The sequence below is a fragment of the Oncorhynchus mykiss genome, chromosome 12, assembly GCF_057628025.1.
Source record: "Oncorhynchus mykiss isolate SJ-2025 chromosome 12, ASM5762802v1, whole genome shotgun sequence".
In the NCBI taxonomy this organism is placed as follows: domain Eukaryota; kingdom Metazoa; phylum Chordata; class Actinopteri; order Salmoniformes; family Salmonidae; genus Oncorhynchus; species Oncorhynchus mykiss.
This window is the reverse complement of record NC_143033.1, coordinates 60,543,036-60,613,250: the sequence shown is the minus strand read 5'-3', so window position 1 is coordinate 60,613,250 and position 70,215 is coordinate 60,543,036.

The following is a 70,215-nucleotide window of genomic DNA, read 5'->3' as shown; positions in this document are numbered from 1 at the left end:
CTAGATTTTTTTTCTAGATTTTTTTCTAGATTTTTTTTCTATAATTTTTTTCTAGATTTTTTTTCTAGATTTTTTTTCTAGATTTTTTTTCTAGATTTTTTTCTAGATTTTTTTTCTAGATTTTTTTTCTAGATTTTTTTTCTAGATTTTTTTTCTAGATTTTTTTTCTAGATTTTTTTCTAGATTTTTTTTCTAGATTTTTTTTCTAGATTTTTTTTCTAGATTTTTTTCTAGATTTTTTTTCTAGAATTTTTTTCTAGATTTTTTTTCTAGATTTTTTTTCTCGATTTTTTTTCTAGATTTTTTTCTAGATTTTTTTTCTAGATTTTTTTTCTAGATTTTTTTCTAGATTTTTTTTCTATAATTTTTTTCTAGATTTTTTTTCTAGATTTTTTTCTAGATTTTTTTTCTAGATTTTTTTCTAGATTTTTTTTCTAGATTTTTTCTAGATTTTTTTTCTAGATTTTTTTTCTAGATTTTTTTCTAGATTTTTTTTCTAGATTTTTTTCTAGATTTTTTTTCTAGATTTTTTCTATAATTTTTTTCTAGATTTTTTTCTAGATTTTTTTTCTAGATTTTTTTTCTAAATTTTTTTCTAGATTTTTTTTCTATAATTTTTTCCTAGATTTTTTTTCTAGATTTTTTTTCTAGATTTTTTTTCTAGATTTTTTTCTAGATTTTTTTTCTAGATTTTTTTCTAGATTTTTTTTCTAGATTTTTTCTAGATTTTTTTTCTAGATTTTTTTCTAGATTTTTTTTCTATAATTTTTTTCTAGATTTTTTTTCTAGATTTTTTCTCTAGATTTTTTTCTAGATTTTTTTTCTAAATTTTTTTTCTATAATTTTTTTCTAGATTTTTTTTCTAGATTTTTTCTCTAGATTTTTTTCTAGATTTTTTTTCTAGATTTTTTTTCTAGATTTTTTTCTAGATTTTTTTTCTATATTTTTTTTCTAGATTTTTTTCCTAGATTTTTTTTCTAGATTTTTTCTCTAGATTTTTTTCTAGATTTTTTTTCTAGATTTTTTTCTAGATTTTTTTTCTAGATTTTTTCTCTAGATTTTTTTCTAGATTTTTTTTCTAGATTTTTTTCTAGATTTTTTTTCTAGATTTTTTTCTAGATTTTTTTTCTAGATTTTTTTTCTAGATTTTTTTTCTAGAATTTTTTCTAGATTTTTTTTCTAGATTTTTTTTCTAGATTTTTTTTCTAGATTTTTTTTCTAGATTTTTTTTCTAGATTTTTTTTCTAGATTTTTTTTCTAGATTTTTTTCTAGATTTTTTTTCTAGATTTTTTTTCTAGATTTTTTTTCTAGATTTTTTTTCTAGAATTTTTTCTAGATTTTTTTTCTAGATTTTTTTTCTAGATTTTTTTTCTAGATTTTTTTTCTAGATTTTTTTCTAGATTTTTTTTCTAGATTTTTTTCTAGATTTTTTTTCTAGATTTTTTTTCTAGATTTTTTTTCTAGATTTTTTTCTAGATTTTTTTTCTAGATTTTTTTTCTAGATTTTTTTTCTAGATTTTTTTCTAGATTTTTTTTCTAGATTTTTTTTCTAGATTTTTTTCTAGATTTTTTTTCTAGATTTTTTTTCTAGATTTTTTTTCTAGATTTGTTTCTAGATTTTTTTTCTAGAATTTTTTTCTAGAAATTTTTTCTAGATTTTTTTCTAGATATTTTTCTAGATTTTTTTTCTAGATTTTTTTTTCTAGATTTTTTTTCTATAATTTTTTTCTAGATTTTTTTCTAGATTTTTTTTCTAGATTTTTTGTCCAGATTTTTTTTCTAGATATTTTTCAAGATTTTTTTTCTAGATTTTTTTTCTAGATTTTTTTCTAGATTTTTTTTCTAGATTTTTTTTCTAGATTTTTTTTCTAGATTTTTTTCTAGATTTTTTTTCTAGATTTTTTTCTAGATTTTTTTTCTAGATTTTTTTTCTAGATTTTTTTTCTAGATTTTTTTTCTATAATTTTTTTCTAGATTTTTTTCTAGATTTTTTTTCTAGATTTTTTGTCTAGATTTTTTTTCTAGATATTTTTCTAGATTTTTTTTCTAGATTTTTTTTCTAGATTTTTTTCTAGATTTTTTTTCTAGATTTTTTTTCTAGATTTTCTTTCTAGATTTTTTTTCTAGATTTCTTTCTAGATTTTTTTCAATAATTTTTTTCTATAATTTTTTTCTAGAATTTTTTTCTAGATTTTTTTTCTAGATTTTTTTTCTAGATTTTTTTCTAGATTTTTTTTCTAGATTTTTTTTCTAGATTTTTTTCTAGATTTTTTTTCTAGATTTTTTTTCTAGATTTTTTTCTAGATTTTTTTTCTAGATTTTTTTTCTAGATTTTTTTTCTAGATTTTTTTTCTAGATTTTTTTCTAGATTTTTTTCTAGATTTTTTTTCTAGATTTTTTTTCTAGATTTTTTTCTAGATTTATTTTCTAGATTTTTCTTCTAGATTTTTTTCTAGATTTTTTTTCTAGATTTTTTTTCAAGAATTTTTTTCTAGATTTTTTTCTTGATTTTTTTTCTTGATTTTTTTCTAGATTTTTTTTCTAGATTTTTTTTCTAGATTTTTTTTCTAGATTTTTTTCTAGATTTTTTTTCTAGATTTTTTTTCTAGATTTTTTTCTAGATTTTTTTTCTAGATTTTTTTTCTAGATTTTTTTTCTAGATTTTTTTCTAGATTTTTTTTCTAGATTTTTTTTCTAGATTTTTTTTCTAGATTTTTTTCTAGATTTTTTTTCTAGATTTTTTTTCTAGATTTTTTTCTAGATTTTTTTTCTAGATTTTTTTTCTAGATTTTTTTTCTAGAATTTTTTCTAGATTTTTTTTCTAGATTTTTTTTCTAGATTTTTTTTCTAGATTTTTTTTCTAGATTTTTTTTCTAGATTTTTTTTCTAGATTTTTTTTCTAGATTTTTTTCTAGATTTTTTTCTAGATTTTTTTTCTAGATTTTTTTCTAGATTTTTTTTCTAGATTTTTTTTCTAGATTTTTTTTCTAGAATTTTTTCTAGATTTTTTTTCTAGATTTTTTTTCTAGATTTTTTTTCTAGATTTTTTTTCTAGATTTTTTTTCTAGATTTTTTTTCTAGATTTTTTTTCTAGATTTTTTTCTAGATTTTTTTTCTAGATTTTTTTTCTAGATTTTTTTTCTAGATTTTTTTTCTAGAATTTTTTCTAGATTTTTTTTCTAGATTTTTTTTCTAGATTTTTTTTCTAGATTTTTTTTCTAGATTTTTTTCTAGATTTTTTTTCTAGATTTTTTTCTAGATTTTTTTTCTAGATTTTTTTTCTAGATTTTTTTTCTAGATTTTTTTCTAGATTTTTTTTCTAGATTTTTTTTCTAGATTTTTTTTCTAGATTTTTTTCTAGATTTTTTTTCTAGATTTTTTTTCTAGATTTTTTTCTAGATTTTTTTTCTAGATTTTTTTTCTAGATTTTTTTTCTAGATTTTTTTCTAGATTTTTTTTCTAGATTTTTTTCTAGATTTTTTTTCTAGATTTTTTTTCTAGATTTTTTTTCTAGATTTTTTTCTAGATTTCTTTTCTAGATTTTTTTTCTAGATTTTTTTTCTAGATTTTTTTCTAGATTTTTTTTCTAGATTTTTTTTCTAGATTTTTTTCTAGATTTTTTTTCTAGATTTTTTTTCTAGATTTTTTTTCTAGATTTGTTTCTAGATTTTTTTTCTAGAATTTTTTTCTAGAAATTTTTTCTAGATTTTTTTCTAGATATTTTTCTAGATTTTTTTTCTAGATTTTTTTTTCTAGATTTTTTTTCTATAATTTTTTTCTAGATTTTTTTCTAGATTTTTTTTCTAGATTTTTTGTCCAGATTTTTTTTCTAGATATTTTTCAAGATTTTTTTTCTAGATTTTTTTTCTAGATTTTTTTCTAGATTTTTTTTCTAGATTTTTTTTCTAGATTTTTTTTCTAGATTTTTTTCTAGATTTTTTTTCTAGATTTTTTTCTAGATTTTTTTTCTAGATTTTTTTTCTAGATTTTTTTTCTAGATTTTTTTCTAGATTTCTTTTCTAGATTTTTTTTCTAGATTTTTTTTCTAGATTTTTTTCTAGATTTTTTTTCTAGATTTTTTTTCTAGATTTTTTTCTAGATTTTTTTTCTAGATTTTTTTTCTAGATTTTTTTTCTAGATTTGTTTCTAGATTTTTTTTCTAGAATTTTTTTCTAGAAATTTTTTCTAGATTTTTTTCTAGATATTTTTCTAGATTTTTTTTCTAGATTTTTTTTTCTAGATTTTTTTTCTATAATTTTTTTCTAGATTTTTTTCTAGATTTTTTTTCTAGATTTTTTGTCCAGATTTTTTTTCTAGATATTTTTCAAGATTTTTTTTCTAGATTTTTTTTCTAGATTTTTTTCTAGATTTTTTTTCTAGATTTTTTTTCTAGATTTTTTTTCTAGATTTTTTTCTAGATTTTTTTTCTAGATTTTTTTCTAGATTTTTTTTCTAGATTTTTTTTCTAGATTTTTTTTCTAGATTTTTTTTCTATAATTTTTTTCTAGATTTTTTTCTAGATTTTTTTTCTAGATTTTTTGTCTAGATTTTTTTTCTAGATATTTTTCTAGATTTTTTTTCTAGATTTTTTTTCTAGATTTTTTTCTAGATTTTTTTTCTAGATTTTTTTTCTAGATTTTCTTTCTAGATTTTTTTTCTAGATTTCTTTCTAGATTTTTTTCAATAATTTTTTTCTATAATTTTTTTCTAGATTTTTTTTCTAGATTTTTTTTCTAGATTTTTTTCTAGATTTTTTTTCTAGATTTTTTTTCTAGATTATTTTTCTAGATTTTTTTCTAGATTTTTTTCTAGATTTTTTTTCTAGATTTTTTTCTAGATTTTTTTTCTAGATTTTTTTTCTAGATTTTTTTCTAGATTTTTTTTCTAGATTTTTTTCTAGATTTTTTTTCTAGATTTTTTTTCTAGATTTTTTTTCTAGATTTCTTTCTAGATTTTTTTCAAGATTTTTTTTCTAGATTTTTTTCTAGATTTTTTTTCTAGATTTTTTTTCTAGATTTTTTTTCTAGATTTTTTTTCTAGATTTTTTTCTAGATTTTTTTCTAGATTTTTCTTCTAGATTTTTTTCTAGATTTTTTTTCTAGATTTTTTTTCTAGATTTTTTTTCTAGATTTGTTTCTAGATTTTTTTTCTAGATTTTTTTTCTAGATTTTTTTCTAGATTTTTTTCTAGATTTTTTTTCTAGATTTTTTTTCTAGATTTTTTTTCTAGATTTTTTTTCTAGATTTCTTTCTAGATTTTTTTCAATAATTTTTTTCAATAATTTTTTTCTAGAATTTTTTTCTAGAATTTTTTTCTAGATTTTTTTTCTAGAATTTCTTCTAGATTTTTTTTCTAGATTTTTTTTCTAGATTTTTTTTCTAGATTTTTTTTCTAGATTTTTTTTCTAGATTTTTTTTCTAGATTTTTTTCTAGATTTTTTTTCTAGATTTTTTTCTAGATTTTTTTTCTAGATTTTTTTTCTAGATTTTTTTTCTAGATTTTTTTCTAGATTTTTTTTCTAGATTATTTTTCTAGATTTTTTTCTAGAATTTTTTTCTAGAATTTTTTTCTAGATTTTTTTCTAGATTTTTTTCTAGATTTTTTTTCTAGATTTTTTTTCTAGATTTTTTTTCTAGATTTTTTTTCTAGATTTTTTTCTAGATTTTTTTTCTAGATTTTTTTTCTAGATTTTTTTTCTAGATTTTTTTCTAGATTTTTTTTCTAGATTTTTTTTCTAGATTTTTTTTCTAGATTTTTTTCTAGATTTTTTTTCTAGATTTTTTTTCTAGATTTTTTTCTAGATTTTTTTTCTAGATTTTTTTTCTAGATTTTTTTTCTAGATTTGTTTCTAGATTTTTTTTCTAGATTTTTTTTCTAGATTTTTTTTCTAGATTTTTTTCTAGATTTTTTTTCTAGATTATTTTTCTAGATTTTTTTCTAGAATTTTTTTCTAGAAATTTTTTCTAGATTTTTTTCTAGATTTTGTTCTAGATTTTTTTTCTAGATTTTTTTCTAGATTTTTTTTCTAGATTTTTTTTCTAGATTTTTTTTCTAGATTTCTTTCTAGATTTTTTTCAAGATTTTTTTTCTAGATTTTTTTCTAGATTTTTTTTCTAGATTTTTTTTCTAGATTTTTTTCTAGATTTTTTTTCTAGATTTTTTTTCTAGATTTTTTTTCTAGATTTTTTTCTAGATTTTTTTTCTAGATTTTTTTTCTAGATTTTTTTTCTAGATTTTTTTCTAGATTTTTTTTCTAGATTTTTTTTCTAGATTTTTTTCTAGATTTTTTTTCTAGATTTTTTTTCTAGATTTTTTTTCTAGATTTGTTTCTAGATTTTTTTTCTAGATTTTTTTTCTAGATTTTTTTTCTAGATTTTTTTCTAGATTTTTTTTCTAGATTATTTTTCTAGATTTTTTTCTAGAATTTTTTTCTAGAAATTTTTTCTAGATTTTTTTCTAGATTTTGTTCTAGATTTTTTTTCTAGATTTTTTTCTAGATTTTTTTTCTAGATTTTTTTTCTAGATTTTTTTTCTAGATTTCTTTCTAGATTTTTTTCAAGATTTTTTTTCTAGATTTTTTTCTAGATTTTTTTTCTAGATTTTTTTTCTAGATTTTTTTTCTAGATTTTTTTCTAGATTTTTTTTCTAGATTTTTTTTCTAGATTTTTTTTCTAGATTTTTTTCTAGATTTCTTTTCTAGATTTTTTTTCTAGATTTTTTTTCTAGATTTTTTTCTAGATTTTTTTTCTAGATTTTTTTTCTAGATTTTTTTCTAGATTTTTTTTCTAGATTTTTTTTCTAGATTTTTTTTCTAGATTTGTTTCTAGATTTTTTTTCTAGAATTTTTTTCTAGAAATTTTTTCTAGATTTTTTTCTAGATATTTTTCTAGATTTTTTTTCTAGATTTTTTTTTCTAGATTTTTTTTCTATAATTTTTTTCTAGATTTTTTTCTAGATTTTTTTTCTAGATTTTTTGTCCAGATTTTTTTTCTAGATATTTTTCAAGATTTTTTTTCTAGATTTTTTTTCTAGATTTTTTTCTAGATTTTTTTTCTAGATTTTTTTTCTAGATTTTTTTTCTAGATTTTTTTCTAGATTTTTTTTCTAGATTTTTTTCTAGATTTTTTTTCTAGATTTTTTTTCTAGATTTTTTTTCTAGATTTTTTTCTAGATTTCTTTTCTAGATTTTTTTTCTAGATTTTTTTTCTAGATTTTTTTCTAGATTTTTTTTCTAGATTTTTTTTCTAGATTTTTTTCTAGATTTTTTTTCTAGATTTTTTTTCTAGATTTTTTTTCTAGATTTGTTTCTAGATTTTTTTTCTAGAATTTTTTTCTAGAAATTTTTTCTAGATTTTTTTCTAGATATTTTTCTAGATTTTTTTTCTAGATTTTTTTTTCTAGATTTTTTTTCTATAATTTTTTTCTAGATTTTTTTCTAGATTTTTTTTCTAGATTTTTTGTCCAGATTTTTTTTCTAGATATTTTTCAAGATTTTTTTTCTAGATTTTTTTTCTAGATTTTTTTCTAGATTTTTTTTCTAGATTTTTTTTCTAGATTTTTTTTCTAGATTTTTTTCTAGATTTTTTTTCTAGATTTTTTTCTAGATTTTTTTTCTAGATTTTTTTTCTAGATTTTTTTTCTAGATTTTTTTTCTATAATTTTTTTCTAGATTTTTTTCTAGATTTTTTTTCTAGATTTTTTGTCTAGATTTTTTTTCTAGATATTTTTCTAGATTTTTTTTCTAGATTTTTTTTCTAGATTTTTTTCTAGATTTTTTTTCTAGATTTTTTTTCTAGATTTTCTTTCTAGATTTTTTTTCTAGATTTCTTTCTAGATTTTTTTCAATAATTTTTTTCTATAATTTTTTTCTAGATTTTTTTTCTAGATTTTTTTTCTAGATTTTTTTCTAGATTTTTTTTCTAGATTTTTTTTCTAGATTATTTTTCTAGATTTTTTTCTAGATTTTTTTCTAGATTTTTTTTCTAGATTTTTTTCTAGATTTTTTTTCTAGATTTTTTTTCTAGATTTTTTTCTAGATTTTTTTTCTAGATTTTTTTCTAGATTTTTTTTCTAGATTTTTTTTCTAGATTTTTTTTCTAGATTTCTTTCTAGATTTTTTTCAAGATTTTTTTTCTAGATTTTTTTCTAGATTTTTTTTCTAGATTTTTTTTCTAGATTTTTTTTCTAGATTTTTTTTCTAGATTTTTTTCTAGATTTTTTTCTAGATTTTTCTTCTAGATTTTTTTCTAGATTTTTTTTCTAGATTTTTTTTCTAGATTTTTTTTCTAGATTTGTTTCTAGATTTTTTTTCTAGATTTTTTTTCTAGATTTTTTTCTAGATTTTTTTCTAGATTTTTTTTCTAGATTTTTTTTCTAGATTTTTTTTCTAGATTTTTTTTCTAGATTTCTTTCTAGATTTTTTTCAATAATTTTTTTCAATAATTTTTTTCTAGAATTTTTTTCTAGAATTTTTTTCTAGATTTTTTTTCTAGAATTTCTTCTAGATTTTTTTTCTAGATTTTTTTTCTAGATTTTTTTTCTAGATTTTTTTTCTAGATTTTTTTTCTAGATTTTTTTTCTAGATTTTTTTCTAGATTTTTTTTCTAGATTTTTTTCTAGATTTTTTTTCTAGATTTTTTTTCTAGATTTTTTTTCTAGATTTTTTTCTAGATTTTTTTTCTAGATTATTTTTCTAGATTTTTTTCTAGAATTTTTTTCTAGAATTTTTTTCTAGATTTTTTTCTAGATTTTTTTCTAGATTTTTTTTCTAGATTTTTTTTCTAGATTTTTTTTCTAGATTTTTTTTCTAGATTTTTTTCTAGATTTTTTTTCTAGATTTTTTTTCTAGATTTTTTTTCTAGATTTTTTTCTAGATTTTTTTTCTAGATTTTTTTTCTAGATTTTTTTTCTAGATTTTTTTCTAGATTTTTTTTCTAGATTTTTTTTCTAGATTTTTTTCTAGATTTTTTTTCTAGATTTTTTTTCTAGATTTTTTTTCTAGATTTGTTTCTAGATTTTTTTTCTAGATTTTTTTTCTAGATTTTTTTTCTAGATTTTTTTCTAGATTTTTTTTCTAGATTATTTTTCTAGATTTTTTTCTAGAATTTTTTTCTAGAAATTTTTTCTAGATTTTTTTCTAGATTTTGTTCTAGATTTTTTTTCTAGATTTTTTTCTAGATTTTTTTTCTAGATTTTTTTTCTAGATTTTTTTTCTAGATTTCTTTCTAGATTTTTTTCAAGATTTTTTTTCTAGATTTTTTTCTAGATTTTTTTTCTAGATTTTTTTTCTAGATTTTTTTCTAGATTTTTTTTCTAGATTTTTTTTCTAGATTTTTTTTCTAGATTTTTTTCTAGATTTTTTTTCTAGATTTTTTTTCTAGATTTTTTTTCTAGATTTTTTTCTAGATTTTTTTTCTAGATTTTTTTTCTAGATTTTTTTCTAGATTTTTTTTCTAGATTTTTTTTCTAGATTTTTTTTCTAGATTTGTTTCTAGATTTTTTTTCTAGATTTTTTTTCTAGATTTTTTTTCTAGATTTTTTTCTAGATTTTTTTTCTAGATTATTTTTCTAGATTTTTTTCTAGAATTTTTTTCTAGAAATTTTTTCTAGATTTTTTTCTAGATTTTGTTCTAGATTTTTTTTCTAGATTTTTTTCTAGATTTTTTTTCTAGATTTTTTTTCTAGATTTTTTTTCTAGATTTCTTTCTAGATTTTTTTCAAGATTTTTTTTCTAGATTTTTTTCTAGATTTTTTTTCTAGATTTTTTTTCTAGATTTTTTTTCTAGATTTTTTTTCTAGATTTTTTTCTAGATTTTTTTCTAGATTTTTCTTCTAGATTTTTTTCTAGAATTTTTTCTAGATTTTTTTTCTAGATTTTTTTTCTAGATTTTTTTTCTAGATTTTTTTTCTAGATTTCTTTCTAGATTTTTTTCAATAATTTTTTTCAATAATTTTTTTCTAGAATTTTTTTCTAGAATTTTTTTCTAGATTTTTTTTCTAGAATTTCTTCTAGATTTTTTTTCTAGATTTTTTTTCTAGATTTTTTTTCTAGATTTTTTTTCTAGATTTTTTTTCTAGATTTTTTTTCTAGATTTTTTTCTAGATTTTTTTTCTAGATTTTTTTCTAGATTTTTTTTCTAGATTTTTTTTCTAGATTTTTTTTCTAGATTTTTTTCTAGATTTTTTTTCTAGATTATTTTTCTAGATTTTTTTCTAGAATTTTTTTCTAGAATTTTTTTCTAGATTTTTTTCTAGATTTTTTTCTAGATTTTTTTTCTAGATTTTTTTTCTAGATTTTTTTTCTAGATTTTTTTTCTAGATTTTTTTCTAGATTTTTTTTCTAGATTTTTTTTCTAGATTTTTTTCTAGATTTTTTTTCTAGATTTTTTTTCTAGATTTTTTTTCTAGATTTTTTTCTAGATTTTTTTTCTAGATTTTTTTTCTAGATTTTTTTCTAGATTTTTTTTCTAGATTTTTTTTCTAGATTTTTTTTCTAGATTTGTTTCTAGATTTTTTTTCTAGATTTTTTTTCTAGATTTTTTTTCTAGATTTTTTTCTAGATTTTTTTTCTAGATTATTTTTCTAGATTTTTTTCTAGAATTTTTTTCTAGAAATTTTTTCTAGATTTTTTTCTAGATTTTGTTCTAGATTTTTTTTCTAGATTTTTTTTCTAGATTTTTTTTCTATAATTTTTTTCTAGATTTTTTTCTAGATTTTTTTTCTAGATTTTTTGTCTAGATTTTTTTTCTAGATATTTTTCTAGATTTTTTTTCTAGATTTTTTTTCTAGATTTTTTTTCTAGATTATTTTTCTAGATTTTTTTCTAGATTTTTTTCTAGATTTTTTTTCTAGATTTTTTTCTAGATTTTTTTTCTAGATTTTTTTTCTAGATTTTTTTCTAGATTTTTTTTCTAGATTTTTTTCTAGATTTTTTTTCTAGATTTTTTTTCTAGATTTTTTTTCTAGATTTCTTTCTAGATTTTTTTCAAGATTTTTTTTCTAGATTTTTTTCTAGATTTTTTTTCTAGATTTTTTTTCTAGATTTTTTTTCTAGATTTTTTTTCTAGATTTTTTTCTAGATTTTTTTCTAGATTTTTCTTCTAGATTTTTTTCTAGAATTTTTTCTAGATTTTTTTTCTAGATTTTTTTTCTAGATTTTTTTTCTAGATTTTTTTTCTAGATTTCTTTCTAGATTTTTTTCAATAATTTTTTTCAATAATTTTTTTCTAGATTTTTTTCTAGATTTTTTTTCTAGATTTTTTTCTAGATTTTTTTTCTAGATTTTTTTCTAGATTTTTTTCTAGATTTTTTTTCTAGATTTTTTTTCTAGATTTTTTTTCTAGATTTTTTTTCTAGATTTTTTTTCTAGATTTTTTTCTAGTTTTTTTTTCTAGATTTTTTTCTAGATTTTTTTTCTAGATTTTTTTTCTAGATTTTTTTTCTCTAGATTTTTTTCTAGATTTTTTTTCTAGATTTTTTTCTAGATTTTTTTTCTAGATTTTTTTCTAGATTTTTTTCTAGATTTTTTTCTAGATTTTTTTTCTAGATTTTTTTCTAGATTTTTTTTCTAGATTATTTTTCTAGATTTTTTTCTAGAATTTTTTTCTAGAAATTTTTTCTAGATTTTTTTCTAGATTTTGTTCTAGATTTTTTTTCTAGATTTTTTTTCTAGATTTTTTTTCTATAATTTTTTTCTAGATTTTTTTCTAGATTTTTTTTCTAGATTTTTTGTCTAGATTTTTTTTCTAGATATTTTTCTAGATTTTTTTTCTAGATTTTTTTTCTAGATTTTTTTTCTAGATTATTTTTCTAGATTTTTTTCTAGATTTTTTTCTAGATTTTTTTTCTAGATTTTTTTCTAGATTTTTTTTCTAGATTTTTTTTCTAGATTTTTTTCTAGATTTTTTTTCTAGATTTTTTTCTAGATTTTTTTTCTAGATTTTTTTTCTAGATTTTTTTTCTAGATTTCTTTCTAGATTTTTTTCAAGATTTTTTTTCTAGATTTTTTTCTAGATTTTTTTTCTAGATTTTTTTTCTAGATTTTTTTTCTAGATTTTTTTTCTAGATTTTTTTCTAGATTTTTTTCTAGATTTTTCTTCTAGATTTTTTTCTAGAATTTTTTCTAGATTTTTTTTCTAGATTTTTTTTCTAGATTTTTTTTCTAGATTTTTTTTCTAGATTTCTTTCTAGATTTTTTTCAATAATTTTTTTCAATAATTTTTTTCTAGATTTTTTTCTAGATTTTTTTTCTAGATTTTTTTCTAGATTTTTTTTCTAGATTTTTTTCTAGATTTTTTTCTAGATTTTTTTTCTAGATTTTTTTTCTAGATTTTTTTTCTAGATTTTTTTTCTAGATTTTTTTTCTAGATTTTTTTCTAGTTTTTTTTTCTAGATTTTTTTCTAGATTTTTTTTCTAGATTTTTTTTCTAGATTTTTTTTCTCTAGATTTTTTTCTAGATTTTTTTTCTAGATTTTTTTCTAGATTTTTTTTCTAGATTTTTTTTCTAGATTTTTTTCTAGATTTTTTTCTAGATTTTTTTCTAGATTTTTTTTCTAGATTTTTTTCTAGATTTTTTTTCTAGATTTTTTTCTAGATTTTTTTTCTAGATTTTTTTCTAGATTTTTTTTCTAGATTTTTTTTCTAGATTTTTTTCTAGATTTTTTTCTAGATTTTTTTCTAGATTTTTTTTCTAGATTTTTTTCTAGATTTTTTTTCTAGATTTTTTTCTAGATTTTTTTTCTAGATTTTTTTTCTAGATTTTTTCTCTAGATTTTTTTCTAGATTTTTTTTCTAGATTTTTTTCTAGATTTTTTTTCTAGATTTTTTCTCTAGATTTTTTTCTAGATTTTTTTTCTAGATTTTTTTCTAGATTTTTTTTCTAGATTTTTTTCCTAGATTTTTTCTCTAGATTTTTTTCTAGATTTTTTTTCTAGATTTTTTTCTAGATTTTTTTTCTAGATTTTTTTTCTAGATTTTTTTTCTAGATTTTTTTCTAGATTTTTTTTCTAGATTTTTTTCTAGATTTTTTTCTAGATTTTTTTTCTAGATTTTTTTTCTAGATTTTTTTTCTAGATTTTTTTTCTAGAATTTTTTTCTAGATTTTTTTCTAGATTTTTTTTCTAGATTTTTTTCTAGATTTTTTTTCTAGATTTTTTTTCTAGATTTTTTTTCTCTAGATTTTTTTCTAGATTTTTTTTCTAGATTTTTTTCTAGATTTTTTTTCTAGATTTTTTTTCTAGATTTTTTTCTAGATTTTTTTCTAGATTTTTTTCTAGATTTTTTTTCTAGATTTTTTTCTAGATTTTTTTTCTAGATTTTTTTCTAGATTTTTTTTCTAGATTTTTTTTCTAGATTTTTTCTCTAGATTTTTTTCTAGATTTTTTTTCTAGATTTTTTTCTAGATTTTTTTTCTAGATTTTTTCTCTAGATTTTTTTCTAGATTTTTTTTCTAGATTTTTTTCTAGATTTTTTTTCTAGATTTTTTTCCTAGATTTTTTCTCTAGATTTTTTTCTAGATTTTTTTTCTAGATTTTTTTCTAGATTTTTTTTCTAGATTTTTTTTCTAGAATTTTTTTCTAGATTTTTTTTCTAGATTTTTTTCTAGATTTTTTTTCTAGATTTTTTTTCTAGATTTTTTTCTAGATTTTTTTTCTAGATTTTTTTTCTAGATTTTTTTTCTAGAATTTTTTTCTAGATTTTTTTCTAGATTTTTTTTCTATAATTTTTTTCTAGATTTTTTTTCTAGATTTTTTTTCTAGATTTTTTTTCTAGATTTTTTTCTAGATTTTTTTTCTAGATTTTTTTTCTAGATTTTTTTTCTAGATTTTTTTTCTAGATTTTTTTTCTAGATTTTTTTCTAGATTTTTTTTCTAGATTTTTTTTCTAGATTTTTTTTCTAGATTTTTTTCTAGATTTTTTTTCTAGAATTTTTTTCTAGATTTTTTTTCTAGATTTTTTTTCTCGATTTTTTTTCTAGATTTTTTTCTAGATTTTTTTTCTAGATTTTTTTTCTAGATTTTTTTCTAGATTTTTTTTCTATAATTTTTTTCTAGATTTTTTTTCTAGATTTTTTTCTAGATTTTTTTTCTAGATTTTTTTCTAGATTTTTTTTCTAGATTTTTTTTCTAAATTTTTTTCTAGATTTTTTTTCTATAATTTTTTCCTAGATTTTTTTTCTAGATTTTTTTTCTAGATTTTTTTTCTAGATTTTTTTCTAGATTTTTTTTCTAGATTTTTTTCTAGATTTTTTTTCTAGATTTTTTCTAGATTTTTTTTCTAGATTTTTTTCTAGATTTTTTTTCTATAATTTTTTTCTAGATTTTTTTTCTAGATTTTTTCTCTAGATTTTTTTCTAGATTTTTTTTCTAAATTTTTTTTCTATAATTTTTTTCTAGATTTTTTTTCTAGATTTTTTTTCTAGATTTTTTTCTAGATTTTTTTTCTAGATTTTTTTTCTAGATTTTTTTTCTAGATTTTTTTCTAGATTTTTTTTCTAGATTTTTTTTCTAGATTTTTTTCTAGATTTTTTTTCTAGATTTTTTTTCTAGATTTTTTTCTAGATTTGTTTCTAGATTTTTTTTCTAGATTTTTTTTCTAGATTTTTTTTCTAGATTTTTTTCTAGATTTTTTTTCTAGATTATTTTTCTAGATTTTTTTCTAGAATTTTTTTCTAGAAATTTTTTCTAGATTTTTTTCTAGATTTTGTTCTAGATTTTTTTTCTAGATTTTTTTTCTAGATTTTTTTTCTATAATTTTTTTCTAGATTTTTTTCTAGATTTTTTTTCTAGATTTTTTGTCTAGATTTTTTTTCTAGATATTTTTCTAGATTTTTTTTCTAGATTTTTTTTCTAGATTTTTTTTCTAGATTATTTTTCTAGATTTTTTTCTAGATTTTTTTCTAGATTTTTTTTCTAGATTTTTTTCTAGATTTTTTTTCTAGATTTTTTTTCTAGATTTTTTTCTAGATTTTTTTTCTAGATTTTTTTCTAGATTTTTTTTCTAGATTTTTTTTCTAGATTTTTTTTCTAGATTTCTTTCTAGATTTTTTTCAAGATTTTTTTTCTAGATTTTTTTCTAGATTTTTTTTCTAGATTTTTTTTCTAGATTTTTTTTCTAGATTTTTTTTCTAGATTTTTTTCTAGATTTTTTTCTAGATTTTTCTTCTAGATTTTTTTCTAGAATTTTTTCTAGATTTTTTTTCTAGATTTTTTTTCTAGATTTTTTTCTAGATTTTTTTTCTAGATTTTTTTTCTAGATTTTTTTTCTCTAGATTTTTTTCTAGATTTTTTTTCTAGATTTTTTTCTAGATTTTTTTTCTAGATTTTTTTTCTAGATTTTTTTCTAGATTTTTTTCTAGATTTTTTTCTAGATTTTTTTTCTAGATTTTTTTCTAGATTTTTTTTCTAGATTTTTTTCTAGATTTTTTTTCTAGATTTTTTTTCTAGATTTTTTCTCTAGATTTTTTTCTAGATTTTTTTTCTAGATTTTTTTCTAGATTTTTTTTCTAGATTTTTTCTCTAGATTTTTTTCTAGATTTTTTTTCTAGATTTTTTTCTAGATTTTTTTTCTAGATTTTTTTCCTAGATTTTTTCTCTAGATTTTTTTCTAGATTTTTTTTCTAGATTTTTTTCTAGATTTTTTTTCTAGATTTTTTTTCTAGAATTTTTTTCTAGATTTTTTTTCTAGATTTTTTTCTAGATTTTTTTTCTAGATTTTTTTTCTAGATTTTTTTCTAGATTTTTTTTCTAGATTTTTTTTCTAGATTTTTTTTCTAGAATTTTTTTCTAGATTTTTTTCTAGATTTTTTTTCTATAATTTTTTTCTAGATTTTTTTTCTAGATTTTTTTTCTAGATTTTTTTTCTAGATTTTTTTCTAGATTTTTTTTCTAGATTTTTTTTCTAGATTTTTTTTCTAGATTTTTTTTCTAGATTTTTTTTCTAGATTTTTTTCTAGATTTTTTTTCTAGATTTTTTTTCTAGATTTTTTTTCTAGATTTTTTTCTAGATTTTTTTTCTAGAATTTTTTTCTAGATTTTTTTTCTAGATTTTTTTTCTCGATTTTTTTTCTAGATTTTTTTCTAGATTTTTTTTCTAGATTTTTTTTCTAGATTTTTTTCTAGATTTTTTTTCTATAATTTTTTTCTAGATTTTTTTTCTAGATTTTTTTCTAGATTTTTTTTCTAGATTTTTTTCTAGATTTTTTTTCTAGATTTTTTTTCTAAATTTTTTTCTAGATTTTTTTTCTATAATTTTTTCCTAGATTTTTTTTCTAGATTTTTTTTCTAGATTTTTTTTCTAGATTTTTTTCTAGATTTTTTTTCTAGATTTTTTTCTAGATTTTTTTTCTAGATTTTTTCTAGATTTTTTTTCTAGATTTTTTTCTAGATTTTTTTTCTATAATTTTTTTCTAGATTTTTTTTCTAGATTTTTTCTCTAGATTTTTTTCTAGATTTTTTTTCTAAATTTTTTTTCTATAATTTTTTTCTAGATTTTTTTTCTAGATTTTTTTTCTAGATTTTTTTCTAGATTTTTTTTCTAGATTTTTTTTCTAGATTTTTTTTCTAGATTTTTTTCTAGATTTTTTTTCTAGATTTTTTTTCTAGATTTTTTTCTAGATTTTTTTTCTAGATTTTTTTTCTAGATTTTTTTCTAGATTTGTTTCTAGATTTTTTTTCTAGATTTTTTTTCTAGATTTTTTTTCTAGATTTTTTTCTAGATTTTTTTTCTAGATTATTTTTCTAGATTTTTTTCTAGAATTTTTTTCTAGAAATTTTTTCTAGATTTTTTTCTAGATTTTGTTCTAGATTTTTTTTCTAGATTTTTTTTCTAGATTTTTTTTCTATAATTTTTTTCTAGATTTTTTTCTAGATTTTTTTTCTAGATTTTTTGTCTAGATTTTTTTTCTAGATATTTTTCTAGATTTTTTTTCTAGATTTTTTTTCTAGATTTTTTTTCTAGATTATTTTTCTAGATTTTTTTCTAGATTTTTTTCTAGATTTTTTTTCTAGATTTTTTTCTAGATTTTTTTTCTAGATTTTTTTTCTAGATTTTTTTCTAGATTTTTTTTCTAGATTTTTTTCTAGATTTTTTTTCTAGATTTTTTTTCTAGATTTTTTTTCTAGATTTCTTTCTAGATTTTTTTCAAGATTTTTTTTCTAGATTTTTTTCTAGATTTTTTTTCTAGATTTTTTTTCTAGATTTTTTTTCTAGATTTTTTTTCTAGATTTTTTTCTAGATTTTTTTCTAGATTTTTCTTCTAGATTTTTTTCTAGAATTTTTTCTAGATTTTTTTTCTAGATTTTTTTTCTAGATTTTTTTTCTAGATTTTTTTTCTAGATTTCTTTCTAGATTTTTTTCAATAATTTTTTTCAATAATTTTTTTCTAGATTTTTTTCTAGATTTTTTTTCTAGATTTTTTTCTAGATTTTTTTTCTAGATTTTTTTCTAGATTTTTTTCTAGATTTTTTTTCTAGATTTTTTTTCTAGATTTTTTTTCTAGATTTTTTTTCTAGATTTTTTTTCTAGATTTTTTTCTAGATTTTTTTTCTAGATTTTTTTCTAGATTTTTTTTCTAGATTTTTTTTCTAGATTTTTTTTCTCTAGATTTTTTTCTAGATTTTTTTTCTAGATTTTTTTCTAGATTTTTTTTCTAGATTTTTTTTCTAGATTTTTTTCTAGATTTTTTTCTAGATTTTTTTCTAGATTTTTTTTCTAGATTTTTTTCTAGATTTTTTTTCTAGATTTTTTTCTAGATTTTTTTTCTAGATTTTTTTTCTAGATTTTTTCTCTAGATTTTTTTCTAGATTTTTTTTCTAGATTTTTTTCTAGATTTTTTTTCTAGATTTTTTCTCTAGATTTTTTTCTAGATTTTTCTTCTAGATTTTTTTCTAGAATTTTTTCTAGATTTTTTTTCTAGATTTTTTTTCTAGATTTTTTTTCTAGATTTTTTTTCTAGATTTCTTTCTAGATTTTTTTCAATAATTTTTTTCAATAATTTTTTTCTAGATTTTTTTCTAGATTTTTTTTCTAGATTTTTTTCTAGATTTTTTTTCTAGATTTTTTTCTAGATTTTTTTCTAGATTTTTTTTCTAGATTTTTTTTCTAGATTTTTTTTCTAGATTTTTTTTCTAGATTTTTTTTCTAGATTTTTTTCTAGTTTTTTTTTCTAGATTTTTTTCTAGATTTTTTTTCTAGATTTTTTTTCTAGATTTTTTTTCTCTAGATTTTTTTCTAGATTTTTTTTCTAGATTTTTTTCTAGATTTTTTTTCTAGATTTTTTTTCTAGATTTTTTTCTAGATTTTTTTCTAGATTTTTTTCTAGATTTTTTTTCTAGATTTTTTTCTAGATTTTTTTTCTAGATTTTTTTCTAGATTTTTTTTCTAGATTTTTTTCTAGATTTTTTTTCTAGATTTTTTTTCTAGATTTTTTTCTAGATTTTTTTCTAGATTTTTTTCTAGATTTTTTTTCTAGATTTTTTTCTAGATTTTTTTTCTAGATTTTTTTCTAGATTTTTTTTCTAGATTTTTTTTCTAGATTTTTTCTCTAGATTTTTTTCTAGATTTTTTTTCTAGATTTTTTTCTAGATTTTTTTTCTAGATTTTTTCTCTAGATTTTTTTCTAGATTTTTTTTCTAGATTTTTTTCTAGATTTTTTTTCTAGATTTTTTTCCTAGATTTTTTCTCTAGATTTTTTTCTAGATTTTTTTTCTAGATTTTTTTCTAGATTTTTTTTCTAGATTTTTTTCCTAGATTTTTTCTCTAGATTTTTTTCTAGATTTTTTTTCTAGATTTTTTTCTAGATTTTTTTTCTAGATTTTTTTTCTAGAATTTTTTTCTAGATTTTTTTTCTAGATTTTTTTCTAGATTTTTTTTCTAGATTTTTTTTCTAGATTTTTTTCTAGATTTTTTTTCTAGATTTTTTTTCTAGATTTTTTTTCTAGAATTTTTTTCTAGATTTTTTTCTAGATTTTTTTTCTATAATTTTTTTCTAGATTTTTTTTCTAGATTTTTTTTCTAGATTTTTTTTCTAGATTTTTTTCTAGATTTTTTTTCTAGATTTTTTTTCTAGATTTTTTTTCTAGATTTTTTTTCTAGATTTTTTTTCTAGATTTTTTTCTAGATTTTTTTTCTAGATTTTTTTTCTAGATTTTTTTTCTAGATTTTTTTCTAGATTTTTTTTCTAGAATTTTTTTCTAGATTTTTTTTCTAGATTTTTTTTCTCGATTTTTTTTCTAGATTTTTTTCTAGATTTTTTTTCTAGATTTTTTTTCTAGATTTTTTTCTAGATTTTTTTTCTATAATTTTTTTCTAGATTTTTTTTCTAGATTTTTTTCTAGATTTTTTTTCTAGATTTTTTTCTAGATTTTTTTTCTAGATTTTTTTTCTAAATTTTTTTCTAGATTTTTTTTCTATAATTTTTTCCTAGATTTTTTTTCTATATTTTTTTTCTAGATTTTTTTTCTAGATTTTTTTCTAGATTTTTTTTCTAGATTTTTTTCTAGATTTTTTTTCTAGATTTTTTCTAGATTTTTTTTCTAGATTTTTTTCTAGATTTTTTTTCTATAATTTTTTTCTAGATTTTTTTTCTAGATTTTTTCTCTAGATTTTTTTCTAGATTTTTTTTCTAAATTTTTTTTCTATAATTTTTTTCTAGATTTTTTTTCTAGATTTTTTTTCTAGATTTTTTTCTAGATTTTTTTTCTAGATTTTTTTTCTAGATTTTTTTTCTAGATTTTTTTCTAGATTTTTTTTCTAGATTTTTTTTCTAGATTTTTTTTCTAGATTTTTTTCTAGATTTGTTTCTAGATTTTTTTTCTAGATTTTTTTTCTAGATTTTTTTTCTAGATTTTTTTCTAGATTTTTTTTCTAGATTATTTTTCTAGATTTTTTTCTAGAATTTTTTTCTAGAAATTTTTTCTAGATTTTTTTCTAGATTTTGTTCTAGATTTTTTTTCTAGATTTTTTTTCTAGATTTTTTTTCTATAATTTTTTTCTAGATTTTTTTCTAGATTTTTTTTCTAGATTTTTTGTCTAGATTTTTTTTCTAGATATTTTTCTAGATTTTTTTTCTAGATTTTTTTTCTAGATTTTTTTTCTAGATTATTTTTCTAGATTTTTTTCTAGATTTTTTTCTAGATTTTTTTTCTAGATTTTTTTCTAGATTTTTTTTCTAGATTTTTTTTCTAGATTTTTTTCTAGATTTTTTTTCTAGATTTTTTTCTAGATTTTTTTTCTAGATTTTTTTTCTAGATTTTTTTTCTAGATTTCTTTCTAGATTTTTTTCAAGATTTTTTTTCTAGATTTTTTTCTAGATTTTTTTTCTAGATTTTTTTTCTAGATTTTTTTTCTAGATTTTTTTTCTAGATTTTTTTCTAGATTTTTTTCTAGATTTTTCTTCTAGATTTTTTTCTAGAATTTTTTCTAGATTTTTTTTCTAGATTTTTTTTCTAGATTTTTTTTCTAGATTTTTTTTCTAGATTTCTTTCTAGATTTTTTTCAATAATTTTTTTCAATAATTTTTTTCTAGATTTTTTTCTAGATTTTTTTTCTAGATTTTTTTCTAGATTTTTTTTCTAGATTTTTTTCTAGATTTTTTTCTAGATTTTTTTTCTAGATTTTTTTTCTAGATTTTTTTTCTAGATTTTTTTTCTAGATTTTTTTTCTAGATTTTTTTCTAGATTTTTTTTCTAGATTTTTTTCTAGATTTTTTTTCTAGATTTTTTTTCTAGATTTTTTTTCTCTAGATTTTTTTCTAGATTTTTTTTCTAGATTTTTTTCTAGATTTTTTTTCTAGATTTTTTTTCTAGATTTTTTTCTAGATTTTTTTCTAGATTTTTTTCTAGATTTTTTTTCTAGATTTTTTTCTAGATTTTTTTTCTAGATTTTTTTCTAGATTTTTTTTCTAGATTTTTTTTCTAGATTTTTTCTCTAGATTTTTTTCTAGATTTTTTTTCTAGATTTTTTTCTAGATTTTTTTTCTAGATTTTTTCTCTAGATTTTTTTCTAGATTTTTTTTCTAGATTTTTTTCTAGATTTTTTTTCTAGATTTTTTTCCTAGATTTTTTCTCTAGATTTTTTTCTAGATTTTTTTTCTAGATTTTTTTCTAGATTTTTTTTCTAGATTTTTTTTCTAGATTTTTTTTCTAGATTTTTTTCTAGATTTTTTTTCTAGATTTTTTTCTAGATTTTTTTCTAGATTTTTTTTCTAGATTTTTTTTCTAGATTTTTTTTCTAGATTTTTTTTCTAGAATTTTTTTCTAGATTTTTTTCTAGATTTTTTTTCTAGATTTTTTTCTAGATTTTTTTTCTAGATTTTTTTTCTAGATTTTTTTTCTCTAGATTTTTTTCTAGATTTTTTTTCTAGATTTTTTTCTAGATTTTTTTTCTAGATTTTTTTTCTAGATTTTTTTCTAGATTTTTTTCTAGATTTTTTTCTAGATTTTTTTTCTAGATTTTTTTCTAGATTTTTTTTCTAGATTTTTTTCTAGATTTTTTTTCTAGATTTTTTTTCTAGATTTTTTCTCTAGATTTTTTTCTAGATTTTTTTTCTAGATTTTTTTCTAGATTTTTTTTCTAGATTTTTTTTCTAGAATTTTTTTCTAGATTTTTTTTCTAGATTTTTTTTCTAGATTTTTTTCTAGATTTTTTTCTAGATTTTTTTCTAGATTTTTTTTCTAGATTTTTTTCTAGATTTTTTTTCTAGATTTTTTTTCTAGATTTTTTTCTAGATTTTTTTTCTAGATTTTTTTCTAGATTTTTTTCTAGATTTTTTTCTAGATTTTTTTTCTAGATTTTTTTTCTAGATTTTTTTCTAGATTTTTTTTCTAGATTTTTTTTCTAGATTTTTTTTCTAGATTTTTTTTCTAGATTTTTTTCTAGATTTTTTTTCTAGATTTTTTTCTAGATTTTTTTTCTAGAATTTTTTTCTAGATTTTTTTTCTAGATTTTTTTTCTCGATTTTTTTTCTAGATTTTTTTCTAGATTTTTTTTCTAGATTTTTTTTCTAGATTTTTTTCTAGATTTTTTTTCTATAATTTTTTTCTAGATTTTTTTCTAGATTTTTTTTCTAGATTTTTTTTCTAGATTTTTTTCTAGATTTGTTTCTAGATTTTTTTTCTAGATTTTTTTTCTAGATTTTTTTTCTAGATTTTTTTCTAGATTTTTTTTCTAGATTATTTTTCTAGATTTTTTTCTAGAATTTTTTTCTAGAAATTTTTTCTAGATTTTTTTCTAGATTTTGTTCTAGATTTTTTTTCTAGATTTTTTTTCTAGATTTTTTTTCTATAATTTTTTTCTAGATTTTTTTCTAGATTTTTTTTCTAGATTTTTTGTCTAGATTTTTTTTCTAGATATTTTTCTAGATTTTTTTTCTAGATTTTTTTTCTAGATTTTTTTTCTAGATTATTTTTCTAGATTTTTTTCTAGATTTTTTTCTAGATTTTTTTTCTAGATTTTTTTCTAGATTTTTTTTCTAGATTTTTTTTCTAGATTTTTTTCTAGATTTTTTTTCTAGATTTTTTTCTAGATTTTTTTTCTAGATTTTTTTTCTAGATTTTTTTTCTAGATTTCTTTCTAGATTTTTTTCAAGATTTTTTTTCTAGATTTTTTTCTAGATTTTTTTTCTAGATTTTTTTTCTAGATTTTTTTTCTAGATTTTTTTTCTAGATTTTTTTCTAGATTTTTTTCTAGATTTTTCTTCTAGATTTTTTTCTAGAATTTTTTCTAGATTTTTTTTCTAGATTTTTTTTCTAGATTTTTTTTCTAGATTTTTTTTCTAGATTTCTTTCTAGATTTTTTTCAATAATTTTTTTCAATAATTTTTTTCTAGATTTTTTTCTAGATTTTTTTTCTAGATTTTTTTCTAGATTTTTTTTCTAGATTTTTTTCTAGATTTTTTTCTAGATTTTTTTTCTAGATTTTTTTTCTAGATTTTTTTTCTAGATTTTTTTTCTAGATTTTTTTTCTAGATTTTTTTCTAGATTTTTTTTCTAGATTTTTTTCTAGATTTTTTTTCTAGATTTTTTTTCTAGATTTTTTTTCTCTAGATTTTTTTCTAGATTTTTTTTCTAGATTTTTTTCTAGATTTTTTTTCTAGATTTTTTTTCTAGATTTTTTTCTAGATTTTTTTCTAGATTTTTTTCTAGATTTTTTTTCTAGATTTTTTTCTAGATTTTTTTTCTAGATTTTTTTCTAGATTTTTTTTCTAGATTTTTTTTCTAGATTTTTTCTCTAGATTTTTTTCTAGATTTTTTTTCTAGATTTTTTTCTAGATTTTTTTTCTAGATTTTTTCTCTAGATTTTTTTCTAGATTTTTTTTCTAGATTTTTTTCTAGATTTTTTTTCTAGATTTTTTTCCTAGATTTTTTCTCTAGATTTTTTTCTAGATTTTTTTTCTAGATTTTTTTTCTAGATTTTTTTTCTAGATTTTTTTCTAGATTTTTTTTCTAGATTTTTTTTCTAGATTTTTTTCTAGATTTGTTTCTAGATTTTTTTTCTAGATTTTTTTTCTAGATTTTTTTTCTAGATTTTTTTCTAGATTTTTTTTCTAGATTATTTTTCTAGATTTTTTTCTAGAATTTTTTTCTAGAAATTTTTTCTAGATTTTTTTCTAGATTTTGTTCTAGATTTTTTTTCTAGATTTTTTTTCTAGATTTTTTTTCTATAATTTTTTTCTAGATTTTTTTCTAGATTTTTTTTCTAGATTTTTTGTCTAGATTTTTTTTCTAGATATTTTTCTAGATTTTTTTTCTAGATTTTTTTTCTAGATTTTTTTTCTAGATTATTTTTCTAGATTTTTTTCTAGATTTTTTTCTAGATTTTTTTTCTAGATTTTTTTCTAGATTTTTTTTCTAGATTTTTTTTCTAGATTTTTTTCTAGATTTTTTTTCTAGATTTTTTTCTAGATTTTTTTTCTAGATTTTTTTTCTAGATTTTTTTTCTAGATTTCTTTCTAGATTTTTTTCAAGATTTTTTTTCTAGATTTTTTTCTAGATTTTTTTTCTAGATTTTTTTTCTAGATTTTTTTTCTAGATTTTTTTTCTAGATTTTTTTCTAGATTTTTTTCTAGATTTTTCTTCTAGATTTTTTTCTAGAATTTTTTCTAGATTTTTTTTCTAGATTTTTTTTCTAGATTTTTTTTCTAGATTTTTTTTCTAGATTTCTTTCTAGATTTTTTTCAATAATTTTTTTCAATAATTTTTTTCTAGATTTTTTTCTAGATTTTTTTTCTAGATTTTTTTCTAGATTTTTTTTCTAGATTTTTTTCTAGATTTTTTTCTAGATTTTTTTTCTAGATTTTTTTTCTAGATTTTTTTTCTAGATTTTTTTTCTAGATTTTTTTTCTAGATTTTTTTCTAGATTTTTTTTCTAGATTTTTTTCTAGATTTTTTTTCTAGATTTTTTTTCTAGATTTTTTTTCTCTAGATTTTTTTCTAGATTTTTTTTCTAGATTTTTTTCTAGATTTTTTTTCTAGATTTTTTTTCTAGATTTTTTTCTAGATTTTTTTCTAGATTTTTTTCTAGATTTTTTTTCTAGATTTTTTTCTAGATTTTTTTTCTAGATTTTTTTCTAGATTTTTTTTCTAGATTTTTTTTCTAGATTTTTTCTCTAGATTTTTTTCTAGATTTTTTTTCTAGATTTTTTTCTAGATTTTTTTTCTAGATTTTTTCTCTAGATTTTTTTCTAGATTTTTTTTCTAGATTTTTTTCTAGATTTTTTTTCTAGATTTTTTTCCTAGATTTTTTCTCTAGATTTTTTTCTAGATTTTTTTTCTAGATTTTTTTCTAGATTTTTTTTCTAGATTTTTTTTCTAGATTTTTTTTCTAGATTTTTTTCTAGATTTTTTTTCTAGATTTTTTTCTAGATTTTTTTCTAGATTTTTTTTCTAGATTTTTTTTCTAGATTTTTTTTCTAGATTTTTTTTCTAGAATTTTTTTCTAGATTTTTTTCTAGATTTTTTTTCTAGATTTTTTTCTAGATTTTTTTTCTAGATTTTTTTTCTAGATTTTTTTTCTCTAGATTTTTTTCTAGATTTTTTTTCTAGATTTTTTTCTAGATTTTTTTTCTAGATTTTTTTTCTAGATTTTTTTCTAGATTTTTTTCTAGATTTTTTTCTAGATTTTTTTTCTAGATTTTTTTCTAGATTTTTTTTCTAGATTTTTTTCTAGATTTTTTTTCTAGATTTTTTTTCTAGATTTTTTCTCTAGATTTTTTTCTAGATTTTTTTTCTAGATTTTTTTCTAGATTTTTTTTCTAGATTTTTTTTCTAGAATTTTTTTCTAGATTTTTTTTCTAGATTTTTTTTCTAGATTTTTTTCTAGATTTTTTTCTAGATTTTTTTCTAGATTTTTTTTCTAGATTTTTTTCTAGATTTTTTTTCTAGATTTTTTTTCTAGATTTTTTTCTAGATTTTTTTTCTAGATTTTTTTCTAGATTTTTTTCTAGATTTTTTTCTAGATTTTTTTTCTAGATTTTTTTTCTAGATTTTTTTCTAGATTTTTTTTCTAGATTTTTTTTCTAGATTTTTTTTCTAGATTTTTTTTCTAGATTTTTTTCTAGATTTTTTTTCTAGATTTTTTTCTAGATTTTTTTTCTAGAATTTTTTTCTAGATTTTTTTTCTAGATTTTTTTTCTCGATTTTTTTTCTAGATTTTTTTCTAGATTTTTTTTCTAGATTTTTTTTCTAGATTTTTTTCTAGATTTTTTTTCTATAATTTTTTTCTAGATTTTTTTCTAGATTTTTTTTCTAGATTTTTTTTCTAGATTTTTTTCTAGATTTTTTTCTAGATTTTTTTTCTAGATTTTTTTCTAGATTTTTTTTCTAGATTTTTTTCTAGATTTTTTTTCTAGATTTTTTTTCTAGATTTTTTCTCTAGATTTTTTTCTAGATTTTTTTTCTAGATTTTTTTCTAGATTTTTTTTCTAGATTTTTTTTCTAGAATTTTTTTCTAGATTTTTTTTCTAGATTTTTTTTCTAGATTTTTTTCTAGATTTTTTTCTAGATTTTTTTCTAGATTTTTTTTCTAGATTTTTTTCTAGATTTTTTTTCTAGATTTTTTTTCTAGATTTTTTTCTAGATTTTTTTTCTAGATTTTTTTCTAGATTTTTTTCTAGATTTTTTTCTAGATTTTTTTTCTAGATTTTTTTTCTAGATTTTTTTCTAGATTTTTTTTCTAGATTTTTTTTCTAGATTTTTTTTCTAGATTTTTTTTCTAGATTTTTTTCTAGATTTTTTTTCTAGATTTTTTTCTAGATTTTTTTTCTAGAATTTTTTTCTAGATTTTTTTTCTAGATTTTTTTTCTCGATTTTTTTTCTAGATTTTTTTCTAGATTTTTTTTCTAGATTTTTTTTCTAGATTTTTTTCTAGATTTTTTTTCTATAATTTTTTTCTAGATTTTTTTCTAGATTTTTTTTCTAGATTTTTTTTCTAGATTTTTTTCTAGATTTGTTTCTAGATTTTTTTTCTAGATTTTTTTTCTAGATTTTTTTTCTAGATTTTTTTCTAGATTTTTTTTCTAGATTATTTTTCTAGATTTTTTTCTAGAATTTTTTTCTAGAAATTTTTTCTAGATTTTTTTCTAGATTTTGTTCTAGATTTTTTTTCTAGATTTTTTTTCTAGATTTTTTTTCTATAATTTTTTTCTAGATTTTTTTCTAGATTTTTTTTCTAGATTTTTTGTCTAGATTTTTTTTCTAGATATTTTTCTAGATTTTTTTTCTAGATTTTTTTTCTAGATTTTTTTTCTAGATTATTTTTCTAGATTTTTTTCTAGATTTTTTTCTAGATTTTTTTTCTAGATTTTTTTCTAGATTTTTTTTCTAGATTTTTTTTCTAGATTTTTTTCTAGATTTTTTTTCTAGATTTTTTTCTAGATTTTTTTTCTAGATTTTTTTTCTAGATTTTTTTTCTAGATTTCTTTCTAGATTTTTTTCAAGATTTTTTTTCTAGATTTTTTTCTAGATTTTTTTTCTAGATTTTTTTTCTAGATTTTTTTTCTAGATTTTTTTTCTAGATTTTTTTCTAGATTTTTTTCTAGATTTTTCTTCTAGATTTTTTTCTAGAATTTTTTCTAGATTTTTTTTCTAGATTTTTTTTCTAGATTTTTTTTCTAGATTTTTTTTCTAGATTTCTTTCTAGATTTTTTTCAATAATTTTTTTCAATAATTTTTTTCTAGATTTTTTTCTAGATTTTTTTTCTAGATTTTTTTCTAGATTTTTTTTCTAGATTTTTTTCTAGATTTTTTTCTAGATTTTTTTTCTAGATTTTTTTTCTAGATTTTTTTTCTAGATTTTTTTTCTAGATTTTTTTTCTAGATTTTTTTCTAGATTTTTTTTCTAGATTTTTTTCTAGATTTTTTTTCTAGATTTTTTTTCTAGATTTTTTTTCTCTAGATTTTTTTCTAGATTTTTTTTCTAGATTTTTTTCTAGATTTTTTTTCTAGATTTTTTTTCTAGATTTTTTTCTAGATTTTTTTCTAGATTTTTTTCTAGATTTTTTTTCTAGATTTTTTTCTAGATTTTTTTTCTAGATTTTTTTCTAGATTTTTTTTCTAGATTTTTTTTCTAGATTTTTTCTCTAGATTTTTTTCTAGATTTTTTTTCTAGATTTTTTTCTAGATTTTTTTTCTAGATTTTTTCTCTAGATTTTTTTCTAGATTTTTTTTCTAGATTTTTTTCTAGATTTTTTTTCTAGATTTTTTTCCTAGATTTTTTCTCTAGATTTTTTTCTAGATTTTTTTTCTAGATTTTTTTCTAGATTTTTTTTCTAGATTTTTTTTCTAGATTTTTTTTCTAGATTTTTTTCTAGATTTTTTTTCTAGATTTTTTTCTAGATTTTTTTCTAGATTTTTTTTCTAGATTTTTTTTCTAGATTTTTTTTCTAGATTTTTTTTCTAGAATTTTTTTCTAGATTTTTTTCTAGATTTTTTTTCTAGATTTTTTTCTAGATTTTTTTTCTAGATTTTTTTTCTAGATTTTTTTTCTCTAGATTTTTTTCTAGATTTTTTTTCTAGATTTTTTTCTAGATTTTTTTTCTAGATTTTTTTTCTAGATTTTTTTCTAGATTTTTTTCTAGATTTTTTTCTAGATTTTTTTTCTAGATTTTTTTCTAGATTTTTTTTCTAGATTTTTTTCTAGATTTTTTTTCTAGATTTTTTTTCTAGATTTTTTCTCTAGATTTTTTTCTAGATTTTTTTTCTAGATTTTTTTCTAGATTTTTTTTCTAGATTTTTTTTCTAGAATTTTTTTCTAGATTTTTTTTCTAGATTTTTTTTCTAGATTTTTTTCTAGATTTTTTTCTAGATTTTTTTCTAGATTTTTTTTCTAGATTTTTTTCTAGATTTTTTTTCTAGATTTTTTTTCTAGATTTTTTTCTAGATTTTTTTTCTAGATTTTTTTCTAGATTTTTTTCTAGATTTTTTTCTAGATTTTTTTTCTAGATTTTTTTTCTAGATTTTTTTCTAGATTTTTTTTCTAGATTTTTTTTCTAGATTTTTTTTCTAGATTTTTTTTCTAGATTTTTTTCTAGATTTTTTTTCTAGATTTTTTTCTAGATTTTTTTTCTAGAATTTTTTTCTAGATTTTTTTTCTAGATTTTTTTTCTCGATTTTTTTTCTAGATTTTTTTCTAGATTTTTTTTCTAGATTTTTTTTCTAGATTTTTTTCTAGATTTTTTTTCTATAATTTTTTTCTAGATTTTTTTTCTAGATTTTTTTCTAGATTTTTTTTCTAGATTTTTTTCTAGATTTTTTTTCTAGATTTTTTCTAGATTTTTTTTCTAGATTTTTTTTCTAGATTTTTTTTCTAGATTTTTTTCTAGATTTTTTTTCTAGATTTTTTTCTAGATTTTTTTTCTAGATTTTTTTTCTAGATTTTTTCTCTAGATTTTTTTCTAGATTTTTTTTCTAGATTTTTTTCTAGATTTTTTTTCTAGATTTTTTTCCTAGATTTTTTCTCTAGATTTTTTTCTAGATTTTTTTTCTAGATTTTTTTCTAGATTTTTTTCTAGATTTTTTTTCTAGATTTTTTTTCTAGATTTTTTTTCTAGATTTTTTTTCTAGAATTTTTTTCTAGATTTTTTTCTAGATTTTTTTCTAGATTTTTTTTCTAGAATTTTTTTCTAGATTTTTTTTCTAGATTTTTTTTCTAGATTTTTTTCTAGATTTTTTTCTAGATTTTTTTCTAGATTTTTTTTCTAGATTTTTTTCTAGATTTTTTTTCTAGATTTTTTTTCTAGATTTTTTTCTAGATTTTTTTTCTAGATTTTTTTCTAGATTTTTTTCTAGATTTTTTTCTAGATTTTTTTTCTAGATTTTTTTTCTAGATTTTTTTCTAGATTTTTTTTCTAGATTTTTTTTCTAGATTTTTTTTCTAGATTTTTTTTCTAGATTTTTTTCTAGATTTTTTTTCTAGATTTTTTTCTAGATTTTTTTTCTAGAATTTTTTTCTAGATTTTTTTTCTAGATTTTTTTTCTCGATTTTTTTTCTAGATTTTTTTCTAGATTTTTTTTCTAGATTTTTTTTCTAGATTTTTTTCTAGATTTTTTTTCTATAATTTTTTTCTAGATTTTTTTTCTAGATTTTTTTCTAGATTTTTTTTCTAGATTTTTTTCTAGATTTTTTTTCTAGATTTTTTCTAGATTTTTTTTCTAGATTTTTTTTCTAGATTTTTTTTCTAGATTTTTTTCTAGATTTTTTTTCTAGATTTTTTTCTAGATTTTTTTTCTAGATTTTTTTTCTAGATTTTTTCTCTAGATTTTTTTCTAGATTTTTTTTCTAGATTTTTTTCTAGATTTTTTTTCTAGATTTTTTTCCTAGATTTTTTCTCTAGATTTTTTTCTAGATTTTTTTTCTAGATTTTTTTCTAGATTCTTTTTCTAGATTTTTTTTCTAGATTTTTTTTCTAGATTTTTTTCTAGATTTTTTTTCTAGATTTTTTTCTAGATTTTTTTCTAGATTTTTTTTCTAGATTTTTTTTCTAGATTTTTTTTCTAGATTTTTTTTCTAGAATTTTTTTCTAGATTTTTTTCTAGATTTTTTTTCTAGATTTTTTTCTAGATTTTTTTTCTAGATTTTTTTTCTAGATTTTTTTTCTAGATTTTTTTTCTAGAATTTTTTTCTAGATTTTTTTCTAGATTTTTTTTCTAGATTTTTTTCTAGATTTTTTTTCTAGATTTTTTTTCTAGATTTTTTTTCTCTAGATTTTTTTCTAGATTTTTTTTCTAGATTTTTTTCTAGATTTTTTTTCTAGATTTTTTTTCTAGATTTTTTTCTAGATTTTTTTCTAGATTTTTTTCTAGATTTTTTTTCTAGATTTTTTTCTAGATTTTTTTTCTAGATTTTTTTCTAGATTTTTTTTCTAGATTTTTTTTCTAGATTTTTTTTCTAGATTTTTTTCTAGAATTTTTTTCTAGATTTTTTTCTAGATTTTTTTTCTAGATTTTTTTTCTCGATTTTTTTTCTAGATTTTTTTCTAGATTTTTTTTCTAGATTTTTTTTCTAGATTTTTTTTCTAGATTTTTTTTCTAGATTTTTTTTCTAGATTTTTTTCTAGAATTTTTTTCTAGATTTTTTTCTAGATTTTTTTTCTAGAATTTTTTTCTAGATTTTTTTTCTAGATTTTTTTTCTAGATTTTTTTTCTAGATTTTTTTCTAGATTTTTTTTCTAGATTTTTTTCTAGATTTTTTTTCTAGATTTTTTCTAGATTTTTTTTCTAGAATTTTTTTCTAGATTTTTTTCTAGATTTTTTTTCTAGATTTTTTTCTAGATTTTTTTTCTAGATTTTTTTTCTAGAATTTTTTTCTAGATTTTTTTTCTAGATTTTTTTTCTAGATTTTTTTCTAGATTCTTTTTCTAGATTTTCTTCTAGATTTTTTTTCTAGATTTTTTTCTAGATTTTTTTTCTAGATTTTTTTTCTAGATTTTTTTCTAGATTTTTTTTCTAGATTTTTTTCTAGATTTTTTTCTAGATTTTTTTCTAGATTTTTTTTCTAGATTTTTTTTCTAGATTTTTTTCTAGATTTTTTTTCTAGATTTTTTTTCTAGATTTTTTTTCTAGATTTTTTTTCTAGATTTTTTTCTAGATTTTTTTTCTAGATTTTTTTCTAGATTTTTTTTCTAGAATTTTTTTCTAGATTTTTTTTCTAGATTTTTTTTCTAGATTTTTTTTCTAGATTTTTTTCTAGATTTTTTTTCTAGATTTTTTTTCTAGATTTTTTTCTAGATTTTTTTTCTATAATTTTTTTCTAGATTTTTTTTCTAGATTTTTTTCTAGATTTTTTTTCTAGATTTTTTTCTAGATTTTTTTTCTAGATTTTTTCTAGATTTTTTTTCTAGATTTTTTTTCTAGATTTTTTTTCTAGATTTTTTTTCTAGATTTTTTTCTAGATTTTTTTTCTATAATTTTTTTCTAGATTTTTTTCTAGATTTTTTTTCTAGATTTTTTTTCTAAATTTTTTTCTAGATTTTTTTTCTATAATTTTTTCCTAGATTTTTTTTCTAGATTTTTTTTCTAGATTTTTTTTCTAGATTTTTTTCTAGATTTTTTTTCTAGATTTTTTTCTAGATTTTTTTTCTAGATTTTTTCTAGATTTTTTTTCTAGATTTTTTTTTAGATTTTTTTTCTAGATTTTTTTTCTAGATTTTTTTCTAGATTTTTTTTCTATAATTTTTTTCTAGATTTTTTTTCTAGATTTTTTCTCTAGATTTTTTTCTAGATTTTTTTTCTAAATTTTTTTTCTATAATTTTTTTCTAGATTTTTTTTCTAGATTTTTTCTCTAGATTTTTTTCTAGATTTTTTTTCTAGATTTTTTTTCTAGATTTTTTTCTAGATTTTTTTTCTATATTTTTTTTCTAGATTTTTTTCCTAGATTTTTTTTCTAGATTTTTTCTCTAGATTTTTTTCTAGATTTTTTTTCTAGATTTTTTTCTAGATTTTTTTTCTAGATTTTTTCTCTAGATTTTTTTCTAGATTTTTTTTCTAGATTTTTTTCTAGATTTTTTTTCTATAATTTTTTTCTAGATTTTTTTTCTAGATTTTTTCTCTAGATTTTTTTCTAGATTTTTTTTCTAAATTTTTTTTCTATAATTTTTTTCTAGATTTTTTTTCTAGATTTTTTTTCTAGATTTTTTTCTAGATTTTTTTTCTATATTTTTTTTCTAGATTTTTTTCCTAGATTTTTTTTCTAGATTTTTTCTCTAGATTTTTTTCTAGATTTTTTTTCTAGATTTTTTTCTAGATTTTTTTTCTAGATTTTTTCTCTAGATTTTTTTCTAGATTTTTTTTCTAGATTTTTTTCTAGATTTTTTTTCTAGATTTTTTTCCTAGATTTTTTCTCTAGATTTTTTTCTAGATTTTTTTTCTAGATTTTTTTCTAGATTTTTTTTCTAGATTTTTTTTCTAGAATTTTTTTCTAGATTTTTTTTCTAGATTTTTTTCTAGATTTTTTTTCTAGATTTTTTTCTAGATTTTTTTCTAGATTTTTTTTCTAGATTTTTTTTCTAGATTTTTTTTCTAGATTTTTTTCTAGATTTTTTTCTAGATTTTTTTCTAGATTTTTTTTCTAGATTTTTTTCTAGATTTTTTTTCTAGATTTTTTTCTAGATTTTTTTTCTAGATTTTTTTTCTAGATTTTTTCTCTAGATTTTTTTCTAGATTTTTTTTCTAGATTTTTTTCTAGATTTTTTTTCTAGATTTTTTCTCTAGATTTTTTTCTAGATTTTTTTTCTAGATTTTTTTCTAGATTTTTTTTCTAGATTTTTTTCCTAGATTTTTTCTCTAGATTTTTTTCTAGATTTTTTTTCTAGATTTTTTTCTAGATTTTTTTTCTAGATTTTTTTTCTAGAATTTTTTTCTAGATTTTTTTTCTAGATTTTTTTCTAGATTTTTTTTCTAGATTTTTTTCTAGATTTTTTTTCTAGATTTTTTCTCTAGATTTTTTTCTAGATTTTTTTTCTAGATTTTTTTCTAGATTTTTTTTCTAGATTTTTTCTCTAGATTTTTTTCTAGATTTTTTTTCTAGATTTTTTTCTAGATTTTTTTTCTAGATTTTTTTCCTAGATTTTTTCTCTAGATTTTTTTCTAGATTTTTTTTCTAGATTTTTTTCTAGATTTTTTTTCTAGATTTTTTTTCTAGAATTTTTTTCTAGATTTTTTTTCTAGATTTTTTTCTAGATTTTTTTTCTAGATTTTTTTCTAGATTTTTTTCTAGATTTTTTTTCTAGATTTTTTTTCTAGATTTTTTTTCTAGATTTTTTTCTAGATTTTTTTCTAGATTTTTTTCTAGATTTTTTTTCTAGATTTTTTTCTAGATTTTTTTTCTAGATTTTTTTCTAGATTTTTTTTCTAGATTTTTTTTCTAGATTTTTTCTCTAGATTTTTTTCTAGATTTTTTTTCTAGATTTTTTTCTAGATTTTTTTTCTAGATTTTTTCTCTAGATTTTTTTCTAGATTTTTTTTCTAGATTTTTTTCTAGATTTTTTTTCTAGATTTTTTTCCTAGATTTTTTCTCTAGATTTTTTTCTAGATTTTTTTTCTAGATTTTTTTCTAGATTTTTTTTCTAGATTTTTTTTCTAGAATTTTTTTCTAGATTTTTTTTCTAGATTTTTTTCTAGATTTTTTTTCTAGATTTTTTTCTAGATTTTTTTTCTAGATTTTTTTCTAGATTTTTTTTCTAGATTTTTTTTCTAGATTTTTTTTCTAGATTTTTTTTCTAGATTTTTTTTCTAGATTTTTTTCTAGATTCTTTTTCTAGATTTTTTTCTAGATTTTTTTTCTAGATTTTTTTTCTAGATTTTTTCTCTAGATTTTTTTCTAGATTTTTTTTCTAGATTTTTTTCTAGATTTTTTTTCTAGATTTTTTTTCTAGATTTTTTTCCTAGATTTTTTCTCTAGATTTTTTTCTAGATTTTTTTTCTAGATTTTTTTTCTAGATTTTTTTTCTAGATTTTTTTCTAGATTTTTTTTCTAGATTTTTTTCTAGATTTTTTTTCTAGATTTTTTCTAGATTTTTTTTCTAGAATTTTTTTCTAGATTTTTTTCTAGATTTTTTTTCTAGATTTTTTTCTAGATTTTTTTTCTAGATTTTTTTCTAGATTTTTTTTCTAGATTTTTTTTCTAGATTTTTTTTCTAGATTTTTTTTCTAGATTCTTTTTCTAGATTTTTTTCTAGATTTTTTTTCTAGATTTTTTTCTAGATTCTTTTTCTAGATTTTTTTTCTAGATTTTTTTCTAGATTTTTTTTCTAGATTTTTTTCTAGATTTTTTTCTAGATTTTTTTCTAGATTTTTTTTCTAGATTTTTTTTCTAGATTTTTTTCTAGATTTTTTTCTAGATTTTTTTTCTAGATTTTTTTTCTAGATTTTTTTTCTAGATTTTTTTCTAGATTTTTTTTCTAGATTTTTTTCTAGATTTTTTTTCTAGAATTTTTTTCTAGATTTTTTTTCTAGATTTTTTTTCTAGATTTTTTTTCTAGATTTTTTTCTAGATTTTTTTTCTAGATTTTTTTTCTAGATTTTTTTCTAGATTTTTTTTCTATAATTTTTTTCTAGATTTTTTTTCTAGATTTTTTTCTAGATTTTTTTTCTAGATTTTTTTCTAGATTTTTTTTCTAGATTTTTTCTAGATTTTTTTTCTAGATTTTTTTTCTAGATTTTTTTTCTAGATTTTTTTTCTAGATTTTTTTCTAGATTTTTTTTCTATAATTTTTTTCTAGATTTTTTTCTAGATTTTTTTTCTAGATTTTTTTTCTAAATTTTTTTCTAGATTTTTTTTCTATAATTTTTTCCTAGATTTTTTTTCTAGATTTTTTTTCTAGATTTTTTTTCTAGATTTTTTTCTAGATTTTTTTTCTAGATTTTTTTCTAGATTTTTTTTCTAGATTTTTTCTAGATTTTTTTTCTAGATTTTTTTTTAGATTTTTTTTCTAGATTTTTTTTCTAGATTTTTTTCTAGATTTTTTTTCTATAATTTTTTTCTAGATTTTTTTTCTAGATTTTTTCTCTAGATTTTTTTCTAGATTTTTTTTCTAAATTTTTTTTCTATAATTTTTTTCTAGATTTTTTTTCTAGATTTTTTCTCTAGATTTTTTTCTAGATTTTTTTTCTAGATTTTTTTTCTAGATTTTTTTCTAGATTTTTTTTCTATATTTTTTTTCTAGATTTTTTTCCTAGATTTTTTTTCTAGATTTTTTCTCAAGATTTTTTTCTAGATTTTTTTTCTAGATTTTTTTCTAGATTTTTTTTCTAGATTTTTTCTCTAGATTTTTTTCTAGATTTTTTTTCTAGATTTTTTTCTAGATTTTTTTTCTATAATTTTTTTCTAGATTTTTTTTCTAGATTTTTTCTCTAGATTTTTTTCTAGATTTTTTTTCTAAATTTTTTTTCTATAATTTTTTTCTAGATTTTTTTTCTAGATTTTTTTTCTAGATTTTTTTCTAGATTTTTTTTCTATATTTTTTTTCTAGATTTTTTTCCTAGATTTTTTTTCTAGATTTTTTCTCTAGATTTTTTTCTAGATTTTTTTTCTAGATTTTTTTCTAGATTTTTTTTCTAGATTTTTTCTCTAGATTTTTTTCTAGATTTTTTTTCTAGATTTTTTTCTAGATTTTTTTTCTAGATTTTTTTCCTAGATTTTTTCTCTAGATTTTTTTCTAGATTTTTTTTCTAGATTTTTTTCTAGATTTTTTTTCTAGATTTTTTTTCTAGAATTTTTTTCTAGATTTTTTTTCTAGATTTTTTTCTAGATTTTTTTTCTAGATTTTTTTCTAGATTTTTTTCTAGATTTTTTTTCTAGATTTTTTTTCTAGATTTTTTTCTAGATTTTTTTCTAGATTTTTTTCTAGATTTTTTTTCTAGATTTTTTTCTAGATTTTTTTTCTAGATTTTTTTCTAGATTTTTTTTCTAGATTTTTTTTCTAGATTTTTTCTCTAGATTTTTTTCTAGATTTTTTTTCTAGATTTTTTTCTAGATTTTTTTTCTAGATTTTTTCTCTAGATTTTTTTCTAGATTTTTTTTCTAGATTTTTTTCTAGATTTTTTTTCTAGATTTTTTTCCTAGATTTTTTCTCTAGATTTTTTTCTAGATTTTTTTTCTAGATTTTTTTCTAGATTTTTTTTCTAGATTTTTTTTCTAGAATTTTTTTCTAGATTTTTTTTCTAGATTTTTTTCTAGATTTTTTTTCTAGATTTTTTTCTAGATTTTTTTTCTAGATTTTTTTCTAGATTTTTTTTCTAGATTTTTTTTCTAGAATTTTTTTCTAGATTTTTTTTCTAGATTTTTTTTCTAGATTTTTTTCTAGATTCTTTTTCTAGATTTTTTTCTAGATTTTTTTTCTAGATTTTTTTTCTAGATTTTTTCTCTAGATTTTTTTCTAGATTTTTTTTCTAGATTTTTTTCTAGATTTTTTTTCTAGATTTTTTTTCTAGATTTTTTTCCTAGATTTTTTCTCTAGATTTTTTTCTAGATTTTTTTTCTAGATTTTTTTCTAGATTTTTTTTCTAGATTTTTTTTCTAGAATTTTTTTCTAGATTTTTTTTCTAGATTTTTTTCTAGATTTTTTTTCTAGATTTTTTTCTAGATTTTTTTCTAGATTTTTTTTCTAGATTTTTTTTCTAGATTTTTTTTCTAGATTTTTTTTCTAGAATTTTTTTCTAGATTTTTTTCTAGATTTTTTTTCTAGATTTTTTTTCTCGATTTTTTTCTAGATTTTTTTCTAGATTTTTTTTCTAGATTTTTTTTCTAGATTTTTTTTCTAGATTTTTTTTCTAGATTTTTTTTCTAGATTTTTTTCTAGAATTTTTTTCTAGATTTTTTTCTAGATTTTTTTTCTAGAATTTTTTTCTAGATTTTTTTTCTAGATTTTTTTTCTAGATTTTTTTTCTAGATTTTTTTCTAGATTTTTTTTCTAGATTTTTTTCTAGATTTTTTTTCTAGATTTTTTCTAGATTTTTTTTCTAGAATTTTTTTCTAGATTTTTTTCTAGATTTTTTTTCTAGATTTTTTTCTAGATTTTTTTTCTAGATTTTTTTTCTAGAATTTTTTTCTAGATTTTTTTTCTAGATTTTTTTTCTAGATTTTTTTCTAGATTCTTTTTCTAGATTTTTTTCTAGATTTTTTTTCTAGATTTTTTTTCTAGATTTTTTTCTAGATTTTTTTTCTAGATTTTTTTTCTAGATTTTTTTCTAGATTTTTTTTCTAGATTTTTTTCTAGATTTTTTTCTAGATTTTTTTCTAGATTTTTTTTCTAGATTTTTTTTCTAGATTTTTTTCTAGATTTTTTTTCTAGATTTTTTTTCTAGATTTTTTTTCTAGATTTTTTTTCTAGATTTTTTTCTAGATTTTTTTTCTAGATTTTTTTCTAGATTTTTTTTCTAGAATTTTTTTCTAGATTTTTTTTCTAGATTTTTTTTCTCGATTTTTTTTCTAGATTTTTTTCTAGATTTTTTTTCTAGATTTTTTTTCTAGATTTTTTTCTAGATTTTTTTTCTATAATTTTTTTCTAGATTTTTTTTCTAGATTTTTTTCTAGATTTTTTTTCTAGATTTTTTTCTAGATTTTTTTTCTAGATTTTTTCTAGATTTTTTTTCTAGATTTTTTTTCTAGATTTTTTTTCTAGATTTTTTTTCTAGATTTTTTTCTAGATTTTTTTTCTATAATTTTTTTCTAGATTTTTTTCTAGATTTTTTTTCTAGATTTTTTTTCTAAATTTTTTTCTAGATTTTTTTTCTATAATTTTTTCCTAGATTTTTTTTCTAGATTTTTTTTCTAGATTTTTTTTCTAGATTTTTTTCTAGATTTTTTTTCTAGATTTTTTTCTAGATTTTTTTTCTAGATTTTTTCTAGATTTTTTTTCTAGATTTTTTTCTAGATTTTTTTTCTAGATTTTTTTTCTAGATTTTTTTCTAGATTTTTTTTCTATAATTTTTTTCTAGATTTTTTTTCTAGATTTTTTCTCTAGATTTTTTTCTAGATTTTTTTTCTAAATTTTTTTTCTATAATTTTTTTCTAGATTTTTTTTCTAGATTTTTTCTCTAGATTTTTTTCTAGATTTTTTTTCTAGATTTTTTTTCTAGATTTTTTTCTAGATTTTTTTTCTATATTTTTTTTCTAGATTTTTTTCCTAGATTTTTTTTCTAGATTTTTTCTCTAGATTTTTTTCTAGATTTTTTTTCTAGATTTTTTTCTAGATTTTTTTTCTAGATTTTTTCTCTAGATTTTTTTCTAGATTTTTTTTCTAGATTTTTTTCTAGATTTTTTTTCTATAATTTTTTTCTAGATTTTTTTTCTAGATTTTTTCTCTAGATTTTTTTCTAGATTTTTTTTCTAAATTTTTTTTCTATAATTTTTTTCTAGATTTTTTTTCTAGATTTTTTTTCTAGATTTTTTTCTAGATTTTTTTTCTATATTTTTTTTCTAGATTTTTTTCCTAGATTTTTTTTCTAGATTTTTTCTCTAGATTTTTTTCTAGATTTTTTTTCTAGATTTTTTTCTAGATTTTTTTTCTAGATTTTTTCTCTAGATTTTTTTCTAGATTTTTTTTCTAGATTTTTTTCTAGATTTTTTTTCTAGATTTTTTTCCTAGATTTTTTCTCTAGATTTTTTTCTAGATTTTTTTTCTAGATTTTTTTCTAGATTTTTTTTCTAGATTTTTTTTCTAGAATTTTTTTCTAGATTTTTTTTCTAGATTTTTTTCTAGATTTTTTTTCTAGATTTTTTTCTAGATTTTTTTCTAGATTTTTTTTCTAGATTTTTTTTCTAGATTTTTTTTCTAGATTTTTTTCTAGATTTTTTTCTAGATTTTTTTCTAGATTTTTTTTCTAGATTTTTTTCTAGATTTTTTTTCTAGATTTTTTTCTAGATTTTTTTTCTAGATTTTTTTTCTAGATTTTTTCTCTAGATTTTTTTCTAGATTTTTTTTCTAGATTTTTTTCTAGATTTTTTTTCTAGATTTTTTCTCTAGATTTTTTTCTAGATTTTTTTTCTAGATTTTTTTCTAGATTTTTTTTCTAGATTTTTTTCCTAGATTTTTTCTCTAGATTTTTTTCTAGATTTTTTTTCTAGATTTTTTTCTAGATTTTTTTTCTAGATTTTTTTTCTAGAATTTTTTTCTAGATTTTTTTTCTAGATTTTTTTCTAGATTTTTTTTCTAGATTTTTTTCTAGATTTTTTTTCTAGATTTTTTTCTAGATTTTTTTTCTAGATTTTTTTTCTAGAATTTTTTTCTAGATTTTTTTTCTAGATTTTTTTTCTAGATTTTTTTCTAGATTCTTTTTCTAGATTTTTTTCTAGATTTTTTTTCTAGATTTTTTTTCTAGATTTTTTCTCTAGATTTTTTTCTAGATTTTTTTTCTAGATTTTTTTCTAGATTTTTTTTCTAGATTTTTTTTCTAGATTTTTTTCTAGATTTTTTTTCTAGATTTTTTTCTAGATTTTTTTTCTAGATTTTTTTTCTAGATTTTTTCTCTAGATTTTTTTCTAGATTTTTTTTCTAGATTTTTTCTCTAGATTTTTTTCTAGATTTTTTTTCTAGATTTTTTTCTAGATTTTTTTTCTAGATTTTTTTTCTAGATTTTTTCTCTAGATTTTTTTCTAGATTTTTTTTCTAGATTTTTTTCTAGATTTTTTTCTAGATTTTTTTCTAGATTTTTTTCTAGATTTTTTTCTAGATTTTTTTTCTAGATTTTTTTCTAGATTTTTTTTCTAGATTTTTTTCTAGATTTTTTTTCTAGATTTTTTTTCTAGATTTTTTCTCTAGATTTTTTACTAGATTTTTTTTCTAGATTTTTTTCTAGATTTTTTTTCTAGATTTTTTCTCTAGATTTTTTTCTAGATTTTTTCTCTAGATTTTTTTCTAGATTTTTTTTCTAGATTTTTTTCTAGATTTTTTCTCTAGATTTTTTTCTAGATTTTTTTTCTAGATTTTTTTCTAGATTTTTTTTCTAGATTTTTTTCTAGATTTTTTCTCTAGATTTTTTTCTAGATTTTTTTTCTAGATTTTTTCTCTAGATTTTTTTCTAGATTTTTTTTCTAGATTTTTTTCTAGATTTTTTTTCTAGATTTTTTTTCTAGATTTTTTCTCTAGATTTTTTTCTAGATTTTTTTTCTAGATTTTTTTCTAGATTTTTTTCTAGATTTTTTTCTAGATTTTTTTCTAGATTTTTTTCTAGATTTTTTTTCTAGATTTTTTTCTAGATTTTTTTTCTAGATTTTTTTCTAGATTTTTTTTCTAGATTTTTTTTCTAGATTTTTTCTCTAGATTTTTTTCTAGATTTTTTTTCTAGATTTTTTTCTAGATTTTTTTTCTAGATTTTTTCTCTAGATTTTTTTCTAGATTTTTTCTCTAGATTTTTTTCTAGATTTTTTTTCTAGATTTTTTTCTAGATTTTTTCTCTAGATTTTTTTCTAGATTTTTTTTCTAGATTTTTTTCTAGATTTTTTTTCTAGATTTTTTTCTAGATTTTTTCTCTAGATTTTTTTCTAGATTTTTTTTCTAGATTTTTTCTCTAGATTTTTTTCTAGATTTTTTTTCTAGATTTTTTTCTAGATTTTTTTTCTAGATTTTTTTCCTAGATTTTTTCTCTAGATTTTTTTCTAGATTTTTTTTCTAGATTTTTTTCTAGATTTTTTTTCTAGATTTTTTTTCTAGAATTTTTTTCTAGATTTTTTTTCTAGATTTTTTTCTAGATTTTTTTTCTAGATTTTTTTCTAGATTTTTTTTCTAGATTTTTTTCTAGATTTTTTTTCTAGATTTTTTTTCTAGAATTTTTTTCTAGATTTTTTTTCTAGATTTTTTTTCTAGATTTTTTTCTAGATTCTTTTTCTAGATTTTTTTCTAGATTTTTTTTCTAGATTTTTTTTCTAGATTTTTTCTCTAGATTTTTTTCTAGATTTTTTTTCTAGATTTTTTTCTAGATTTTTTTTCTAGATTTTTTTTCTAGATTTTTTTCTAGATTTTTTTTCTAGATTTTTTTCTAGATTTTTTTTCTAGATTTTTTTTCTAGATTTTTTCTCTAGATTTTTTTCTAGATTTTTTTTCTAGATTTTTTCTCTAGATTTTTTTCTAGATTTTTTTTCTAGATTTTTTTCTAGATTTTTTTTCTAGATTTTTTTTCTAGATTTTTTCTCTAGATTTTTTTCTAGATTTTTTTTCTAGATTTTTTTCTAGATTTTTTTTCTAGATTTTTTTTCTAGATTTTTTTCTAGATTTTTTTTCTAGATTTTTTCTCTAGATTTTTTTCTAGATTTTTTTTCTAGATTTTTTTCTAGATTTTTTTTCTAGATTTTTTTCCTAGATTTTTTCTCTAGATTTTTTTCTAGATTTTTTTTCTAGATTTTTTTCTAGATTTTTTTTCTAGATTTTTTTTCTAGAATTTTTTTCTAGATTTTTTTTCTAGATTTTTTTCTAGATTTTTTTTCTAGATTTTTTTCTAGATTTTTTTCTAGATTTTTTTTCTAGATTTTTTTTCTAGATTTTTTTTCTAGATTTTTTTCTAGATTTTTTTCTAGATTTTTTTCTAGATTTTTTTTCTAGATTTTTTTCTAGATTTTTTTTCTAGATTTTTTTCTAGATTTTTTTTCTAGATTTTTTTTCTAGATTTTTTCTCTAGATTTTTCTCTAGATTTTTTTCTAGATTTTTTTTCTAGATTTTTTTCTAGATTTTTTTTCTAGATTTTTTTTCTAGAATTTTTTTCTAGATTTTTTTTCTAGATTTTTTTCTAGATTTTTTTTCTAGATTTTTTTCTAGATTTTTTTTCTAGATTTTTTTCTAGATTTTTTTTCTAGATTTTTTTTCTAGAATTTTTTTCTAGATTTTTTTTCTAGATTTTTTTTCTAGATTTTTTTCTAGATTCTTTTTCTAGATTTTTTTCTAGATTTTTTTTCTAGATTTTTTTTCTAGATTTTTTCTCTAGATTTTTTTCTAGATTTTTTTTCTAGATTTTTTTCTAGATTTTTTTTCTAGATTTTTTTTCTAGATTTTTTTCTAGATTTTTTTTCTAGATTTTTTTCTAGATTTTTTTTCTAGATTTTTTTTCTAGATTTTTTCTCTAGATTTTTTTCTAGATTTTTTTTCTAGATTTTTTCTCTAGATTTTTTTCTAGATTTTTTTTCTAGATTTTTTTCTAGATTTTTTTTCTAGATTTTTTTTCTAGATTTTTTCTCTAGATTTTTTTCTAGATTTTTTTTCTAGATTTTTTCTCTAGATTTTTTTCTAGATTTTTTTTCTAGATTTTTTTCTAGATTCTTTTTCTAGATTTTTTTCTAGATTTTTTTTCTAGATTTTTTTTCTAGATTTTTTCTCTAGATTTTTTTCTAGATTTTTTTTCTAGATTTTTTTCTAGATTTTTTTTCTAGATTTTTTTTCTAGATTTTTTTCTAGATTTTTTTTCTAGATTTTTTTCTAGATTTTTTTTCTAGATTTTTTTTCTAGATTTTTTCTCTAGATTTTTTTCTAGATTTTTTTTCTAGATTTTTTCTCTAGATTTTTTTCTAGATTTTTTTTCTAGATTTTTTTCTAGATTTTTTTTCTAGATTTTTTTTCTAGATTTTTTCTCTAGATTTTTTTCTAGATTTTTTTTCTAGATTTTTTTCTAGATTTTTTTTCTAGATTTTTTTTCTAGATTTTTTTCTAGATTTTTTTTCTAGATTTTTTCTCTAGATTTTTTTCTAGATTTTTTTTCTAGATTTTTTTCTAGATTTTTTTTCTAGATTTTTTTCCTAGATTTTTTCTCTAGATTTTTTTCTAGATTTTTTTTCTAGATTTTTTTCTAGATTTTTTTTCTAGATTTTTTTTCTAGAATTTTTTTCTAGATTTTTTTTCTAGATTTTTTTCTAGATTTTTTTTCTAGATTTTTTTCTAGATTTTTTTCTAGATTTTTTTTCTAGATTTTTTTTCTAGATTTTTTTTCTAGATTTTTTTCTAGATTTTTTTCTAGATTTTTTTCTAGATTTTTTTTCTAGATTTTTTTCTAGATTTTTTTTCTAGATTTTTTTCTAGATTTTTTTTCTAGATTTTTTTTCTAGATTTTTTCTCTAGATTTTTTTCTAGATTTTTTTTCTAGATTTTTTTCTAGATTTTTTTCTAGATTTTTTTCTAGATTTTTTTCTAGATTTTTTTCTAGATTTTTTTTCTAGATTTTTTTCTAGATTTTTTCTCTAGATTTTTTTCTAGATTTTTTTTCTAGATTTTTTCTCTAGATTTTTTTCTAGATTTTTTTTCTAGATTTTTTTCTAGATTTTTTTTCTAGATTTTTTTCCTAGATTTTTTCTCTAGATTTTTTTCTAGATTTTTTTTCTAGATTTTTTTCTAGATTTTTTTTCTAGATTTTTTTTCTAGAATTTTTTTCTAGATTTTTTTTCTAGATTTTTTTCTAGATTTTTTTTCTAGATTTTTTTCTAGATTTTTTTTCTAGATTTTTTTCTAGATTTTTTTTCTAGATTTTTTTTCTAGAATTTTTTTCTAGATTTTTTTTCTAGATTTTTTTCTAGATTTTTTTTCTAGATTTTTTTCTAGATTTTTTTTCTAGATTTTTTTTCTAGATTTTTTCTCTAGATTTTTTTCTAGATTTTTTTTCTAGATTTTTTCTCTAGATTTTTTTCTAGATTTTTTTTCTAGATTTTTTTCTAGATTTTTTTTCTAGATTTTTTTCCTAGATTTTTTCTCTAGATTTTTTTCTAGATTTTTTTTCTAGATTTTTTTCTAGATTTTTTTTCTAGATTTTTTTTCTATAATTTTTTTCTAGATTTTTTTTCTAGATTTTTTTCTAGATTTTTTTTCTAGATTTTTTTCTAGATTTTTTTCTAGATTTTTTTTCTAGATTTTTTTTCTAGATTTTTTTTCTAGATTTTTTTCTAGATTTTTTTCTAGATTTTTTTCTAGATTTTTTTTCTAGATTTTTTTCTAGATTTTTTTTCTAGATTTTTTTCTAGATTTTTTTTCTAGATTTTTTTTCTAGATTTTTTCTCTAGATTTTTTTCTAGATTTTTTTTCTAGATTTTTTTCTAGATTTTTTTCTAGATTTTTTTCTAGATTTTTTTCTAGATTTTTTTCTAGATTTTTTTTCTAGATTTTTTTCTAGATTTTTTTTCTAGATTTTTTTCTAGATTTTTTTTCTAGATTTTTTTTCTAGATTTTTTCTCTAGATTTTTTTCTAGATTTTTTTTCTAGATTTTTTTCTAGATTTTTTTTCTAGATTTTTTCTCTAGATTTTTTTCTAGATTTTTTCTCTAGATTTTTTTCTAGATTTTTTTTCTAGATTTTTTTCTAGATTTTTTCTCTAGATTTTTTTCTAGATTTTTTTTCTAGATTTTTTTCTAGATTTTTTTTCTAGATTTTTTTCCTAGATTTTTTCTCTAGATTTTTTTCTAGATTTTTTTTCTAGATTTTTTTCTAGATTTTTTTTCTAGATTTTTTCTCTAGATTTTTTTCTAGATTTTTTTTCTAGATTTTTTTCTAGATTTTTTTTCTAGATTTTTTTTCTAGAATTTTTTTCTAGATTTTTTTTCTAGATTTTTTTCTAGATTTTTTTTCTAGATTTTTTTCTAGATTTTTTTTCTAGATTTTTTTCTAGATTTTTTTTCTAGATTTTTTTTCTAGAATTTTTTTCTAGATTTTTTTTCTAGATTTTTTTTCTAGATTTTTTTCTAGATTCTTTTTCTAGATTTTTTTCTAGATTTTTTTTCTAGATTTTTTTTCTAGATTTTTTCTCTAGATTTTTTTCTAGATTTTTTTTCTAGATTTTTTTCTAGATTTTTTTTCTAGATTTTTTTTCTAGATTTTTTTCTAGATTTTTTTTCTAGATTTTTTTCTAGATTTTTTTTCTAGATTTTTTTTCTAGATTTTTTCTCTAGATTTTTTTCTAGATTTTTTTTCTAGATTTTTTCTCTAGATTTTTTTCTAGATTTTTTTTCTAGATTTTTTTTCTAGATTTTTTTCTAGATTTTTTTTCTAGATTTTTTTTCTAGAATTTTTTTCTAGATTTTTTTTCTAGATTTTTTTCTAGATTTTTTTTCTAGATTTTTTTCTAGATTTTTTTCTAGATTTTTTTTCTAGATTTTTTTTCTAGATTTTTTTTCTAGATTTTTTTCTAGATTTTTTTCTAGATTTTTTTCTAGATTTTTTTTCTAGATTTTTTTCTAGATTTTTTTTCTAGATTTTTTTCTAGATTTTTTTTCTAGATTTTTTTTCTAGATTTTTTCTCTAGATTTTTTTCTAGATTTTTTTTCTAGATTTTTTTCTAGATTTTTTTTCTAGATTTTTTTCTAGATTTTTTTCTAGATTTTTTTTCTAGATTTTTTTTCTAGATTTTTTTCTAGATTTTTTTTCTAGATTTTTTTCTAGATTTTTTTTCTAGATTTTTTTTCTAGATTTTTTTTCTAGATTTTTTTTCTAGATTTTTTTTCTAGATTTTTTTCTAGATTTTTTTTCTAGATTTTTTTTCTAGATTTTTTTTCTAGAATTTTTTTCTAGATTTTTTTTCTAGATTTTTTTTCTATAATTTTTTTCTAGATTTTTTTTCTAGATTTTTTTTCTAGATTTTTTTTCTAGATTTTTTTCTAGATTTTTTTTCTAGATTTTTTTTCTAGATTTTTTTTCTAGATTTTTTTTCTAGATTTTTTTTCTAGATTTTTTTCTAGATTTTTTTTCTAGATTTTTTTTCTAGATTTTTTTTCTAGATTTTTTTCTAGATTTTTTTTCTAGAATTTTTTTCTCGATTTTTTTTCTAGATTTTTTTTCTCGATTTTTTTTCTCGATTTTTTTCTAGATTTTTTTTCTAGATTTTTTTTCTAGATTTTTTTCTATATTTTTTTTCTAGATTTTTTTCTAGATTTTTTTTCTAGATTTTTTCTAGATTTTTTTTCTAGAATTTTTTTCTAGATTTTTTTCTAGATTTTTTTTCTAGATTTTTTTCTAGATTTTTTTTCTAGATTTTTTTTCTAGAATTTTTTTCTAGATTTTTTTTCTAGATTTTTTTTCTAGATTTTTTTCTAGATTTTTTTTCTAGATTTTTTTTCTAGATTTTTTCTCTAGATTTTTTTCTAGATTTTTTTTCTAGATTTTTTTCTAGATTTTTTTTCTAGATTTTTTTTCTAGATTTTTTTCTAGATTTTTTTTCTAGATTTTTTTCTAGATTTTTTTTCTAGATTTTTTTCTAGATTTTTTTTCTAGATTTTTTTCTAGATTTTTTTTCTAGATTTTTTTTCTAGATTTTTTTCTAGATTTTTTTTCTAGATTTTTTTCTAGATTTTTTTCTAGATTTTTTTCTAGATTTTTTTTCTAGATTTTTTTTCTAGATTTTTTTCTAGATTTTTTTTCTAGATTTTTTTCTAGATTTTTTTTCTAGATTTTTTTTCTAGATTTTTTTTCTAGATTTTTTTTCTCGATTTTTTTTCTAGATTTTTTCTCTAGATTTTTTTCTAGATTTTTTTTCTAGATTTTTTTTCTAGATTTTTTTCTAGATTTTTTTTCTAGATTTTTTTCTAGATTTTTTTTCTAGATTTTTTTCTAGATTTTTTTTCTAGATTTTTTTCTAGATTTTTTTTCTAGATTTTTTTCTAGATTTTTTTTCTAGATTTTTTTTCTAGATTTTTTTTCTAGATTTTTTTCTAGATTTTTTTTCTAGATTTTTTTCTAGATTTTTTTTCTAGATTTTTTTTCTAGATTTTTTCTCTAGATTTTTTTCTAGATTTTTTTTCTAGATTTTTTTCTAGATTTTTTTCTAGATTTTTTTCTAGATTTTTTTCTAGATTTTTTTTCTAGATTTTTTTCTAGATTTTTTTTCTAGATTTTTTTCTAGATTTTTTTTCTAGATTTTTTTTCTAGATTTTTTCTCTAGATTTTTTTCTAGATTTTTTTTCTAGATTTTTTTCTAGATTTTTTTTCTAGATTTTTTTCTAGATTTTTTTTCTAGATTTTTTTTCTAGATTTTTTCTCTAGATTTTTTTCTAGATTTTTTTTCTAGATTTTTTCTCTAGATTTTTTTCTAGATTTTTTTTCTAGATTTTTTTCTAGATTTTTTTTCTAGATTTTTTTCCTAGATTTTTTCTCTAGATTTTTTTCTAGATTTTTTTTCTAGATTTTTTTCTAGATTTTTTTTCTAGATTTTTTTTCTAGAATTTTTTTCTAGATTTTTTTTCTAGATTTTTTTCTAGATTTTTTTTCTAGATTTTTTTCTAGATTTTTTTCTAGATTTTTTTTCTAGATTTTTTTTCTAGATTTTTTTTCTAGATTTTTTTCTAGATTTTTTTCTAGATTTTTTTCTAGATTTTTTTTCTAGATTTTTTTCTAGATTTTTTTTCTAGATTTTTTTCTAGATTTTTTTTCTAGATTTTTTTTCTAGATTTTTTCTCTAGATTTTTTTCTAGATTTTTTTTCTAGATTTTTTTCTAGATTTTTTTTCTAGATTTTTTCTCTAGATTTTTTTCTAGATTTTTTTTCTAGATTTTTTTCTAGATTTTTTTTCTAGATTTTTTTCCTAGATTTTTTCTCTAGATTTTTTTCTAGATTTTTTTTCTAGATTTTTTTCTAGATTTTTTTTCTAGATTTTTTTTCTAGAATTTTTTTCTAGATTTTTTTTCTAGATTTTTTTCTAGATTTTTTTTCTAGATTTTTTTCTAGATTTTTTTTCTAGATTTTTTTCTAGATTTTTTTTCTAGATTTTTTTTCTAGAATTTTTTTCTAGATTTTTTTTCTAGATTTTTTTTCTAGATTTTTTTCTAGATTCTTTTTCTAGATTTTTTTCTAGATTTTTTTTCTAGATTTTTTTTCTAGATTTTTTCTCTAGATTTTTTTCTAGATTTTTTTTCTAGATTTTTTTTCTATAATTTTTTTCTAGATTTTTTTCTAGATTTTTTTTCTAGATTTTTTTCTAGATTTTTTTCTAGATTTTTTTTCTAGATTTTTTTTCTAGATTTTTTTCTAGATTTTTTTTCTAGATTTTTTTTCTAGATTTTTTCTCTAGATTTTTTTCTAGATTTTTTTTCTAGATTTTTTTCTAGATTTTTTTTCTAGATTTTTTTCTAGATTTTTTTCTAGATTTTTTTTCTAGATTTTTTTTCTAGATTTTTTTCTAGATTTTTTTTCTAGATTTTTTTCTAGATTTTTTTTCTAGATTTTTTTTCTAGATTTTTTTTCTAGATTTTTTTTCTAGATTTTTTTTCTAGATTTTTTTCTAGATTTTTTTTCTAGATTTTTTTTCTAGATTTTTTTTCTAGAATTTTTTTCTAGATTTTTTTTCTAGATTTTTTTTCTATAATTTTTTTCTAGATTTTTTTTCTAGATTTTTTTTCTAGATTTTTTTTCTAGATTTTTTTCTAGATTTTTTTTCTAGATTTTTTTTCTAGATTTTTTTTCTAGATTTTTTTTCTAGATTTTTTTTCTAGATTTTTTTCTAGATTTTTTTTCTAGATTTTTTTTCTAGATTTTTTTTCTAGATTTTTTTCTAGATTTTTTTTCTAGAATTTTTTTCTCGATTTTTTTTCTAGATTTTTTTTCTCGATTTTTTTTCTCGATTTTTTTCTAGATTTTTTTTCTAGATTTTTTTTCTAGATTTTTTTCTATATTTTTTTTCTAGATTTTTTTCTAGATTTTTTTTCTAGATTTTTTCTAGATTTTTTTTCTAGAATTTTTTTCTAGATTTTTTTCTAGATTTTTTTTCTAGATTTTTTTCTAGATTTTTTTTCTAGATTTTTTTTCTAGAATTTTTTTCTAGATTTTTTTTCTAGATTTTTTTTCTAGATTTTTTTCTAGATTTTTTTTCTAGATTTTTTTTCTAGATTTTTTCTCTAGATTTTTTTCTAGATTTTTTTTCTAGATTTTTTTCTAGATTTTTTTTCTAGATTTTTTTTCTAGATTTTTTTCTAGATTTTTTTTCTAGATTTTTTTCTAGATTTTTTTTCTAGATTTTTTTCTAGATTTTTTTTCTAGATTTTTTTCTAGATTTTTTTTCTAGATTTTTTTTCTAGATTTTTTTCTAGATTTTTTTTCTAGATTTTTTTCTAGATTTTTTTCTAGATTTTTTTCTAGATTTTTTTTCTAGATTTTTTTTCTAGATTTTTTTCTAGATTTTTTTTCTAGATTTTTTTCTAGATTTTTTTTCTAGATTTTTTTTCTAGATTTTTTTTCTAGATTTTTTTTCTCGATTTTTTTTCTAGATTTTTTCTCTAGATTTTTTTCTAGATTTTTTTTCTAGATTTTTTTTCTAGATTTTTTTCTAGATTTTTTTTCTAGATTTTTTTCTAGATTTTTTTTCTAGATTTTTTTCTAGATTTTTTTTCTAGATTTTTTTCTAGATTTTTTTTCTAGATTTTTTTCTAGATTTTTTTTCTAGATTTTTTTTCTAGATTTTTTTTCTAGATTTTTTTCTAGATTTTTTTTCTAGATTTTTTTCTAGATTTTTTTTCTAGATTTTTTTTCTAGATTTTTTCTCTAGATTTTTTTCTAGATTTTTTTTCTAGATTTTTTTCTAGATTTTTTTCTAGATTTTTTTCTAGATTTTTTTCTAGATTTTTTTTCTAGATTTTTTTCTAGATTTTTTTTCTAGATTTTTTTCTAGATTTTTTTTCTAGATTTTTTTTCTAGATTTTTTCTCTAGATTTTTTTCTAGATTTTTTTTCTAGATTTTTTTCTAGATTTTTTTTCTAGATTTTTTCTCTAGATTTTTTTCTAGATTTTTTCTCTAGATTTTTTTCTAGATTTTTTTCTAGATTTTTTTCTAGATTTTTTTTCTAGATTTTTTCTCTAGATTTTTTTCTAGATTTTTTTTCTAGATTTTTTTCTAGATTTTTTTTCTAGATTTTTTTTCTAGATTTTTTTCTAGATTTTTTTTCTAGATTTTTTTCTAGATTTTTTTTCTAGATTTTTTTCTAGATTTTTTTTCTAGATTTTTTTCTAGATTTTTTTTCTAGATTTTTTTTCTAGATTTTTTTCTAGATTTTTTTTCTAGATTTTTTTCTAGATTTTTTTCTAGATTTTTTTCTAGATTTTTTTTCTAGATTTTTTTCTAGATTTTTTTTCTAGATTTTTTTCTAGATTTTTTTTCTAGATTTTTTCTAGATTTTTTTTCTAGAATTTTTTTCTAGATTTTTTTCCAGATTTTTTTTCTAGATTTTTTTCTAGATTTTTTTTCTAGATTTTTTTTCTAGAATTTTTTTCTAGATTTTTTTTCTAGATTTTTTCTAGATTTTTTTTCTAGATTTTTTTCTAGATTTTTTTTCTAGATTTTTTTTCTAGATTTTTTTCTAGATTTTTTTTCTATAATTTTTTTCTAGATTTTTTTTCTAGATTTTTTCTCTAGATTTTTTTCTAGATTTTTTTTCTAAATTTTTTTTCTATAATTTTTTTCTAGATTTTTTTTCTAGATTTTTTCTCTAGATTTTTTTCTAGATTTTTTTTCTAGATTTTTTTTCTAGATTTTTTTCTAGATTTTTTTTCTATATTTTTTTTCTAGATTTTTTTCCTAGATTTTTTTTCTAGATTTTTTCTCTAGATTTTTTTCTAGATTTTTTTTCTAGATTTTTTTCTAGATTTTTTTTCTAGATTTTTTCTCTAGATTTTTTTCTAGATTTTTTTTCTAGATTTTTTTCTAGATTTTTTTTCTATAATTTTTTTCTAGATTTTTTTTCTAGATTTTTTCTCTAGATTTTTTTCTAGATTTTTTTTCTAAATTTTTTTTCTATAATTTTTTTCTAGATTTTTTTTCTAGATTTTTTTTCTAGATTTTTTTCTAGATTTTTTTTCTAGATTTTTTTTCTAGATTTTTTTCCTAGATTTTTTTTCTAGATTTTTTCTCTAGATTTTTTTCTAGATTTTTTTTCTAGATTTTTTTCTAGATTTTTTTTCTAGATTTTTTCTCTAGATTTTTTTCTAGATTTTTTTTCTAGATTTTTTTCTAGATTTTTTTTCTAGATTTTTTTCCTAGATTTTTTCTCTAGATTTTTTTCTAGATTTTTTTTCTAGATTTTTTTCTAGATTTTTTTTCTAGATTTTTTTTCTAGAATTTTTTTCTAGATTTTTTTTCTAGATTTTTTTCTAGATTTTTTTTCTAGATTTTTTTCTAGATTTTTTTCTAGATTTTTTTTCTAGATTTTTTTTCTAGATTTTTTTTCTAGATTTTTTTCTAGATTTTTTTCTAGATTTTTTTCTAGATTTTTTTTCTAGATTTTTTTCTAGATTTTTTTTCTAGATTTTTTTCTAGATTTTTTTTCTAGATTTTTTTTCTAGATTTTTTCTCTAGATTTTTTTCTAGATTTTTTTTCTAGATTTTTTTCTAGATTTTTTTTCTAGATTTTTTCTCTAGATTTTTTTCTAGATTTTTTTTCTAGATTTTTTTCTAGATTTTTTTTCTAGATTTTTTTCCTAGATTTTTTCTCTAGATTTTTTTCTAGATTTTTTTTCTAGATTTTTTTCTAGATTTTTTTTCTAGATTTTTTTTCTAGAATTTTTTTCTAGATTTTTTTTCTAGATTTTTTTCTAGATTTTTTTTCTAGATTTTTTTCTAGATTTTTTTTCTAGATTTTTTTCCAGATTTTTTTTCTAGAATTTTTTTCTAGATTTTTTTTCTAGATTTTTTTCCAGATTTTTTTTCTAGATTTTTTTCTAGATTTTTTTTCTAGATTTTTTTTCTAGAATTTTTTTCTAGATTTTTTTTCTAGATTTTTTCTAGATTTTTTTTCTAGATTTTTTTCTAGATTTTTTTTCTAGATTTTTTTTCTAGATTTTTTTCTAGATTTTTTTTCTATAATTTTTTTCTAGATTTTTTTTCTAGATTTTTTCTCTAGATTTTTTTCTAGATTTTTTTTCTAAATTTTTTTTCTATAATTTTTTTCTAGATTTTTTTTCTAGATTTTTTCTCTAGATTTTTTTCTAGATTTTTTTTCTAGATTTTTTTTCTAGATTTTTTTCTAGATTTTTTTTCTATATTTTTTTTCTAGATTTTTTTCCTAGATTTTTTTTCTAGATTTTTTCTCTAGATTTTTTTCTAGATTTTTTTTCTAGATTTTTTTCTAGATTTTTTTTCTAGATTTTTTCTCTAGATTTTTTTCTAGATTTTTTTTCTAGATTTTTTTCTAGATTTTTTTTCTATAATTTTTTTCTAGATTTTTTTTCTAGATTTTTTCTCTAGATTTTTTTCTAGATTTTTTTTCTAAATTTTTTTTCTATAATTTTTTTCTAGATTTTTTTTCTAGATTTTTTTTCTAGATTTTTTTCTAGATTTTTTTTCTAGATTTTTTTTCTAGATTTTTTTCCTAGATTTTTTTTCTAGATTTTTTCTCTAGATTTTTTTCTAGATTTTTTTTCTAGATTTTTTTCTAGATTTTTTTTCTAGATTTTTTCTCTAGATTTTTTTCTAGATTTTTTTTCTAGATTTTTTTCTAGATTTTTTTTCTAGATTTTTTTCCTAGATTTTTTCTCTAGATTTTTTTCTAGATTTTTTTTCTAGATTTTTTTCTAGATTTTTTTTCTAGATTTTTTTTCTAGAATTTTTTTCTAGATTTTTTTTCTAGATTTTTTTCTAGATTTTTTTTCTAGATTTTTTTCTAGATTTTTTTCTAGATTTTTTTTCTAGATTTTTTTTCTAGATTTTTTTTCTAGATTTTTTTCTAGATTTTTTTCTAGATTTTTTTCTAGATTTTTTTTCTAGATTTTTTTCTAGATTTTTTTTCTAGATTTTTTTCTAGATTTTTTTTCTAGATTTTTTTTCTAGATTTTTTCTCTAGATTTTTTTCTAGATTTTTTTTCTAGATTTTTTTCTAGATTTTTTTTCTAGATTTTTTCTCTAGATTTTTTTCTAGATTTTTTTTCTAGATTTTTTTCTAGATTTTTTTTCTAGATTTTTTTCCTAGATTTTTTCTCTAGATTTTTTTCTAGATTTTTTTTCTAGATTTTTTTCTAGATTTTTTTTCTAGATTTTTTTTCTAGAATTTTTTTCTAGATTTTTTTTCTAGATTTTTTTCTAGATTTTTTTTCTAGATTTTTTTCTAGATTTTTTTTCTAGATTTTTTTCTAGATTTTTTTTCTAGATTTTTTTTCTAGAATTTTTTTCTAGATTTTTTTTCTAGATTTTTTTTCTAGATTTTTTTCTAGATTCTTTTTCTAGATTTTTTTCTAGATTTTTTTTCTAGATTTTTTTTCTAGATTTTTTCTCTAGATTTTTTTCTAGATTTTTTTTCTAGATTTTTTTCTAGATTTTTTTTCTAGATTTTTTTTCTAGATTTTTTTCTAGATTTTTTTTCTAGATTTTTTTCTAGATTTTTTTTCTAGATTTTTTTTCTAGATTTTTTCTCTAGATTTTTTTCTAGATTTTTTTTCTAGATTTTTTCTCTAGATTTTTTTCTAGATTTTTTTTCTAGATTTTTTTCTAGATTTTTTTTCTAGATTTTTTTCCTAGATTTTTTCTCTAGATTTTTTTCTAGATTTTTTTTCTAGATTTTTTTCTAGATTTTTTTTCTAGATTTTTTTTCTAGAATTTTTTTCTAGATTTTTTTTCTAGATTTTTTTCTAGATTTTTTTTCTAGATTTTTTTCTAGATTTTTTTCTAGATTTTTTTTCTAGATTTTTTTTCTAGATTTTTTTTCTAGATTTTTTTCTAGATTTTTTTCTAGATTTTTTTCTAGATTTTTTTTCTAGATTTTTTTCTAGATTTTTTTTCTAGATTTTTTTCTAGATTTTTTTTCTAGATTTTTTTTCTAGATTTTTTCTCTAGATTTTTTTCTAGATTTTTTTTCTAGATTTTTTTCTAGATTTTTTTTCTAGATTTTTTCTCTAGATTTTTTTCTAGATTTTTTTTCTAGATTTTTTTCTAGATTTTTTTTCTAGATTTTTTTCCTAGATTTTTTCTCTAGATTTTTTTCTAGATTTTTTTTCTAGATTTTTTTCTAGATTTTTTTTCTAGATTTTTTTTCTAGAATTTTTTTCTAGATTTTTTTTCTAGATTTTTTTCTAGATTTTTTTTCTAGATTTTTTTCTAGATTTTTTTTCTAGATTTTTTTCTAGATTTTTTTTCTAGATTTTTTTTCTAGAATTTTTTTCTAGATTTTTTTTCTAGATTTTTTTTCTAGATTTTTTTCTAGATTCTTTTTCTAGATTTTTTTCTAGATTTTTTTTCTAGATTTTTTTTCTAGATTTTTTCTCTAGATTTTTTTCTAGATTTTTTTTCTAGATTTTTTTTCTATAATTTTTTTCTAGATTTTTTTCTAGATTTTTTTTCTAGATTTTTTTCTAGATTTTTTTCTAGATTTTTTTTCTAGATTTTTTTTCTAGATTTTTTTCTAGATTTTTTTTCTAGATTTTTTTTCTAGATTTTTTCTCTAGATTTTTTTCTAGATTTTTTTTCTAGATTTTTTTCTAGATTTTTTTTCTAGATTTTTTTCTAGATTTTTTTCTAGATTTTTTTTCTAGATTTTTTTTCTAGATTTTTTTCTAGATTTTTTTTCTAGATTTTTTTCTAGATTTTTTTTCTAGATTTTTTTTCTAGATTTTTTTTCTAGATTTTTTTTCTAGATTTTTTTTCTAGATTTTTTTCTAGATTTTTTTTCTAGATTTTTTTTCTAGATTTTTTTTCTAGAATTTTTTTCTAGATTTTTTTTCTAGATTTTTTTTCTATAATTTTTTTCTAGATTTTTTTTCTAGATTTTTTTTCTAGATTTTTTTTCTAGATTTTTTTCTAGATTTTTTTTCTAGATTTTTTTTCTAGATTTTTTTTCTAGATTTTTTTTCTAGATTTTTTTTCTAGATTTTTTTCTAGATTTTTTTTCTAGATTTTTTTTCTAGATTTTTTTTCTAGATTTTTTTCTAGATTTTTTTTCTAGAATTTTTTTCTCGATTTTTTTTCTAGATTTTTTTTCTCGATTTTTTTTCTCGATTTTTTTCTAGATTTTTTTTCTAGATTTTTTTTCTAGATTTTTTTCTATATTTTTTTTCTAGATTTTTTTCTAGATTTTTTTTCTAGATTTTTTCTAGATTTTTTTTCTAGAATTTTTTTCTAGATTTTTTTCTAGATTTTTTTTCTAGATTTTTTTCTAGATTTTTTTTCTAGATTTTTTTTCTAGAATTTTTTTCTAGATTTTTTTTCTAGATTTTTTTTCTAGATTTTTTTCTAGATTTTTTTTCTAGATTTTTTTTCTAGATTTTTTCTCTAGATTTTTTTCTAGATTTTTTTTCTAGATTTTTTTCTAGATTTTTTTTCTAGATTTTTTTTCTAGATTTTTTTCTAGATTTTTTTTCTAGATTTTTTTCTAGATTTTTTTTCTAGATTTTTTTCTAGATTTTTTTTCTAGATTTTTTTCTAGATTTTTTTTCTAGATTTTTTTTCTAGATTTTTTTCTAGATTTTTTTTCTAGATTTTTTCTCTAGATTTTTTTCTAGATTTTTTTTCTAGATTTTTTTCTAGATTTTTTTTCTAGATTTTTTTTCTAGAATTTTTTTCTAGATTTTTTTTCTAGATTTTTTTCTAGATTTTTTTTCTAGATTTTTTTCTAGATTTTTTTCTAGATTTTTTTTCTAGATTTTTTTTCTAGATTTTTTTTCTAGATTTTTTTCTAGATTTTTTTCTAGATTTTTTTCTAGATTTTTTTTCTAGATTTTTTTCTAGATTTTTTTTCTAGATTTTTTTCTAGATTTTTTTTCTAGATTTTTTTTCTAGATTTTTTCTCTAGATTTTTTTCTAGATTTTTTTTCTAGATTTTTTTCTAGATTTTTTTTCTAGATTTTTTCTCTAGATTTTTTTCTAGATTTTTTTTCTAGATTTTTTTCTAGATTTTTTTTCTAGATTTTTTTCCTAGATTTTTTCTCTAGATTTTTTTCTAGATTTTTTTTCTAGATTTTTTTCTAGATTTTTTTTCTAGATTTTTTTTCTAGAATTTTTTTCTAGATTTTTTTTCTAGATTTTTTTCTAGATTTTTTTTCTAGATTTTTTTCTAGATTTTTTTTCTAGATTTTTTTCTAGATTTTTTTTCTAGATTTTTTTTCTAGAATTTTTTTCTAGATTTTTTTTCTAGATTTTTTTTCTAGATTTTTTTCTAGATTCTTTTTCTAGATTTTTTTCTAGATTTTTTTTCTAGATTTTTTTTCTAGATTTTTTCTCTAGATTTTTTTCTAGATTTTTTTTCTAGATTTTTTTTCTATAATTTTTTTCTAGATTTTTTTCTAGATTTTTTTTCTAGATTTTTTTCTAGATTTTTTTCTAGATTTTTTTTCTAGATTTTTTTTCTAGATTTTTTTCTAGATTTTTTTTCTAGATTTTTTTTCTAGATTTTTTCTCTAGATTTTTTTCTAGATTTTTTTTCTAGATTTTTTTCTAGATTTTTTTTCTAGATTTTTTTCTAGATTTTTTTCTAGATTTTTTTTCTAGATTTTTTTTCTAGATTTTTTTCTAGATTTTTTTTCTAGATTTTTTTCTAGATTTTTTTTCTAGATTTTTTTTCTAGATTTTTTTTCTAGATTTTTTTTCTAGATTTTTTTTCTAGATTTTTTTCTAGATTTTTTTTCTAGATTTTTTTTCTAGATTTTTTTTCTAGAATTTTTTTCTAGATTTTTTTTCTAGATTTTTTTTCTATAATTTTTTTCTAGATTTTTTTTCTAGATTTTTTTTCTAGATTTTTTTTCTAGATTTTTTTCTAGATTTTTTTTCTAGATTTTTTTTCTAGATTTTTTTTCTAGATTTTTTTCTAGATTTTTTTTCTAGATTTTTTTTCTAGATTTTTTTTCTAGAATTTTTTTCTAGATTTTTTTTCTAGATTTTTTTTCTATAATTTTTTTCTAGATTTTTTTTCTAGATTTTTTTTCTAGATTTTTTTTCTAGATTTTTTTCTAGATTTTTTTTCTAGAATTTTTTTCTCGATTTTTTTTCTAGATTTTTTTTCTCGATTTTTTTTCTCGATTTTTTTCTAGATTTTTTTTCTAGATTTTTTTTCTAGATTTTTTTCTATATTTTTTTTCTAGATTTTTTTCTAGATTTTTTTTCTAGATTTTTTCTAGATTTTTTTTCTAGAATTTTTTTCTAGATTTTTTTCTAGATTTTTTTTCTAGATTTTTTTCTAGATTTTTTTTCTAGATTTTTTTTCTAGAATTTTTTTCTAGATTTTTTTTCTAGATTTTTTTTCTAGATTTTTTTCTAGATTTTTTTTCTAGATTTTTTTTCTAGATTTTTTCTCTAGATTTTTTTCTAGATTTTTTTTCTAGATTTTTTTCTAGATTTTTTTTCTAGATTTTTTTTCTAGATTTTTTTCTAGATTTTTTTTCTAGATTTTTTTCTAGATTTTTTTTCTAGATTTTTTTCTAGATTTTTTTTCTAGATTTTTTTCTAGATTTTTTTTCTAGATTTTTTTTCTAGATTTTTTTCTAGATTTTTTTTCTAGATTTTTTCTCTAGATTTTTTTCTAGATTTTTTTTCTAGATTTTTTTCTAGATTTTTTTTCTAGATTTTTTTTCTAGAATTTTTTTCTAGATTTTTTTTCTAGATTTTTTTCTAGATTTTTTTTCTAGATTTTTTTCTAGATTTTTTTCTAGATTTTTTTTCTAGATTTTTTTTCTAGATTTTTTTTCTAGATTTTTTTCTAGATTTTTTTCTAGATTTTTTTCTAGATTTTTTTTCTAGATTTTTTTCTAGATTTTTTTTCTAGATTTTTTTCTAGATTTTTTTTCTAGATTTTTTTTCTAGATTTTTTCTCTAGATTTTTTTCTAGATTTTTTTTCTAGATTTTTTTCTAGATTTTTTTTCTAGATTTTTTCTCTAGATTTTTTTCTAGATTTTTTTTCTAGATTTTTTTCTAGATTTTTTTTCTAGATTTTTTTCCTAGATTTTTTCTCTAGATTTTTTTCTAGATTTTTTTTCTAGATTTTTTTCTAGATTTTTTTTCTAGATTTTTTTTCTAGAATTTTTTTCTAGATTTTTTTTCTAGATTTTTTTCTAGATTTTTTTTCTAGATTTTTTTCTAGATTTTTTTTCTAGATTTTTTTCTAGATTTTTTTTCTAGATTTTTTTTCTAGAATTTTTTTCTAGATTTTTTTTCTAGATTTTTTTTCTAGATTTTTTTCTAGATTCTTTTTCTAGATTTTTTTCTAGATTTTTTTTCTAGATTTTTTTTCTAGATTTTTTCTCTAGATTTTTTTCTAGATTTTTTTTCTAGATTTTTTTTCTATAATTTTTTTCTAGATTTTTTTCTAGATTTTTTTTCTAGATTTTTTTCTAGATTTTTTTCTAGATTTTTTTTCTAGATTTTTTTTCTAGATTTTTTTCTAGATTTTTTTTCTAGATTTTTTTTCTAGATTTTTTCTCTAGATTTTTTTCTAGATTTTTTTTCTAGATTTTTTTCTAGATTTTTTTTCTAGATTTTTTTCTAGATTTTTTTCTAGATTTTTTTTCTAGATTTTTTTTCTAGATTTTTTTCTAGATTTTTTTTCTAGATTTTTTTCTAGATTTTTTTTCTAGATTTTTTTTCTAGATTTTTTTTCTAGATTTTTTTTCTAGATTTTTTTTCTAGATTTTTTTCTAGATTTTTTTTCTAGATTTTTTTTCTAGATTTTTTTTCTAGAATTTTTTTCTAGATTTTTTTTCTAGATTTTTTTTCTATAATTTTTTTCTAGATTTTTTTTCTAGATTTTTTTTCTAGATTTTTTTTCTAGATTTTTTTCTAGATTTTTTTTCTAGATTTTTTTTCTAGATTTTTTTTCTAGATTTTTTTTCTAGATTTTTTTTCTAGATTTTTTTCTAGATTTTTTTTCTAGATTTTTTTTCTAGATTTTTTTTCTAGATTTTTTTCTAGATTTTTTTTCTAGAATTTTTTTCTCGATTTTTTTTCTAGATTTTTTTTCTCGATTTTTTTTCTCGATTTTTTTCTAGATTTTTTTTCTAGATTTTTTTTCTAGATTTTTTTCTATATTTTTTTTCTAGATTTTTTTCTAGATTTTTTTTCTAGATTTTTTCTAGATTTTTTTTCTAGAATTTTTTTCTAGATTTTTTTCTAGATTTTTTTTCTAGATTTTTTTCTAGATTTTTTTTCTAGATTTTTTTTCTAGAATTTTTTTCTAGATTTTTTTTCTAGATTTTTTTTCTAGATTTTTTTCTAGATTTTTTTTCTAGATTTTTTTTCTAGATTTTTTCTCTAGATTTTTTTCTAGATTTTTTTTCTAGATTTTTTTCTAGATTTTTTTTCTAGATTTTTTTTCTAGATTTTTTTCTAGATTTTTTTTCTAGATTTTTTTCTAGATTTTTTTTCTAGATTTTTTTCTAGATTTTTTTTCTAGATTTTTTTCTAGATTTTTTTTCTAGATTTTTTTTCTAGATTTTTTTCTAGATTTTTTTTCTAGATTTTTTTCTAGATTTTTTTCTAGATTTTTTTCTAGATTTTTTTTCTAGATTTTTTTTCTAGATTTTTTTCTAGATTTTTTTTCTAGATTTTTTTCTAGATTTTTTTTCTAGATTTTTTTTCTAGATTTTTTTTCTAGATTTTTTTTCTCGATTTTTTTTCTAGATTTTTTCTCTAGATTTTTTTCTAGATTTTTTTTCTAGATTTTTTTTCTAGATTTTTTTCTAGATTTTTTTTCTAGATTTTTTTCTAGATTTTTTTTCTAGATTTTTTTCTAGATTTTTTTTCTAGATTTTTTTCTAGATTTTTTTTCTAGATTTTTTTCTAGATTTTTTTTCTAGATTTTTTTTCTAGATTTTTTTTCTAGATTTTTTTCTAGATTTTTTTTCTAGATTTTTTTCTAGATTTTTTTTCAAGATTTTTTTTCTAGATTTTTTCTCTAGATTTTTTTCTAGATTTTTTTTCTAGATTTTTTTCTAGATTTTTTTCTAGATTTTTTTCTAGATTTTTTTCTAGATTTTTTTTCTAGATTTTTTTCTAGATTTTTTTTCTAGATTTTTTTCTAGATTTTTTTTCTAGATTTTTTTTCTAGATTTTTTCTCTAGATTTTTTTCTAGATTTTTTTTCTAGATTTTTTTCTAGATTTTTTTTCTAGATTTTTTCTCTAGATTTTTTTCTAGATTTTTTCTCTAGATTTTTTTCTAGATTTTTTTCTAGATTTTTTTCTAGATTTTTTTTCTAGATTTTTTTTCTAGATTTTTTTCTAGATTTTTTTTCTAGATTTTTTTCTAGATTTTTTTTCTCGATTTTTTTTCTAGATTTTTTCTCTAGATTTTTTTCTAGATTTTTTTTCTAGATTTTTTTCTAGATTTTTTTTCTAGATTTTTTTTCTAGATTTTTTTCTAGATTTTTTTTCTAGATTTTTTTCTAGATTTTTTTTCTAGATTTTTTTCTAGATTTTTTTTCTAGATTTTTTTCTAGATTTTTTTTCTAGATTTTTTTTCTAGATTTTTTTCTAGATTTTTTTTCTAGATTTTTTTCTAGATTTTTTTCTAGATTTTTTTCTAGATTTTTTTTCTAGATTTTTTTCTAGATTTTTTTTCTAGATTTTTTTCTAGATTTTTTTTCTAGATTTTTTCTAGATTTTTTTTCTAGAATTTTTTTCTAGATTTTTTTCTAGATTTTTTTTCTAGATTTTTTTCTAGATTTTTTTTCTAGATTTTTTTTCTAGAATTTTTTTCTAGATTTTTTTTCTAGATTTTTTTTCTAGATTTTTTTCTAGATTCTTTTTCTAGATTTTTTTCTAGATTTTTTTTCTAGATTTTTTTTCTAGATTTTTTCTCTAGATTTTTTTCTAGATTTTTTTTCTAGATTTTTTTCTAGATTTTTTTTCTAGATTTTTTTTCTAGATTTTTTTCTAGATTTTTTTTCTAGATTTTTTTCTAGATTTTTTTTCTAGATTTTTTTCTAGATTTTTTTTCTAGATTTTTTTCTAGATTTTTTTTCTAGATTTTTTTTCTAGATTTTTTTCTAGATTTTTTTTCTAGATTTTTTTCTAGATTTTTTTCTAGATTTTTTTCTAGATTTTTTTCTAGATTCTTTTTCTAGATTTTTTTCTAGATTTTTTTTCTAGATTTTTTTTCTAGATTTTTTCTCTAGATTTTTTTCTAGATTTTTTTTCTAGATTTTTTTCTAGATTTTTTTTCTAGATTTTTTTTCTAGATTTTTTTCTAGATTTTTTTTCTAGATTTTTTTCTAGATTTTTTTTCTAGATTTTTTTCTAGATTTTTTTTCTAGATTTTTTTCTAGATTTTTTTTCTAGATTTTTTTTCTAGATTTTTTTCTAGATTTTTTTTCTAGATTTTTTTCTAGATTTTTTTCTAGATTTTTTTCTAGATTTTTTTTCTAGATTTTTTTTCTAGATTTTTTTCTAGATTTTTTTTCTAGATTTTTTTCTAGATTTTTTTTCTAGATTTTTTTTCTAGATTTTTTTTCTAGATTTTTTTTCTAGATTTTTTTTCTAGATTTTTTTCTAGATTTTTTTTCTAGATTTTTTTTCTAGATTTTTTTTCTAGATTTTTTTCTAGATTTTTTTTCTATAATTTTTTTCTAGATTTTTTTTCTATAATTTTTTTCTAGATTTTTTTTCTAGATTTTTTTTCTAGATTTTTTTCTAGATTTTTTTCTAGATTTTTTTTCTAGATTTTTTTTCTAGATTTTTTTCTAGATTTTTTTTCTAGATTTTTTTCTAGATTTTTTTTCTAGATTTTTTTTCTAGATTTTTTTTCTAGATTTTTTTTCTAGATTTTTTTTCTAGATTTTTTTCTAGATTTTTTTTCTAGATTTTTTTTCTAGATTTTTTTTCTAGATTTTTTTCTAGATTTTTTTTCTAGATTTTTTTCCTAGATTTTTTCTCTAGATTTTTTTCTAGATTTTTTTTCTAGATTTTTTTTCTAGAATTTTTTTCTAGATTTTTTTTCTAGATTTTTTTCTAGATTTTTTTTCTAGATTTTTTTCTAGATTTTTTTTCTAGATTTTTTTCTAGATTTTTTTTCTAGATTTTTTTTCTAGAATTTTTTTCTAGATTTTTTTTCTAGAATTTTTTTCTAGATTTTTTTTCTAGATTTTTTTTCTATAATTTTTTTCTAGATTTTTTTTCTAGATTTTTTTTCTAGATTTTTTTTCTAGATTTTTTTCTAGATTTTTTTTCTAGATTTTTTTTCTAGATTTTTTTTCTAGATTTTTTTTCTAGATTTTTTTTCTAGATTTTTTTCTAGATTTTTTTTCTAGATTTTTTTTCTAGATTTTTTTTCTAGATTTTTTTCTAGATTTTTTTTCTAGAATTTTTTTCTCGATTTTTTTTCTAGATTTTTTTTCTCGATTTTTTTTCTAGATTTTTTTCTAGATTTTTTTTCTAGATTTTTTTTCTAGATTTTTTTCTAGATTTTTTTTCTATGATTTTTTTCTAGATTTTTTTTCTAGATTTTTTTCTAGATTTTTTTTCTAGATTTTTTTTCTAGATTTTTTTCTAGATTTTTTTTCTAGATTTTTTTCTAGATTTTTTTTCTAGATTTTTTCTAGATTTTTTTTCTAGAATTTTTTTCTAGATTTTTTTCTAGATTTTTTTTCTAGATTTTTTTCTAGATTTTTTTTCTAGATTTTTTTTCTAGAATTTTTTTCTAGATTTTTTTTCTAGATTTTTTTTCTAGATTTTTTTCTAGATTCTTTTTCTAGATTTTTTTCTAGATTTTTTTTCTAGATTTTTTTTCTAGATTTTTTCTCTAGATTTTTTTCTAGATTTTTTTTCTAGATTTTTTTCTAGATTTTTTTTCTAGATTTTTTTTCTAGATTTTTTTCTAGATTTTTTTTCTAGATTTTTTTCTAGATTTTTTTTCTAGATTTTTTTCTAGATTTTTTTTCTAGATTTTTTTCTAGATTTTTTTTCTAGATTTTTTTTCTAGATTTTTTTTCTAGATTTTTTTTCTAGATTTTTTTTCTAGAATTTTTTTCTAGATTTTTTTTCTAGATTTTTTTTCTAGATTTTTTTCTAGATTCTTTTTCTAGATTTTTTTCTAGATTTTTTTTCTAGATTTTTTTTCTAGATTTTTTCTCTAGATTTTTTTCTAGATTTTTTTTCTAGATTTTTTTTCTATAATTTTTTTCTAGATTTTTTTCTAGATTTTTTTTCTAGATTTTTTTCTAGATTTTTTTCTAGATTTTTTTTCTAGATTTTTTTTCTAGATTTTTTTCTAGATTTTTTTTCTAGATTTTTTTCTAGATTTTTTTTCTAGATTTTTTTTCTAGATTTTTTTTCTAGATTTTTTTTCTAGATTTTTTTTCTAGATTTTTTTCTAGATTTTTTTTCTAGATTTTTTTTCTAGATTTTTTTTCTAGAATTTTTTTCTAGATTTTTTTTCTAGATTTTTTTTCTATAATTTTTTTCTAGATTTTTTTTCTAGATTTTTTTTCTAGATTTTTTTTCTAGATTTTTTTCTAGATTTTTTTTCTAGATTTTTTTTCTAGATTTTTTTTCTAGATTTTTTTTCTAGATTTTTTTTCTAGATTTTTTTCTAGATTTTTTTTCTAGATTTTTTTTCTAGATTTTTTTTCTAGATTTTTTTCTAGATTTTTTTTCTAGAATTTTTTTCTCGATTTTTTTTCTAGATTTTTTTTCTCGATTTTTTTTCTAGATTTTTTTCTAGATTTTTTTTCTAGATTTTTTTTCTAGATTTTTTTCTAGATTTTTTTTCTATAATTTTTTTCTAGATTTTTTTTCTAGATTTTTTTCTAGATTTTTTTTCTAGATTTTTTTTCTAGATTTTTTTCTAGATTTTTTTTCTAGATTTTTTTCTAGATTTTTTTTCTAGATTTTTTCTAGATTTTTTTTCTAGAATTTTTTTCTAGATTTTTTTCTAGATTTTTTTTCTAGATTTTTTTTCTAGAATTTTTTTCTAGATTTTTTTTCTAGATTTTTTTTCTAGATTTTTTTCTAGATTCTTTTTCTAGATTTTTTTCTAGATTTTTTTTCTAGATTTTTTTTCTAGATTTTTTCTCTAGATTTTTTTCTAGATTTTTTTTCTAGATTTTTTTCTAGATTTTTTTTCTAGATTTTTTTTCTAGATTTTTTTCTAGATTTTTTTTCTAGATTTTTTTCTAGATTTTTTTTCTAGATTTTTTTCTAGATTTTTTTTCTAGATTTTTTTCTAGATTTTTTTTCTAGATTTTTTTTCTAGATTTTTTTCTAGATTTTTTTTCTAGATTTTTTTCTAGATTTTTTTCTAGATTTTTTTCTAGATTTTTTTTCTAGATTTTTTTTCTAGATTTTTTTCTAGATTTTTTTTCTAGATTTTTTTCTAGATTTTTTTCTAGATTTTTTTTCTAGATTTTTTTTCTAGATTTTTTTCTAGATTTTTTTTCTAGATTTTTTTCTAGATTTTTTTTCTAGATTTTTTTTCTAGATTTTTTTTCTAGATTTTTTTTCTAGATTTTTTTCTAGATTTTTTTTCTAGATTTTTTTTCTAGATTTTTTTTCTAGAATTTTTTTCTAGATTTTTTTCTAGATTTTTTTTCTATAATTTTTTTCTAGATTTTTTTTCTAGATTTTTTTTCTAGATTTTTTTTCTAGATTTTTTCTCTAGATTTTTTTCTAGATTTTTTTTCTAGATTTTTTTCTAGATTTTTTTTCTAGATTTTTTTTCTAGATTTTTTTCTAGATTTTTTTTCTAGATTTTTTTCTAGATTTTTTTTCTAGATTTTTTTCTAGATTTTTTTTCTAGATTTTTTTCTAGATTTTTTTTCTAGATTTTTTTTCTAGATTTTTTTCTAGATTTTTTTTCTAGATTTTTTTCTAGATTTTTTTCTAGATTTTTTTCTAGATTTTTTTTCTAGATTTTTTTTCTAGATTTTTTTCTAGATTTTTTTTCTAGATTTTTTTCTAGATTTTTTTCTAGATTTTTTTTCTAGATTTTTTTTCTAGATTTTTTTCTAGATTTTTTTTCTAGATTTTTTTCTAGATTTTTTTTCTAGATTTTTTTTCTAGATTTTTTTTCTAGATTTTTTTTCTAGATTTTTTTCTAGATTTTTTTTCTAGATTTTTTTTCTAGATTTTTTTTCTAGATTTTTTTTCTAGATTTTTTCTAGATTTTTTTTCTAGATTTTTTTCTAGATTTTTTTTCTAGATTTTTTTTCTAGATTTTTTTCTAGATTTTTTTTCTATAATTTTTTTCTAGATTTTTTTTCTAGATTTTTTCTCTAGATTTTTTTCTAGATTTTTTTTCTAGATTTTTTTTCTCTAGATTTTTTTCTAGATTTTTTTTCTAGATTTTTTTCTAGATTTTTTTTCTAGATTTTTTTTCTAGATTTTTTTCTAGATTTTTTTTCTAGATTTTTTTCTAGATTTTTTTTCTAGATTTTTTTCTAGATTTTTTTTCTAGATTTTTTTCTAGATTTTTTTTCTAGATTTTTTTTCTAGATTTTTTTCTAGATTTTTTTTCTAGATTTTTTTCTAGATTTTTTTCTAGATTTTTTTCTAGATTTTTTTTCTAGATTTTTTTTCTAGATTTTTTTCTAGATTTTTTTTCTAGATTTTTTTCTAGATTTTTTTTCTAGATTTTTTTTCTAGATTTTTTTTCTAGATTTTTTTTCTCGATTTTTTTTCTAGATTTTTTCTCTAGATTTTTTTCTAGATTTTTTTTCTAGATTTTTTTCTAGATTTTTTTTCTAGATTTTTTTTCTAGATTTTTTTCTAGATTTTTTTTCTAGATTTTTTTCTAGATTTTTTTTCTAGATTTTTTTCTAGATTTTTTTTCTAGATTTTTTTCTAGATTTTTTTTCTATAATTTTTTCCTAGATTTTTTTTCTAGATTTTTTTTCTAGATTTTTTTTCTAGATTTTTTTCTAGATTTTTTTTCTAGATTTTTTTCTAGATTTTTTTTCTAGATTTTTTCTAGATTTTTTTTCTAGATTTTTTTCTAGATTTTTTTTCTAGATTTTTTTTCTAGATTTTTTTCTAGATTTTTTTTCTATAATTTTTTTCTAGATTTTTTTTCTAGATTTTTTCTCTAGATTTTTTTCTAGATTTTTTTTCTAGATTTTTTTTCTCTAGATTTTTTTCTAGATTTTTTTTCTAGATTTTTTTCTAGATTTTTTTTCTAGATTTTTTTTCTAGATTTTTTTCTAGATTTTTTTTCTAGATTTTTTTCTAGATTTTTTTTCTAGATTTTTTTCTAGATTTTTTTTCTAGATTTTTTTTCTAGATTTTTTTCTAGATTTTTTTTCTAGATTTTTTTCTAGATTTTTTTCTAGATTTTTTTCTAGATTTTTTTTCTAGATTTTTTTTCTAGATTTTTTTCTAGATTTTTTTTCTAGATTTTTTTCTAGATTTTTTTTCTAGATTTTTTTTCTAGATTTTTTTTCTAGATTTTTTTTCTAGATTTTTTTTCTAGATTTTTTCTCTAGATTTTTTTCTAGATTTTTTTTCTAGATTTTTTTCTAGATTTTTTTTCTAGATTTTTTTCTAGATTTTTTTTCTAGATTTTTTTTCTAGATTTTTTTCTAGATTTTTTTTCTAGATTTTTTTCTAGATTTTTTTCTAGATTTTTTTCTAGATTTTTTTTCTAGATTTTTTTTCTAGATTTTTTTCTAGATTTTTTTTCTAGATTTTTTTCTAGATTTTTTTCTAGATTTTTTTCTAGATTTTTTTTCTAGATTTTTTTTCTAGATTTTTTTCTAGATTTTTTTTCTAGATTTTTTTCTAGATTTTTTTTCTAGATTTTTTTTCTAGATTTTTTTTCTAGATTTTTTTTCTAGATTTTTTTTCTAGATTTTTTTCTAGATTTTTTTTCTAGATTTTTTTTCTAGATTTTTTTTCTAGATTTTTTTCTAGATTTTTTTTCTATAATTTTTTTCTAGATTTTTTTTCTATAATTTTTTTCTAGATTTTTTTTCTAGATTTTTTTTCTAGATTTTTTTCTAGATTTTTTTCTAGATTTTTTTTCTAGATTTTTTTTCTAGATTTTTTTCTAGATTTTTTTTCTAGATTTTTTTCTAGATTTTTTTTCTAGATTTTTTTTCTAGATTTTTTTTCTAGATTTTTTTTCTAGATTTTTTTTCTAGATTTTTTTCTAGATTTTTTTTCTAGATTTTTTTTCTAGATTTTTTTTCTAGAATTTTTTTCTAGATTTTTTTCTAGATTTTTTTTCTATAATTTTTTTCTAGATTTTTTTTCTAGATTTTTTTTCTAGATTTTTTTTCTAGATTTTTTTCTAGATTTTTTTTCTAGATTTTTTTTCTAGATTTTTTTTCTAGATTTTTTTTCTAGATTTTTTTTCTAGATTTTTTTCTAGATTTTTTTTCTAGATTTTTTTTCTAGATTTTTTTTCTAGATTTTTTTCTAGATTTTTTTTCTAGAATTTTTTTCTAGATTTTTTTTCTAGATTTTTTTTCTCGATTTTTTTTCTCGATTTTTTTCTAGATTTTTTTTCTAGATTTTTTTTCTAGATTTTTTTCTAGATTTTTTTTCTATAATTTTTTTCTAGATTTTTTTTCTAGATTTTTTTCTAGATTTTTTTTCTAGATTTTTTTCTAGATTTTTTTTCTAGATTTTTTCTAGATTTTTTTTCTAGATTTTTTTTCTAGATTTTTTTTCTAGATTTTTTTTCTAGATTTTTTTCTAGATTTTTTTTCTATAATTTTTTTCTAGATTTTTTTCTAGATTTTTTTTCTAGATTTTTTTTCTAAATTTTTTTCTAGATTTTTTTTCTATAATTTTTTCCTAGATTTTTTTTCTAGATTTTTTTTCTAGATTTTTTTTCTAGATTTTTTTCTAGATTTTTTTTCTAGATTTTTTTCTAGATTTTTTTTCTAGATTTTTTCTAGATTTTTTTTCTAGATTTTTTTCTAGATTTTTTTTCTAGATTTTTTTTCTAGATTTTTTTCTAGATTTTTTTTCTATAATTTTTTTCTAGATTTTTTTTCTAGATTTTTTCTCTAGATTTTTTTCTAGATTTTTTTTCTAGATTTTTTTTCTATAATTTTTTTCTAGATTTTTTTTCTAGATTTTTTCTCTAGATTTTTTTCTAGATTTTTTTTCTAGATTTTTTTTCTAGATTTTTTTCTAGATTTTTTTTCTATATTTTTTTTCTAGATTTTTTTCCTAGATTTTTTTTCTAGATTTTTTCTCTAGATTTTTTTCTAGATTTTTTTTCTAGATTTTTTTCTAGATTTTTTTTCTAGATTTTTTCTATAGATTTTGTTCTAGATTTTTTTTCTAGATTTTTTTCTAGATTTTTTTTCTAGATTTTTTTCTAGATTTTTTTTCTAGATTTTTTTTCTAGATTTTTTTCCTAGATTTTTTCTCTAGATTTTTTTCTAGATTTTTTTTCTAGATTTTTTTCTAGATTTTTTTTCTAGATTTTTTTTCTAGAATTTTTTTCTAGATTTTTTTTCTAGATTTTTTTCTAGATTTTTTTTCTAGATTTTTTTCTAGATTTTTTTTCTAGATTTTTTTTCTAGATTTTTTTCTAGATTTTTTTTCTAGATTTTTTTCTAGATTTTTTTCTAGATTTTTTTCTAGATTTTTTTTCTAGATTTTTTTTCTAGATTTTTTTCTAGATTTTTTTTCTAGATTTTTTTCTAGATTTTTTTTCTAGATTTTTTTTCTAGATTTTTTTTCTAGATTTTTTTTCTCGATTTTTTTTCTAGATTTTTTCTCTAGATTTTTTTCTAGATTTTTTTTCTAGATTTTTTTCTAGATTTTTTTTCTAGATTTTTTTTCTAGATTTTTTTCTAGATTTTTTTTCTAGATTTTTTTCTAGATTTTTTTTCTAGATTTTTTTCTAGATTTTTTTTCTAGATTTTTTTCTAGATTTTTTTTCTAGATTTTTTTTCTAGATTTTTTTCTAGATTTTTTTTCTAGATTTTTTTCTAGATTTTTTTCTAGATTTTTTTCTAGATTTTTTTTCTAGATTTTTTTCTAGATTTTTTTTCTAGATTTTTTTCTAGATTTTTTTTCTAGATTTTTTCTAGATTTTTTTTCTAGAATTTTTTTCTAGATTTTTTTCTAGATTTTTTTTCTAGATTTTTTTCTAGATTTTTTTTCTAGATTTTTTTTCTAGAATTTTTTTCTAGATTTTTTTTCTAGATTTTTTTTCTAGATTTTTTTCTAGATTCTTTTTCTAGATTTTTTTCTAGATTTTTTTTCTAGATTTTTTTTCTAGATTTTTTCTCTAGATTTTTTTCTAGATTTTTTTTCTAGATTTTTTTCTAGATTTTTTTTCTAGATTTTTTTTCTAGATTTTTTTCTAGATTTTTTTTCTAGATTTTTTTCTAGATTTTTTTTCTAGATTTTTTTCTAGATTTTTTTTCTAGATTTTTTTCTAGATTTTTTTTCTAGATTTTTTTTCTAGATTTTTTTCTAGATTTTTTTTCTAGATTTTTTTCTAGATTTTTTTCTAGATTTTTTTCTAGATTTTTTTCTAGATTCTTTTTCTAGATTTTTTTCTAGATTTTTTTTCTAGATTTTTTTTCTAGATTTTTTCTCTAGATTTTTTTCTAGATTTTTTTTCTAGATTTTTTTCTAGATTTTTTTTCTAGATTTTTTTTCTAGATTTTTTTCTAGATTTTTTTTCTAGATTTTTTTCTAGATTTTTTTTCTAGATTTTTTTCTAGATTTTTTTTCTAGATTTTTTTCTAGATTTTTTTTCTAGATTTTTTTTCTAGATTTTTTTCTAGATTTTTTTTCTAGATTTTTTTCTAGATTTTTTTCTAGATTTTTTTCTAGATTTTTTTTCTAGATTTTTTTTCTAGATTTTTTTCTAGATTTTTTTTCTAGATTTTTTTCTAGATTTTTTTTCTAGATTTTTTTTCTAGATTTTTTTTCTAGATTTTTTTTCTAGATTTTTTTTCTAGATTTTTTTCTAGATTTTTTTTCTAGATTTTTTTTCTAGATTTTTTTTCTAGATTTTTTTCTAGATTTTTTTTCTATAATTTTTTTCTAGATTTTTTTTCTATAATTTTTTTCTAGATTTTTTTTCTAGATTTTTTTTCTAGATTTTTTTCTAGATTTTTTTCTAGATTTTTTTTCTAGATTTTTTTTCTAGATTTTTTTCTAGATTTTTTTTCTAGATTTTTTTCTAGATTTTTTTTCTAGATTTTTTTTCTAGATTTTTTTTCTAGATTTTTTTTCTAGATTTTTTTTCTAGATTTTTTTCTAGATTTTTTTTCTAGATTTTTTTTCTAGATTTTTTTTCTAGATTTTTTTCTAGATTTTTTTTCTAGATTTTTTTCCTAGATTTTTTCTCTAGATTTTTTTCTAGATTTTTTTTCTAGATTTTTTTCTAGATTTTTTTTCTAGATTTTTTTTCTAGAATTTTTTTCTAGATTTTTTTTCTAGATTTTTTTCTAGATTTTTTTTC